Source organism: Malus domestica, chromosome 16 (assembly GCF_042453785.1).
Source record: "Malus domestica chromosome 16, GDT2T_hap1".
NCBI lineage: Eukaryota > Viridiplantae > Streptophyta > Magnoliopsida > Rosales > Rosaceae > Malus > Malus domestica.
In genome coordinates this window covers 26,893,329-26,965,417 of record NC_091676.1, presented here as the reverse complement: position 1 = coordinate 26,965,417, position 72,089 = coordinate 26,893,329, and the positions used below count along the sequence as shown (strand labels likewise).

The window sequence follows — 72,089 nt, the reverse complement described above, 5'->3', positions numbered from 1 at the left end:
TGTAAAACTTGTCATTACGAGCAATTGTATATATCTTTTTACTTTTTTACATTTTTCAGCTTGTACATTAGTTATTATTAATTTTGCACTCAAACAAAAAAAATGAGTGGTTGCATATTTTTTAACATTTGTGGTCATGAGCATTTGCATATTTTTTATGAATTTTTATTAATTTTGCAATCACGAGCATTTGAATATTTTTAACATTTTTCACACTTGTAAATGATTTATTTAATGTGTTTTGGTATTTTTCAATTGCTTTGTATTTTTAATATGCTTTGGGAATTTTAGGACTAGATTTGTTAGTGGAGTACACTACGAGGGTTTAGATCCTAATATTTTTACCACAGGAGTTATCTTCCGATTACCTTACTACCACGTACTATGGTTATTTTTTTGTTAAATATAAGGATAAAAACTAATTTTTTTCTTAACGGGTTGAAACGAGCTACTCGCGTATAAACTAGTGATTTGATAAGGACTTGATTAGTTATCATATTGATTCGAAATCTTTTATTTTCGTATTGTATTAATAGTCATGTAAGAAATTATCAAATCTACCTCCAACATGTTGTAGAAATGGATGTCCACTCAAATAATGGGCAAGTTGCCCTTCCACTATTTAGCATGTGATTTACTTGTATAAAAACAAGCCTTATGAAACACAACAAAGGGATAGATAGATGTGAAGGGTTCACGGGAAAGAAAGAGAGGAAGGAAGGAAGAGGAAGAGAGAGAAGGAAGAGGAAGAGAGAGAATAGAGGAAGATGAGAGGAGATAATAGAGAGAGTTATCTTTGTACTCCTATTATTCTAAATTATAATGAAAGCACCACTGCTGCCCCGAGGACGTACTCCAGTCACACTGACTGTAGAGGAACCTCGTAAATTTTGTGTCTTGTTTCATTTATTCCACTGCACCCACCGTCGATTTTACAACACGTTATCAGCACGAGAAGCTCTCATGTCAGTGGAAAGCACAACGCCACAAATCCTGTTCACCTCCTCCAGCTGGAATCTCATAGATAAGAAAAAAATTTCATTTCATCTTCAAATCTCAGTACAATTGATTTTCTTGAAGCAACTATATATATTGTTATATGACTGTATATCATCCTTTGCAGAAGCAAAAGAGTAAAAGACTCAAAATTTGTAAGAGAATTTGACAGCCATGTAAATAGCCTCGGAACTCCAACTTGCGGACCTCGGATTGAAATACTTTCTTCTTGAAAGTTGTTCGTCTGCTCAGTATCTACAACATATCAAAATTTCAGAAAATGTTAACGGTGCGATCGTCGCAGATGTCTGAAATACCAAACCCGTTTCCAATTTCCGCAGAAAACTGGGCAGCCACCTTATGAGTACCAAAACTCCATTTCGGTAGTTCAAATCGAAATTGTTTCTTCACGAAAGTTGTTTGGTATCCTCTTATCCATATCATACTAAATTTTGAACTAAATCTAACGGTTTGATCTTCTCATAAGTTGCAGACACTCTTGACTCCAAAACTTATGGGAATCGTTTCGACTTTTTCGAAACTCACCGGAAGAGGAACACCAATTGGAACTTATTGTTACTATTATTTACTGAGTAACCAAAATGACTTCGAACTGTGAAATAATAATAAAAATAAAAGGGATGAAACAAAAGAAGTGGCAGACCAAGAAAATGAAAAAGCAAAACATGAGGACTTAATCATTGCATTTTCTGTTTTGGCATATTTATGTGCATGGTGTTGGTTTAAAGCCCATGTCACAAGTTCTATTTATTTAAAGCAATTTATTTATAGTGGGTAGAATTATTACCCTTTGCTTTAAAGCTTTGATATTTATGTGAATGGTGCTGAATCAAAGCCCTTGTCACATGCTTTATTTACTTTAAAGCAATTTATTTACCATGGACGGTTTTACCGCCTATTGCTTTAAGTTTTGATGGTGCTGAATTAAAGCCCTTGTCACAAGCTTTATTTACTTAAATGCAATTTATTCATTATGGCTGGAATTACCGTCTATTGCTTTAATTTATTTATTGTACTTATCTTTTGTTACTATGAGTATATACAGGACCTGAAGTTCCTTGATCAGATCAGAACCTGCAGTTTCTTGATCCTCATCATATAAAATGATTGGACCCGAAGTTCCATCATACAAAAGGATCTGGCATGAAGTCCCTTGATCCTGAAGATCAGGACATGAAGTTCCTAGATGAGTACCGTAAGTTTGAAGTGCCGCAGTGCCTTAACTTAATTGTAATAAAAGCCATAAGAGTCTCAGTTTACAGACTATTAAATAAGGACCAGAAGTTCCTTATGTCCATACTCAAAATGGTTTAGCAGAAGCCTTTATTAATCGAATGAAATTGATTTCCCACGCTCTGCTCATGAAAACGAAATTGCCAATTTTCTACATGGGGACATGTAAACTTTACATGATGCATTATTAATTCGGTTGAGACATGTTACCGACCATCAATACTTCTCAGTACAACTCGGGTTTGGAACCAACCAAACATTATACATTTACAAGTTTTTGGTTGTGTTGTCTATGTGCCTGTAAGACTGCCACAACGTACTGAAATGAGGCATCATTGCAGATTAGGCATTGAAGTTGAACACCATCTATCATTCAATATTTGGAATTCTTGATTGGGGATATGTTTACCTCATGGTTTGCGGACTGTCATTTTGATAAGACAATTTTCCTGCCATTAGGGGGAGAAAATAATATCGTTCCAGAAGAACGATGAGAAAATATCATTCCAAAAGAATGATGAGAAAAGACCGTTCCAGAAGAACGAAGAGAATTTGTCTTATTTTGATTCACGAAGCAATCAATGAGAAAATGAAATATGGAAAATTGAATGATACAACGAAAGTGATGAAATCATATATACTTACTGCAAATGTGCCTACAAGAATTGATGTCTCTGTTGGATAAAATAATGAGACAGTAAATGATTTATCTGTTGCACGCCTGAAGCGTGGCAGATTTTTAGACTCAAAAGGTTCAGTTATTCGAAAGAAGAATAATATGGCACTACTGAACTATTGCATTCCCGAAGCATAACTGTTGCATGCCAGAAGCATGACAGTCGCCGCATGGATACACATCCCAGATAGGACAATCCACAGACATGGGAATATTGATGTCTCATGCATGTAGCATGATAGATGTATAGGTTCCAAAGACTCAACTCCCGGAAGTGGAGAAAATCCAAGCTCTATAACGCTCAAGAGGAGGTTATGATCCACATTCTCTCAATTATGACTATCCTGGAAGAGATAGCGTCATGCCCTTGAAAAGGCAATGGATATCCAAAGAAATGAAAAGCTTTTATGCATGCGCATGCACATGAGAATATGGGATCACGGATTGATGATAACCAATGGTAATTTTGGTTTTTACAAGTAGCTACTAAATTCATCAATGAACTGTGTTAATATTGAGTCACGTTCTTTTGTTCGTCGACAAAAGAAAAATTATTGGCCAAAATGGAGAAAGGCAATTCCATTACAATTTTGTAAGAACGTGGGCAAATGAACCTATATATATTTGAATACAATACAAATAGCCAAAAGATGTTGAACCAAGGAGGTTATATATGGGCATTTGTAATACAGTGTAATACACTTACATGATATGACACAAGGTTGTAAACGAGTTCATATAAATGGAGAATTATATACGAAGGGTTGTGAGTCGCCCACATCATATCTCCATAAGTAAATCCCTCAAGTATACATGGGAGCGAATTGCTCTGTATAAATTCCAAAGGAAAATGTATCATGAAGTGTAGAAAACCCTTGAAGGATTCAAATTGCTTGAAGTAAGCCTCTGAAGGGTAAAACATAAAATATGTACTCAATACCAATAGATTATATAAATTGCCTTAGTGAGTACTATCATTATGATATTGTTGCAACATACTAAAATCTCTTGCAAGAGTCAATGACATTAAATTATAACTCTTGAAGAGTTGATGATATTAAATTGGGACTCCTGAAGAGTCTAGAAAAATTATAAAGTGTTGAAGGAATTATTGTCTCGAGCTGCAGATCGAACAATCTACCAACACGAATCTTATCCATGATATTTATGATATTAAAAGAACCATATGGATTGAAGATTATGAGTTGAATACTCATATGATGAAGACACTAAGAATAATCATTTATCTTCGTGAGGGTAAAGATAAATTAATATTTGGTCCAGAAGTACCACATCTTAGTGAAGTATATGCTTTATTGTATTTGGCACAATACATTGAATGAAATAAAGCTTATTTATTAATATCTCCAAGAAATTACAGATATATACATACACATGAGTTAAAACAAACAAACAGGATGGAGCCTTCACAAAGGTTGCTCATGTGAAGCCTCAGTACTCGGAAGTACCCCAGAAGGGGGAGGCACTGGAGATTGATCATGTGGCACCCCAGTACTTAGCAAAACACCAGAAGGGGAAGGCATCAGTTGCTTTCGGAATCTAGCAACGAACCTCTGGTGATCACTTTGAATCCGACTTTCGGATTCCTGCAGTTGGACGAGCTTTCTTTTCATGCTCGTAGAGTAACTATTTGCAAGCACGTGTAACATCCTATTCTCGTGCTTGAGCCCTCTGATCTCTTGTTTAAGACTTGCCACCTCCGCCATCAATGATTCAACTTGGCGAGTTTGAGCAAGTAGGCGTTGGCCCATATTGGACACAGAGCCAGCACACTGAACACTGAGAGCCAAGGAGTCTTGAATGGCCGACTCTTCAGACCGTTCTGAAAGGATCTTGTTATCCCTTGGAGTGAGAAGATTCCTAGCTACCACAGTAGCGGTTATGTTATTCTTCATCATAGAGTCCCCAACCGTAAGAGGACCATTAGAAGATAAGAAGGACGGGCGCCATATATTATCCTGACGCTGCTCGTCTGTATCACTCCTAAGACTCAAATCTAAACAAATGTTAGATGGGCAAGTCATTTTTCAGAAATGATGAAGGAAAAACAGAGGTCAAATAAAATTTCAGAAGTGCAAGAAGGTGGAAATTTCTCAGGCAGCAATTTTCTGAGCATACCCTTGAACACAATTGATGTCTCTATAAAAGAAGAGGCAGCAGAGCCACTTGTTCAAAGATCGAAGAGGCACCGCTCTCCGAATTTCAAAAGCCAGATTTTCCTGAATAAAGTTCGTTGGCATTTTTCAGACGTAATCCCAACTTTTTCAGATGTCGCGTGCAATTTTGTCAAAGATCTCTGACAAAGTTGAAAACGCGTAAATCTTACTGTTCTATTTACACCACAGTTGCTGACAAGAGTAAAAGCACAGCACCACCACTTGCTATTGAGAAATCTCTATATATGTCGACCTCTGTTCTCCATAACAAGGCAGACCCGCAACACTGCAAGAATACCTAACTCTTCCTCATCTCCGAGAATGCATCTTCAACATAGCATCTCGAAATACTCAGTTTTCTTCCTCTCCGAGAATACCTCTTCAAACATGTCACACCAGAGCAAGATTATCACATATCTTCAGGGACCAGAGCAAGATTATCTCATATCATGCAATCTCCCTGTCATTTCCTTTGTCCTTGTTCTTGCCTACGAAGACAAGGATAAAGAAAGCAATATGTCGGAACTTCCACTCAAACTCCCGGTAAGGAACCGACTGCCTGGAACCTTTCCTGATTGCTTACCTAGTGTTGCTCTCGAGTAGTCATCTTTAACGGTTGGAGCTGGGTCTCCAGTCACCAAGAAGTGATGAACCATTCAAATGCAAGGGTTTGCATTCCTCTCCTGCATCAGGGGACAAATCCTACAAGAGAAGATGCCACACATGCATGGGGGAAAAGCAAGGAAAATACTACTTAAGCAAGGGGAGCAGGTAAGGAAAGTGAAAATGATACATTGAAGCATGTGGAGACAAGCGCAACAAACGCGTGCTGATTCATCCCTAACAAAACTGAAGATCACTTGCCACATGAAGCTCCTCATGGTCCAATTTCATTCAAGATCAATCCTCGAAGGTCCTTGAAGAAATCACAAGTCCGATTCAAGATCAAGTGTCCACCACTTTTGAATCAAATTCCGCTCCAGATAAAAGGAGTAAATTCAGATCTTCGATACTAGTCTAGCAGAAAGTCCTACAACTCAGTTCAAGAAAAAGCCTGTGGAAAGTTAACAAGTAAAGCACCTCTTTCAGCAACTCTTCTTACTAAGAGACTAAAGCAGAACAATCAACGATCAACCTAAATGATTTGAAATCAGGGGGAGATACTCATCAGGGGGAGCATCTAAAACAGATCAAGATTTTAACGAGTCAATCGAAGACTTGTGGCCATCCAAGGGGGAGTGTTGTAGAAATGGATGTCCACTCAAATAATGGGCAAGTTGCCCTTCCACTATTTAGCATGTGATTTACTTGTATAAAAACAAGCCTTATGAAACACAACAAAGGGATAGATAGATGTGAAGGGTTCACGGGAAAGAAAGAGAGGAAGGAAGGAAGAGGAAGAGAGAGAATAGAGGAAGATGAGAGGAGATAATAGAGAGAGTTATCTTTGTACTCCTATTATTCTAAATTATAATGAAAGCACCACTGCTGCCCCGAGGACGTACTCCAGTCACACTGACTGTAGAGGAACCTCGTAAATTTTGTGTCTTGTTTCATTTATTCCACTGCACCCACCGTCGATTTTACAACACAACATTAATTCTTGCATGCTCAACATGTGCATGTTAGCACTTAGTCCCATACCTCCCATACCTTTGCTTTTCTAACATCACGTTGTGGTGCCGACTTCTATGCAACTTTTTACTTCTTGAGAACAAATTCACTTGCATCGGTAACTATCAGCCGTTAATAAAAATGGATCTCATATTTGAAGTGGAAGAGTCAAAGAGTTGTTTTGGAGTCATGAGTTAGCCTCACCACATGATGCCCCGCGCATAAAACGTCGAGAAAATTTCTTGTTTACTTAACCACTAAAGCAGTAAAGCTAGAATTAATAATGCTCCAAATCATACGACATTGAAATCATTATCAATCACAACCTTCACACAATTAATTATGTTTACTTTAACTGAAACCCAAACTCAAGAACAAGAACAAAAATATTGAATTCAATTTTGAGTCATAGCAAGGTTTTAAAACAAGTTAGGCGCTAGTTGGACAACATGTTAGGATCTAGCGGTTAGGGGGTTTAAGCGAATTTAAGTAAATTTATTATATAAATTATATAGTATTAGAACATATTAAAAACATGGGGGATAAGCATATAATGAGTGTCCATTTATGTATTCAACAAGTCTCTACATTTTATTGACAAAATAAAATGTAAAACGAAAATTATTGTTTTCTATCCAAGTGAAAGTTGCGACTTAGGCGGGTTTAGGTGGGCTAGGTGAACACCTAAGCATACTAGGTAGGCGTCCAAGTGGGTATAGTTGCACTTTTTTAATTTTCAAACGTCTATGGACTAGGCAAAAATTTTTAGAACAGTGAGTTATAGTCATTATCCATTGTTTTATTATCGTCTTACGAATATTCATAATTCTATTACGCTCTTGTGTAAAGCATGTACCGAGATAATTGATGATTAAATATACAATCAAGGGTTCCATGAATCCGAGGTTTCATTTGATGTTTGAATCTTATCTTGGTTACTGATGCAAGTCAACAACACGTGGCCTCTTTTCATAGCAAAATCAAGGACAATGTAAATTTCAACTTAGAATTCGTAATTAATCTACATCTTGATAAAGACTTGTTTATTTTTTAATTGAGTAAAATGTAGATTTTTTTTTCTATTAAACACCACCACTCATTTAAGTTCACACCATTATTAAGTTTAATTTTTTTTAGTTTTTAATTATGTAAAAAAACAAAAAGAACATATTACTTAAAACTTAACAATATTTCTATCTACACCCCACAAACCCTAATCTTTTCTTCTTCTTCCTCAAACAAAGAACAAGATCATAGTTCATATATTACGTAAACCAATTGTCAGTCCAAGCTATATTTAAACAGTAGAATATAAATCTGGATATTCTATCTATGATTAGGGTCCAATTCCAATATCATTGTTTCATTCATCCATCAAGCTCTTACAGATTGTTGTTATTTTGGTATTTTTGATAGTCTTATCAAGTTGTAATCAATTGTATGACCTTACCTTTGATTATGCATAGCACAATACATACTTTTGTGATCTACTGTTGTATGCATATTGTTATGCTCCGAATGATGTGATAACAAAGGATTTAATTCTAGAACTTGTAGGATAAATTTTAAATAATTAATAAAAGAGACTTTCCATTCATATTTATTCACATCATCATTTCCTTGATTACAACTTCATCATTAGGTTGATGGTGGTTCGTCACCTTTACAGTGAGGTTATATTGTCAATTTAGTGTTGACTAGAACATTTTCACCCTTAGCTAGACGGTTAATCGGGTCAGAGCGTGTTAGAAAGTAGCTATAAAACAAGTTTTTAGTAAAACAACTTTCCGACATTTCTACCTAATCACGTGTTTAATTGAATCGGTCACATGTATTAAGAAACATGATTCAATTAACTCATATTCGAGGACAATATCAATAAGATTATCCATAAGTAAAACATACACCAAACTTGAATCTACGAACATGGAAAAATGTTCACAAAGTAAATGGTTTACTAAGGGAATTTGGCCAACATGGCCATCCATGTCAAAATTCTGCTCTTCCAACGGTGTTTGATGGAGCAAAATTAGTCTCACGTATAGACTACTAGAATGGTACTTCCTTAACAACATTGGTAGGGACACGAACAAGTGCATAACCAATGGTCTATTCCATCGAGACGGAAATAGATTTGTAGGGTTAAGGTTCGGGAATATTTTCCCTTATTCTTGAAGTTTTAGGTCTTAGGTACCAAAGATCATGCTTCGAGCATGATGCCACACCTTGGCATGCCCTGATTCAACCTTATGTTGTAGAAACAAACTCGAAATTGGATTGTGAGAGAGTATGCCATTCGGTGTATCCTTGCCAAAGTAGTGCATCACATTTGGTAGGCTTTGACCGAAATGGGTCGAGCCATTCGGTAGACTCCAGCCGAACTGAGTCTATACCGTTCAGTAGACTCCAGCCAAACTAGGTCTATACCTTTCTCTCACATTTGTGGTAGTAATCAGATCCGAGAATTTAGTAAACTTTCGTTATCTACACTGCTACTTCAGGGGCGAGTTAGCAACAAGGAAGGATGAGAAAAGTATTCTCCAATCAAAATTCGATTAGATTTATGAACTTTAGAATTGTACTCATTCATGGACGTAATCATGGTGTGCTTTAGGCAATGTCTTTCATGATTAGACAATCCGTAAGAGCGAGCCAAAGAGCCATGGAATCCCGGGAGGTATTTCCATATGTAATTCTTTGAGCATAAGTCTTTAATGAAAATCATGGCAGAGGCTTATTCAGCTCTTCCATGCCATTGTTGGCGTTAATGGTTTCTCAGCTTCTTGATAGCCAAGTGGAGATTCACGTCTTGTACCCCACATAAAGTGGTTTCTATTAGAAACGTCCAAATCAGGAAAATCGAACTTGTGACGGTTCGACAATCCATTGAATTGGAAGGAACAATATTGTGATTGGTGCTATGGGAATGAATCATCCATAAGCATCAAAGTGAGAACATTCGTGTTCTAAAACATGGTTTTCATGAAAAACGTCGGGTTTTCATGGGTGTATTGTTTTATGAAAACTTCGGGTTTCAAAGGCACCAAATTTGAAACTACAGGTTCAATTTAGTTTATGAACGTTTAGTTCATAAAATAGAGGTTCCTGCAAGAACACATAATGCAATATACAACTAAGTGTAGTGGATTTGGGTTGCTTCAAGAACTCAAGTGTGAGTGCTTCGGGACTACGAAAGTATGTCAACGGTTCAAAGTATAAAAATAAATTATTGAATTGTTAATGTTCAAAAGTGATCTTCAGGTCAATAATTTTGGATTCATTATTAGATTAATGGATTGCAGGTCACTTTTAATTAATTCAATAAATCGGGCCATACATGGTCAATTGTAGAAGCAAAATAATATTAAAATAATATTATTGGATCAAAAGTATAGCCCCAAAATAATTTGGGCTAGATGCCATGGGTAAGGGGCACATGTTGGGTGCCTTAAGTAAAAAAGGCAGGGCCTAAAAAGGGCCTCGGGTGTAAACTTCCGGTCATGGGGGTGAGGTGAAATCCCAGCCGTAGTTGGGTTTCAAATCTGGGCCGAAGGGGGGGGCATAGGTGAGGTCCAGCGTAAGCTGGCCGTGGGTTCTGGGTGCGCATGAGCTAATCCCAGCCGCATGGGCTGCTGCAGGGACCAAGCCTAACCATGTGGGCTACGTGAAGTACACGGGCCATGGCAGAAAACTCAGCCAACTGGGCTGAATTGGATGAAGGTTGCAGGCCTGGGCTGCATGGAACCCAAGCCGAGGCTTGGTTCAGTTCGAGAAAAACCAGCAGGCCATGAGTCAAGGTACAAACAGGTAAAGGGCTTCAGGCCCATCAAATTGACCCCAGGTCGAAGCCTGGTTTCTGTTTGCACAGTGATGGTGCGGTGGGTGTGCCGCACCATGCCCAATTCCTTTTTTTTTTCTCGAAAATCCCTTAGGGTTTAGGAAACCCATATTTGCTTCTAATTTAATTTGATATTTTGACTCACATATTCCACATAACAATTTAATTGTGCGATGCATGAAACAAATATATATATATATATATATTAACAAATATATGAACATATACAATATATATATCGGAAGAAAAATATAAACATAGGGGGGTTCATGCATCATGGGGAATGTTTTCATGTTTCAAGGTCATTTCAAATATCTTACTTTATTTTAAGCGTACCTGATTGGCAAAAAACAACAAAAGCCTTTGAACTTGTAGAAGATCCTTCTCATAAAGCCGGAATTGCATCTCCAATGCATTGTATCACGTTCAACACAGAAAAAAAATTAAATTGAATCAATAACATGTAGATCAATTCAATAAAATAAGAATTAATCATAAAAAGAATGATTAAAACGTAATACTCTCCTGATTGAAAATCAAAGTCTCTTTTGCACAGCGTCAAGAGCGTGCTGATAACGTGTTATAGGCATAATTTACTAAATAATTATGAAGGCCTTAGAGAGAGAGAAAGGTGCGGCAATGGAGAAGAAGAAGAGATAGATGTGTAATTGTGAGTGTGTTCTATTCCACCCCATTGTACCTTTATTTATAGTAGTAGGATAGGTAAAAACTTTTCCCTTTAGGATTACAACATTTAATAGGTAATCTACTCATAATAGGAATATAAGATACATTCTTATATCTACTAGGATTTACACAATCACATTTCTAATCTAATAGGACTGCAACAGTTTTTACTATTTGGTTTTAAACGTTCAGTTTTTGTTTTTCATTTTTTTAAATGAAAACTGAAAATAGTTACCAAACGGGTTTTTAGATTTCAAAAAGTAAAAACGAAACAGCCGTTTGATAACCATTGTCACACCTCGACCCCAAGATACGCCCAGAATCAACAAGTGAAAAATAAGATACTAGCGGTACAATATAGAATCACTGAGACTCATTCATATAATATACATCAGAGCTTTAACAAAAATAATTTACAACAAAAGGTGACAATACCTACTCTCGAGTACGCTGCCCACATCAGCTACATCAATTGGAATCTTTTCCTCTAACCGCTACCCATTACTCTGCAAAACAATGCTATGATGTGGGAATGGTGCATCGAGCAAAACAAAACCCGGATAAATTGCAAAACTCGTGCGAGTGACAATAATACAACATAAGTGAAAACTAGTCAGATTAATGATTAAATGAAAAAGTAATGCTAGTTCACATAGGACTTTTCTCTGAATAATGGATCAATCCCTCACTGTGAGCACTGTTAATATCATTCCATCATTCTCTTCGGATTGTGACTCACCACTCGCTTTTCGTCAATTTAGAATAATCACAAGGCTCCAATTGCGACATATTTCATAATTTAACCACCATACGCCACATTAATACATATAGGAATGGTTCTTAACTTTGAATCTCACCACACGTCTTTCGAAATAACAATCAGTCATCACATAGCCCGAAGTTGTGTAGGAATAACGCACCATCAATAATACAACCACGTGTAGGAATGAGATCGGCATCTCTTTCATCACAGCATCTCTTTTTATTTTGAGTAGGAATGAGTCACATTTGAATTCATTCTCTTTTAGGCAAAACTATCATGTAAACCATTTGATTTAATTGTTACTTTCCATATTAAGCCACATAGGTCTTCAATCTCATCTTTCATATATGTAACAAACACGAGCTCTAGAGCTATAAAGAAACATAGTTTGGCCGAAGCCTATAATAGGTAACCAAATAGGATATGGTCCCCCATTGTGGATTAACATGTGTTTGGCCAAAGCCTACAATAGGTAATCACATATGATGTGGTCCTCATTGCAAATTAACTAAGCAGAACCACTTATTAGAACACTGATCGACAATGATCACCCAATGCGAATTAATTAGGCGTGATCACCCCTAAACTACTTATGGTCATACCTAGGTAACGAGGATCGCCCAATGCGGATTAACTAGGCACAACCTATAAATAGTATAGTCCACCAGGCAAGACCATCCATGTACCATTGCTACATGGTGCAGATTCTGATTTAATGGCATATCACCCCATGTAATGGGTTAGCGATCCTCTACTAGCTTTTACATTTCACATTTGAAGCATGGCATATATATAATATATATTTTCGATACCACTATCAAGTTAACATAGCATAGTAGCACATATTTTCATAAAATCATTTGTAATTCAATGTTATATCCACATAGTATATAACAAGGAAGCTTCATGGGTAATAACCATATCACATAATATTAAAGTCACTCACCTGGGTCATTCACACATCCATATTCACCGACATTGCTCCAAGAAACCTAATACAATGCATGAAACCCCACTTAGGAAACTTAGTAATGCTGACACACAAAACGAGACCAATACCACTTGCACGTGAATCGAGACGTCCGTCAACCAGGAACGACACATCATCGTGATAAGCCAACTAAGCTCCATCAAGTCTCAAAAACATTCTATAAAATAAAAGACACATTAGGATAATTCGACGCACGTTGACTAAAAATCAACCATCGATCAAAGGTTAATGATAAGGTCCATAACCCTAGTAATTCAATCCGGAAGATTCGCACATCGGATTTCTGATCCGTAACATTTTAAAGGTATCATTATGCTTATACAACAAAATACTAAAAATTCACGACGATCCAACGATCAAATCTTTATCAATCATACAAACGAGTGGTGGTCCAATTTGATCACTACACCAAACAATTGAATCTCTGGAAACTGAGCTAGACACAAGATCACTAAAAGGTCTTTGATACTTGGACAATACATGTGGATGGGTCCCACGCTACGCACCGCCACGTGTGGTGGTAGCCATTGGTGGAGGGTTTGAGAAACTCAAAATTTCAACCTTAACCAAATGGGCTCAAACTTACGGGGTAGCTAGAGCTCAACAAGGGAAACACTTTAACAACAACGCCGACGACAAATTCTAGCTGGAAACTGTCCAAAAGCACTGGAGAAAACCATATTTCTAGGGTTATGAAGATCCAACTCTAAAACAACTACCAATACACGAACCAAACACATTACCTTGAAGATCATGAAGAGTAGATGAAGTTTCATACCTCACTCTAAGAAAATTGGAAATCAAACACAATGATAACTCATATATTTCATACATTTATATCATCCATTCCTAGTCTCTTTGTGATATTTTTGAGTTAAACTGGTTGCGTTTTACTGTCTTTTGTGTTAATGTGTAGTTAATTGTATTTTAGAGTCATTTGAGGGTAAATAAGGCAAAATGGTGCTGAAAGTGGAGAATTGAATAAGAATTCCGATGTAGAGAGAGATTCAAAGTGTACAATTGAATATGGAGATGAATATGGCCCTTTAAGAGACCAATAACATCAAAAAAATGTCTGAAATAAATGCTCCATTACTAGGATGTCTTGGCATTCTATAATAGCTTCTTTAACCTTATAAAACTAGAAGTTTCAGCCACTTTTACACAAGCTCCCTTGGGGGTCGCCCAGAGCTCTCTCTTTTCTCTTTCTTTAGCCTTGCTTCCAAAAACAAAACTCTATTTCCCTTCACCATCCACTGCCACTGAAGAAACCACGCAACCACGCAATTCTTGGAGAAGTTCAACATTAGAATTGCTTTAAGGGGGTTTCTTCTATGAACTTTAATTTCACTCATGTTGTTCTTGATATTTATATATTCTATAATCATGTTGTGTAATTAAGTTCATAGCTGGGGATTTCGATGTAGCCTTGCAAAACTACTCTATGTTATTAAGTTAAAGTATTCAAACTATCAATCTGTGTTCTTGTTTCATTCAGTGATTTTATAGTATAATTTGTTTTTTAATCTTAATGTTTGATCACCATTAGGGCTGCATATAAATTATTTGATCAAGGTTATAGTACACATCATGCTTAATCTTGGTGGACATGTGAATGAATGAAGAAACTACTATGCATACATCTTGTCGTGTGATTTCTTTGGTTCTTTGAAGTTTTCTTGTTCTTAATGTATTCTTACTTGCTATTCTAAGTTGAACATCACAAATAGGTTACAAATTAGGAGTACTTGATCACAACCACACATCAAATGGATGATCATAAATAAGTAAAACGAACCCTAGTTGCAGATTGGAGAGTTGAATGCGTTTTGACTTAATTTTCATGAAATTGACTTGTAATGGTGAAATCGGTATCCCTAGTTCCATTCCCATCGTTTCTTAATCAACTTATCATTTATCTTTATCTTTCTTGCATTTTTAAGTTATTTTAGTTTTTTATTGAAAAATCTAAATTCAGTTTTCATTTTCATTGTGTAGTTAGAGTTCTCATAAAGCTAGTAATTTGTAGAGTTCTAATCAATCCTTGTGGTTCGACAACCTTACTTGTGCCATTATACTATCCTTATATTTGCACTTGAAAAGAGCACAACACACAACATTGACGTTGGGCTCGTCGAGAGCTTTCCATGGATACCAAGATCACCCAAAAAGGAGGTTGGATGGACGAGAAATGACCGAGTCAACCAACTAGGTCGCGGACCCGATTACCCCCAAAATGGGTTTGATGTCAAGCTTCTATTTTTGAAAGCTTCTGGAAGTTTCCGGAAGTTCTTATATATTTAAAGCACTTTGGCCAAATTACCAAAATATCCTCCAACTTCAGACGTCTCTAACTCGGAATTGTGATCCATTTGTGCCTATGCACTTGTGGGATCGAGCTCTACCTAACCAACTCAAGAATTGACCGAAAAGGTTGAGAAAAATTCAAAATGACCAAAATACCATAAATACACTTTTTCTCAAACTAGAGAATTTAACAAACTAATTTCAATTGAATCTCCGAAACACTTCTAAAATGAAATAAAATACTAAAATTTGGGACAGGATATCAAAATCATTTTGTTTTCAGTTTTCACATTTTTGGATATTGAAAACTGAAATCTTATTTGGTAGTTTTAAGTTTTTAAAAAAAATGAAAATTGCAAACCAAAAACTAAAATTTATTTCCTTGAGTTTTCACTTTTTGATTTTTTAGTTTTTGGAAAACTTAAAACTGAAAGTAGTTACCAAACAAGATTTTAGTTTCAAAAAAGTAAAAACTAATAACAAAATGGTTTAGTGTGCTTGATACACGAGATGTTACACTACGTGTTACTATTCAACTGGTGAGGTACTTGTGTTGAAAAATTAAGAACCTAAAAAATAAAATTTCTTTTCACTTATATAATAACACTTGGTGAGTACCCGTGTTCCAGGCATAATGAAATATTTCTGGTGTGCAAGTGCATCACACTACGTGATGCAAATAAAATATAGAAGAAAAAGGGGTCCTCATAATTTTCTTCTGTTCAATTTTTTTGAATTCTGAATTTGTAATCACGGAAGAAGAGCTAGCAGAAACAAGACGTGGTCATCATCTCCATAACATGTTCTATTTTCTAGAAGTCATTAGGCTGCCAATGCCCGACGGCCCACGCCCACGAAATACATGCCAACAAGAAGTCAAGTGAGTCATCGGATGAAAATAATCTAATCTATCGTTTCAACCTTTTCTTTCCAAAGACCAGACCAAAAGTTTATGGATCCTTCTATTCTATGTAGATGAGGATCCTTTTCGGCTTCTCTTTGTGAGGATCTTAGAGATCCTCTTTGTGAGTATCGTAGAAACCCTTACATTCTATCAATTCATCGTGCATCATGCGATCATCTCTCGTTAGGTACTATTGTGTTTAATTTTAAAGAAAAAATTCAAAATAATTTCTACCGTATGATGTACGATGAACAGATAAAATGTGAGAAATCATAGAATTCTCACAAAAAAAATCCTGATGAAATGCAAATTATTTCTATGTCACATGCTTTCAATTTGGTCGACTGCTTCAACGGCTAGTCATTGACTCTTGCCCAAATTTAAATTAATATGTAATCCTGACTTACAACCGTTAAAATTATTGCAAAATTTAATTCAAAATAAATTTCATGTTAATGTATATTATATTTGATAAGTTATGACTATTTATGAATACGGTTGTGATTGTTCAACTAAAGGGATAATGTGCAATTTTTGCCTTTTAATTCAAGAGACACAACTATTGTCTCTTCAAGAAAAGACACAACTATTTTAAAAAGTTACTTATATATCTATATAAATGCCTCATCATACGAGTCATATTATATTTACAAATTTAGTGAGTTTCTAAGAAAGTTTAGCAGAATCGTGATTTGTTGAAGCCTTACACTGAACTTCAATTTAACCCCGTTAAGTTTTGGTAAATTACAAAAAATTAAATTTTATAGAAAAATGTTAATTCAAAATAATCAAACAGGGGAATAAAAAAGATGAAAGATAACATCAAGACGATTGATGAGGAATGAGATTTTCTCAATGCCTCTGGTCTTTGTCATGTCCATATACTAAATGAATCAAAAGTATTACATAAATGTATAACTCTCTCGAAACCCTTTCAATCTCATTCGGATGCATGCATTCCCCCTAAATGGTAGGGCTGGTTAACCCCGTTTTGAAGGTGATTGACTAGAATGATTTGGATGACTTAAAATATTAGCTTCAACATCCAATTGATATATAATATAACTTCTACAAGCCCCACTAGAATTTTTTTATAATATTCCACATGTATGGTTGGGAAGCCAGCCAAATGCTGCATTTAAGTCAAGAGAAATGCAAAAGGGAACTTTCTAAAATTGAGTCTCTCGATCAATCAGCTTATAATTTAACGTTAGTTTATATACCATTATTATAAAATATTGTATAAAAAATATGAAATTTAAGAGGATTTATGACAAGTCTCCTTTTTAACTTTAAAAAAAGTCTCTTTCACATTTCTTGCAAGCCAAAAACAGCACAAAGTTTTCCCGTTCTTTAAATTCTCATTAGTCGTATCTACATATATATACAAACACACACACACACACATATATAGATATCCCTTAAGGTAATAAGGTGTGCCTCTCCATTCTTCTTTTGTATCTAGAACACACTGAAAAAAAACAAAGATGGGTGGTTGCTTTTCCTGCAGACAAAAAGTTGAACTCCAGAATGTGAGGGTGGTGCATCTGAATGGGTATGTGGAGGATTTTGAGCACCCAATCTCGGTAGGGCAAGTGACAGGGAAGCCCACAAAGCACTTTGTGTGCACTCCAGTTCAGCTCCTCTCAAGTGGGTCGAAGCCATTAAAGCATGACACCGTCCTCCAACCAGGGCAGGTCTACTTCCTCCTCCCCTACTCTGCATTGCAGAGTGATGTTTCTCCTCTGGACTTGGCCTCCATTGCCAGAAAGCTCACATCTGCAGCAGCAAAGAGCAGCAGGAAGCAGTCTACGTCTGCCCCTCAGTCTCCTGTGGCTTATTCTTCAAGCATGAGCGGCCAGTTTTGCCCAAGCCCTGTGTGGAGCTCTACGTCGTCGCCGGGGAGGAGTCCGGGGAGGAGTCCAGGGAGGAGTCCAGGGAGGAGTCCGCTAAGGTTTGTGGAGCAGGAGAATTTGAGTATGATGATGGATTATGGCTCTCAGAGATCGTCGCGGGGCCGGTCATGGAAACCGCTGTTGGATACGATAACGGAGAGATCGTTGAACAAAAGGAGCGAGTCTGACTTGCAGGAGATGCATGTGGAGGTTGTTGTCAAGTAGTTTATGGTTTTGCAATTTTATCAGGTACAGTAAAATGAATATAAAAAAAATGGTGATTGATGTAATCGGAACTTTCTTGTGGGACGATGAAATAGAAAAACTCGCTTGATAATTATTACGTTTGTAATTTTTCAGTTTTTTTTTCTTTCCTAAATCAGAAACCGAAATGCCAGTTCATCATAGCAATTGAAAGTAGGAAGTTCTGGTCGTGGTTCTTTCTCGTTTTGGTCTTCTTGTTCAAGAGTCAAAAATGATATGTTGAAAACACGATCTCAAATATTCATAATTCTTCAGATGCAAATATCGCATCTGAACCTTATCGCCCCTTGAATTTGCAACTAGAGTAGAAGAAAATTTGCAAGTTCTTCTAATTCACGGTAAAACTTTCACATGGTGACTAGGATTGAACTCGATTAGATTACTCATTTTTTGAGGTATACTGAGGAAAGAAGTGAAAATTTTGTCCAACTTAAAAGTAGAAGATGAATTACTCATTACCAAAGCCTATTCATTTCAATCCCTCTAAAATAGTATGATTAAAAGGAAAAATGTTTTCTTCGCGTTATTTGTTATAATCTCCTTAAAATAAAAATAATCCACTTTTGCTTTCAACGGTACCTTAAATTTTACGAGTTATTGGCCGTCCAATTCTAAGCAATAATTTCAAGATTAAATATTATTTGTGGTTGTGGGTACGCTTTTGATATGTCAAGAGACCAAGAGCTGATTTGAGATTGTAATGCTTTAAAAAAAAAAAAGCTTATTAAAAAACAATCCGGAACATCAAATATGTTTGGTAAAACAAAAAAATAAATGTTTTTTTTATCAACTGATGTCAATAACAACAAAAAAGCATAAAAAATAGAAGCAGAGTTTACCATACTTCCAAAAAAATGTTTTTTTTTTTTTCAAAACATAGCAATCAATGCTCATTTAATGAAATTTTTAAATGGCAAGTATACCTCCCCATATTTTACAAAATTACAATAATTGTCCCTACATTATTTTTTTTGACAATTATTGTATCACATTAAATATGTTTTTTAATCATTTAACATATTCACAATAATTTATATAAAAGGTTACCAAACACTTAGACACTATTTTTTTTTATTAAAAATACTTTTACAAAAAAATATTTTATCCAATATTCAACAACTTTATTTTACATATATTTATTTTCACGGCACAACAGGAAGCCTGTAATCTTTGCAATTATAGATGTGTCCTTTAAAAGGTAGCTTTTTCAGGCCCTTGTCCTTGACATCCATAAATGAGTGGAAGTATTCTAATGCCATCAAGCATGAGTGTGACATCTATGCAAAAAATGACAACATTTTCCTTCAAATGCCACTAAAATTTGAAAATTCATTTAATTTTTTGCTATCCTTTTACAATCATTTAATTCTTTGCTAGAGAAGAAGGAAACAGAAGAAGATGATGCTTAATTCCACAATTTCAACTAACACCATGAATGTGAGAATTTTTTCTAGAATGTCAGTAATATCATCTCGAATTTCTTCTGGAATGCCAGTTATCAATTTACACAAATAATAACACTTACACAAATGTGATGGAAAGTGTTTTTGAAATAAATAAAGCATTTTTAGAACCGATTTGTAATAAAAATGCAAGTGAATTCTGACAAAAAAAAAAAAAAAAACCACTTGAAGTGGTGATTCTTCAAGTGTTTTATTTGGAACCCAAAAACATTTCCCCAAAAACATTTCACCAAAAACGCTTTCGATCACTTGAAAAGCACTTCAAAACGAAAAAACCTAGATTGTACATATGTATTATAATTTGTTTGGAATTCCACAACTACGTCATTTGTTTGAAGAAAACCAGGTTTGGTAGATCTTTTCATCTGTATGTAGTTGGAAACTCTAAAATTCTAACCAAGAAACTTAAAATTTGTAACCATTACAGGTAAGCTAGGCAAGCTACTAACAGTTACAACAACAACATCATCATCATCATAATCTACCAATTCACATAGGTTGATCAGAAGTTGCCAAGTTTCAAGTTTTATGATGATGCCAAATAGTTACAAGGGTACAGAAATAGGAGCCAGCGGGACCAGCTGCTGGATGGGTGAGCAGTCCCACCCACAACCTTCTTTGCTATGAGTGACTGTAAAATGTTTGGGAATCCAAGTTTCACCTCTCGATTCTCTCTCTCGCAGGAGCTCCCTGTGTTTTTCTTCCACTGCTTTCTTCGCTTCTCTTGCTTTGCCCCAGTCCTTCCCAATAATTGCTTGGCTCAGCAGTCCCCAGACCGCAGCTGATTCACTTGGCCACACCCCCTGATTATTCAAAAATTTGATAAAATAATCCAATATTTTAATAAATCATTATTGATAAGTCCACGTGAAATGTACAAATGGCTACATCATCCATGCATATTTTTCTTTTCTTTATACAAGAAAAACATACCAACCCAAAGAAATTAAAAAATACATATATATTGGAAGTGTACCGATATGACCGGCGGCTCATCGCCGACTAATGGATAACTTATTATACAAGGTTACTCAATTTTCTAATGCGTGAGATTTCTCAATATTTTCATGCGTCTCCTCACATATAGGTATAACTACAGTAAAGTCAAACACATAACGAAGAATGAAAAGCATGTGGGGCCATTGGGACTTTAACATGGATTGAAAAACCTGCTTGGATACAATTCAATTAGTTGAGGCAAACCCAATTGGGAATATGATTGTAGCACAATTCCTTATAAGTCTATGTAAGTTTCCGTAACCTTCGGATGTTGACAATTCTCTACAATCTCATATATGCTAACATGTGGGCAGAGAGACTACTGGATTTAGGAAAGGGATAATTAACTACACTAATTTTTGTATCTTATTCTTATTGAGCATGAAGGGGAACAAAAACAGAAACAAAAGAAATCTCTCTACTTAAAATGGCAAAGACTTTACATGGATGAAGAGAAATCATTCTGCAGGTTTTGTAGGGCACATTGATTGAATGCAAGGAAAGTTAACGGAAACGAAGATAGAGAGGCAGAAACTAGTTACCTTCAAATCCGTAACAATCGGAGTTTTCAGTTCTGAAATGACTTCATTTGCATTGTATATAACGGTTTCTTTCCCGCTACTAACGTCCTTCATTTTGACAGTTCTGCATTGAAATCAAAGATCCAGAGTTACAGCTAGATAGAAATAGATGTCTTAACAAATGTCAGTACAATTTTTCAAGGCTAATCATAAGTATAGTTAGTAGACAAGCTGATAGAGACAGTATGAGAGAACACTTGTTACGGTTAAAGATTGTTGCGTAAAATGTATCTGTAGCATCAAGGTGTAACTTCAAAGTAATCAGTGTTGGGTTATTTTTTTAATTTCTTTAAATGCATGCAATAAAACCACTGTTTTCGATCTGTATTCAAATTACATAGCAGCACTTTGAAAGAAGAATGAAGCCTTAAATTACCTATCCCACCGACCATGTATCTCATAAAGAAGTTCATATGTTGTTGAGTCAAAGATCTTTCCCTTAATTGTTCTAGGATTTCCCCTAATCCATGAATTACTTCCATAATATAACTCAGCTTCAAGGCCCGTCTCATGACACCGGATTCTATTTTCACCAACCCAATCAACCCAAGGCAATGGGAGGAACTTGATTAAGAGTTTCGGCGAGTTCATTTCATAAGTTTCTCCGTGATTCAGGAGCTTCAACTGCCGTTTTCCACGCACCTCAGTTTCCACTGAAGTACCTGCAACATGGTTCTTGAGAAAAATTAATATGACATTTAAGCACAACAGAATATTTAAAGAAAATACTTAAAAAGTCAATTAGCATAAACACCGGTAAAGTTAAGACGAGACTGAAGTCTTTGTTATTATTGGTGAGTTCAAAGTTCTTGACAAGACGAATATTATTACATGGTTTTTGAGCTCCCGACAAGTATAAAGTAAACTATTAGAGTGAACTGAAAACATATGCAAATCCTTGTATCGTATGAGTAACATCTAAAGAGTTAACTAGATCACAAATGAAAAACAGCTTGTCAAGGACAAGATAAAAGAACCCTTTCGGACTGATATTTGGTATAATCTTACAGTTAGAGACTGAAACTAAAATGTACTAAAGAATGATTCGCAAAGGAGCTTGAATAGCACTTTCAGGGAAAAGGAAGATATGTCCTAAGCAGTCTGTAACAAGTATATTTTCTTTTCCATTTTTCTAAGAACTTGACATTTAGTTTATTAAACATGCGAGGTCTATAATAACCGGAAAACCTAGGATTAGGATTGCTTCTCTTATATTGATCTTTGTTATGATCTTACGAAGAAGAGCATACCATAGAATTTGGGAGTAGGATGTTGACACCATATCATTTCAAGGTTTTCTTTTTCATCAGTTGCATGAAGAGCGGTAACTGGTGGATGATGTGAAACCTGCAAGAATGCAACCAAGAAAGAAATCATCTTAGTCCATCTATACAAAAAGATACACAAACTCGCCACTCGCCAGGTAGTTAGTGACATCAAGTTCAAGCTTGGCCATCATGGCAGCATCAATTTGAGCAAGGTGTAGCAGAAATAACAAATAGAGTTACCTGCTCAAGTAGAACATTGAGATTCCCTCTTGTAACATGATGGGTTTCTCCAAGAATGGGGTTGTACGGAGCAATTCCGAAGATCACTGGACGCAAAGTAGAAATGCTCCACGATACAACAGCTGTGAACCTGTCATGAGGGGTTTCTGCTTTGTTGCACCTTCCTAACAAATCATTACCTACGCAGTACACTGATTCACCGAAACATTGGAGGTGTGACTTTGGTATGTTAAACAGCGGTGACAGCTGAAATTGCAGGAGAAGTAAAAAATATCAGTTACATTGACCATACAATCAAGAAGACACTGGTGTGTGATATTTAGTTTTTCAACAGAAGTGCATGAAGTAAAAAAAATATCAGTTACAGATGTAATATATATGTTAATTTTCGTATGCAAGCACAGTAGATGCACAAAGGTCTGCTAAATATTTACAAACATATCACTGAAATTATATATAGTCAACAACACGACGGATCATCGATGGAGCAATAGTGGCGCTAGTAGAAAATAGACTCGAGAGTCAAGAATCTCAATCTGCAGATACAACTCCCGAGGCGGTAGAGACAACACCGTGGAGAGTCAACAATCAAGACTCGAGAGAGTTGCAGACATATGTAAAGACTCGTACGTATTATTGATCCATACAACATGTGAAAGGAGAGTAATAAAATTGCCATAGAATTATTCAGAGTTGTGTTTCTTTTAGGTTTAATTACTCAGATCTCATTCTACTGCTATTTCCCTTGGATCTTGGCAAATTTACTTGTTGGATGAAACTATGCTGCTACTGGGAATTTAGGATGAAACACCAGTTTTGGAAGTGCAAGCAGTTAAGGACCTAAACATTTCTCAACCTTTCATCCAGTTAGCCGTGAACTTTAGGGGAAAAGTAGTAGTATATATAGAAAGGGTAATGCTGGGGTAAGGAAGCCAACTTTGTAGACAGTTCGGAGAGTCCTCCATCCACCCTCATCCCTCCACTCCACCCTCCACCTCAATTCGTCAGCGTCCCCAGACCACCAACCCCCTGTCCGTGCCCGCTCCGGCAGGCCTAGGGCAGCCTGGATGCGCACATCAACTGCCTTGGAGCGGCTCATGAAAAGCACGAAGCGTGAGGTTCGTGATTTCCATGACAAGGCAAGAGGCATAGTTACGAGAAGTGGAGGAAGAAGGCCAGCGATAATAAGCCGAACCAAAAGATGAATACGGTCATGATCGTTCTGATGTATTAACAACAAGAAGTTAGCGCGGTAAGAAATTAAATTAAAAATCAAACGGAATGTAAGAACAAAAAGGTGGACATAATGTTAATGGCGTCGAGAACTTGTCTCCGGGGAATTTTGGGAGAGGGAGGGGCATAAGCAACCAGCGGAAGAGACATAGGAACTAACCAAGAGTATCTTCAAAGCGAATATTTTTTAGGGGTGGTTTGGAAGTGAGGTGCTTAAAAAAAAAGCACCCATGAAAAAAAGTTGTAAGGGTTTTAGGTGTTTGGTAAACTGAAAAAAAAGAGCTTATTTTGGAAGCTGTTGTGAGAATAAGCTGAAATCAAAGGAAAAAGCTGAAGCTGCTATTTGTAGCTTTGGAAAACTAGCTTTTTTTCAAAGCACACGGAGCTACAGTGCTCCTTTAATGAAAAGACCTACTATCAGACTGTTTTTGTTTTCAAAAGCACTTTTACAAAAAAGTTTACCAAACACTCTGCTGATTTTTTTCAAAGCCGCTTATTCTCACAGCACAGCCGCTTATTCTCACAGTAGTTTTTTTTCAAAGTACAACAATACCAAACCAGCCCTTAGTGTACCAGAAACACGGTTAGGTATGACACAAGTGGTTGAATACTCAATTATATTTTACCTCTTATATTTGGAGTCACTTGCAACCTTATACAATATCTTTTAAAACATTTCAGTCTTATACATTTTTTATTTATTATTTTATAAATTCATTCGATTTACATTCAAAGTCATATAACATCTTTTCAAATATCCTAAACTGCTCCATCAATTACATCCTAAGCTGCAACATTCGAGTCAAAGTCACCGCACATGCTCGCTTTGCAAACAAAGGCAGGTGGCATTGATGGTATTTCCTGAAAACTCCTTACCGAATGGATATGGAAATGGGCTCGGTCCGGTAAGCCAGAAATGAAAAGCTATATACTCTGGAGAGAAGGTGGGTAGGGCTCACTTTGTTTTAATTTAGTTTAGTTTTTAAATTGACTTTTTAATGTTTAATTTTTTTTTCTGTCACGTAATCACTTAATTTAACGGATTAATTAATAGTTGTACGAAAGTGAAGTGAAATATTATTAATTTTAGAATATTAAAATGTTTTAATAATATTGTATGAGGTTGTAATTGTATCCAAACTTGAGGGTGTAAATTATAATTTACCTAAAGAAAATGTCAAATTTTAAACAAAAAATTTAAATTTGATAGCTTATGTGACACTTTGACATCTTTTAAAGTTTTGATCTTCACTCGATATGTCAAATTAAATTAATATTTTATTGTATTAAACTATTATAATAAATGTTTTAAAAGAAAAAAAAAACAACAATAAATTACATTTAATAATTAATTAAAAAAGATTTGAAGTTGTTGTCAATTTTGGCAACAAGGGTGGGGTTGTCAACCTTTGTCATGCCACATCAAATTTGGCTTTTTAGTTAGAAATATTGTTGTTCCCTTTTTTTTTTTTTTTTTTTACTGTTAATGTTGATTTGCACATTTTGACATTTCTTTTAGAGATTTTCCAAATGTTTTTGGATTTCACATAATCAATTATGCATTCAAAATAATAATTTATTCCTAAAAAATGATTAATAATAAATAAGACTTTTTCAAACTTCAATTTAATTAAGGTTTTTTAGCCAAAATAGTTCCTGAGATTTGCCTAACTCCGCACTTTGGTCCCTGAGATTTGAAATCAATAGTAGTGGTCTCTGAGAGTGTCCATCATCAATCATTTTCATCATTCGGTGAAAAATTATGTTAAATAAGGATCAAAGTGATAAAATTACCCTCAATATAATAAAGAATAAGCCAACATGATTTGACAAATTTTGAGGGTATTTTTGTCATTTTATCCTTATTTTATGGAAATTTTTCATGGAATAGCCAAAACGATTAATTGTGGACAAATTCAAGGACCAATTCTATTGATTTCAAATCTCAGGGACCAAAGTGATGAATTATGCAAATATCAGGGAGTGTTTTGGCTAAAAAGCCTTTAATTAAGGATGTGGCATAGCTGCATCAACAACCACCATATATGGTCTACAAAGTTGATCTCCCTAACATTAGTGGAAAAGAGTTGAGTCATTGCATGACGGCGTGGGTTCAAACCTCGTCAGTGGCTAATTTAACACCTAAATCTTTTCAACCTATCGTTTTACCAAACTGTCCCTGTGGAGCAAAAAATAATCTTAAAATCTTGAAAATGACACATAGACTTTTTTTCCGAAGAAGATGAGATTGCCTCATTAAGTGGGCAAGGCACACAAAATTTTTTACAGGCAACTCAGCATTCCTAGAGGTCCAAGCAGCTAACTACGATTTCTCAAAGCTCTTCTTCTCGTGCCATGAAAAAGTAACTGGCATTAAATATAGAATTAATCACCAAATCATACCTTTAATGCATTCCCAATTGAAGATCAACTCAATCAAGTAAGGAATCCCTATCACAATCAATCAATGATGCTTCTCTCATCATTTCAAGATATTATCTCCTAATTAATATCGTGGTAATATTATTTCCGCATTCATCCTACATATGATATAACCTTGGCCAATGGGAAGTCGCCACGTGTAGGACGAAACTCTACACCTAGGTCGGCCACTTCCTTATAAATACTTCATCTCCACCAAACTTTGGTATGTTTTTGCTACGCATACAAGCCCTAAACACTCACTCTTTTCAGAGAAGCTGACTTAGGCATCAGAGATTCATTGGCCAAACCACCTCCCACCTCGGGAGCAAGTGAGGTTTTGGTCCTTGATCAAAGGTGTAATTTGTTTTGAAGATACAATTTTGTAGACTGAAGACGGCGGAATTTTGCTACCATAGCCACTACCTCTCTTTTTCGTGATCCCTAACTAGGGCTGGAAACAACCGATCCAAACCTAGCATCGCTATACTCAAGCTTGGGTTGTTAGTTTTTTTCGAGCTTGAGGCTTGCTTCTTAATTATACAAGCAGCTCGACTGAGCTTCCAAAATTCAGGGTCTTTCTTTTGTCCAAGTTTATTAAAATAAGTTGAAATTTCAAGTTTATTTCCCACGTTGAAGTGAAAAGTTAAGGGGCGTTTGAAAATCATTTTGTTTTTATTTTTAGGTTTTTTTTTCATTTATTTTGGAACTATTTCTAATTCTCAGTTTTAAAAAATAATGAAAACTAAAACTACTTTCTTAAGTGCCATTTGATAGTTATTTTGTTTTTCAGTTTTTATTTTTTTTTTCACTTTTTTTAAAAATTGAAACCTTGCTTAGTAATTACTTTCGATCAAAACCAAATATTGAAAATTACTTTCTTGAGTTTTCAAACTTTACCCTTCAGTTTTTATTTTTTATTTTTCAAAGTAGTTCCTAAACATGATTTCAATTTAAAAGAAAAATGAAAACTAAAAAGGAAAGTAGTTATTAAACGACCCTGGAGTTTTCAAAATTTGGTGTTTAGATTTTGCGTTCTGGTTTTTTTTTTTTTTTTTTTTTTGTGCTTTTAGTTTCATTTAAAAAAACAAAATTAAAAACCAAAAAACGAAATAGTTATCAAATGACCTCTAAATTATTTCTTTCAAGTGTAAAACTATTGAGTAAATGCTACATTTTCCCATTACTAAAATTGAAAAAAGTGGTCGTTGAGATTGTCCACTGTCAATCATTTTGGTCATTGTGTTAAAAATCTCCATTAAATTGAAGAAAACACCAGTTCAAGGGGAGGGGTAGAAGAAACTACCCATGGTGGACAATCTTAATTTAACGGAGATTTTTCACAAAATGACCAAAATTGTTAACGGTGGACAACCTTAGGACCACTTCTTTAAATTGAAGAAAACACCAATTCAAGGGGAGGGGTTGAAGAAACTACCCATGTTGGACAATCTCAATTTAACGGAGATTTTTCACAGAATGACTAAAATTGTTGACAGTGGACAACTTCAGGACCACATCTTTAAATTGAAGAAAACATCAATTCAAGGGGAGGGGTTGAAGAAACTACCCATGGTGGACAATCTCAATTTAACGGAGAATTTTCACAGAAGGACCAAAATTGTTGACGTTGGACAACCTCATGACCATTTCTTTAAATTGAAGAAAAGACCAGTTCAAGGGGAGGGGTTGAAGAAACTACCCATGGTGGACAATCTCAATTTAATGGAGATTTTTCGCAGAATGACCAAAATTGTTGACGGTGGACAACCTTAGGACCACTTCTTTAAATTGAAGAAAACACCAATTCAAAAGGAGGGGTTGAAGAAACTATCCATGGTGGTCAATCTCAATTTAACGGACATTTTTCACAGAATGACTAAAATTGTTGATGGTGAACAAACTCAGGACAAGTTCTATCGATTTTAAATATCAGAGACCAAAGTAAAGAGTTATACCAATTTAAAAAAACCATTTTAACTAAAACGCATACTAAATGAATAGAACAAAATACTTGCCTGGAAGCTTGTGAGATCAGATCCAGGCCGTACGTTTTTAAACAGGCTTCCGACGCGTTGAAGTAGATTAGGAGCTCTGTAATCAACATCGGAATCCCCTTCCAGTGACAACGGCTTTGTCAAAAGAATAACTCCGGTATTCTCTTCCTCCTTCACCTACACCACACCACATCATTCCCATTATTAATTAATTATTAGATTTCTCAATACCAACAGCTTAAGGAAAACATTATTTGGCTGCATAAGTTGCCATTTGAAAAACGACAGAGTATAGTGCTATATGTGGCCTATAAATTGACACAAACAATGGAGGACAATAATTCTTTCCCCTCCTCTTTCCATCTCCTTCCATCCTCTCTTTTTATATTTTCTATTTTGTTTTTCACCTTCTATAAAAAATTAATATAAGATGTTAACGTGACTTAACTGTGACCATTCAAATAGGAGGGGAGAGAAGGAGAGAGAAAAAAAGAGATGAGAGAATCCTACACATGGGACACAGAAAAGAAAGAAAATTTAGAATATTTTCAAATTTTTTAATGATAGAATGTTATTGAAACGAAGCAGTTACTAATACGTGTACATGTCTCTAATGACCAATTATTAATCCTCCGACGAATCACCTAAAAAATTCAGAAAGAATTGTCCACAAACATGAAGTTAAACTCACAATTCAATCACAAAAATGACGCATGCCACCAGTATAAATATGTTGTTCTGGTAGCTGAATCAGGGAATTAATGTCAAGTTAAATCCTAAAAGAGGACGAAAATGAGTAATGTTTCGTGTGCGACCGTTGCAAAACAAAAATTGTGATAAAAGATAAAGTAACAACAAATATGTGAGGATTATTTGTTGCTTGCTCATGAAGGCAATTTAGATACTCAAAAAAGAGGGGGAAAATGGAGGAGGTTTCCCTACGCATACAACTACTGCCTTAAAGTTTCTGCATCGGCTTTTTTTAAGAAAAGAAAAAGAAAATTATTTTCTATCACAGATTTAACGGAACTTTTAGAGAAAGCTGGTTTTACTTAAAAAAGCAAATAAAACCGAAAGCAAAAAAACAAAGGACTCCAAATTGAAAACGAGAATTGAAATGAAACTTATTTCAAACGATAACAAAACAAATATGAAAAATAAGTTTATTATTTGAACAAACAATATTATCTATCCTAAGGAAGTGAGAGAGTGTGCTAAACCACACAATGAGTCAACTATAATAATGTGGTTCAAATTCGCTTTTTGCGAGAATCGAACTTAAGATCTCTTACTTACAAATACAGAGGAATATCACTAACGTAGTCTAAAGTAGCATAAAAGACAAGATTTCAATTCGGAAATTAAGGGATTAAACAAAAACGTAGGACAAGGTATACTAGAAACAGTGGGCATGTTACAAGATACAAAAGCTATCTTAACGTTAAACAAGTGGCATTATACAACATAAAAAAATAATAATAAGGAACGAAAAAGATGCCACCATCACAATTCACAAAGCTATTTTCATTTCCTTTGCACGAAAAACCAATATATATATATATATTTAATACATAAGAGGGTCCGAGTCCGAGTCCAATAAAAAAAACCCGACGGTAACATTCTGAAAACAGCCGTTTCAATGTCTCATGAGCCGGAAAACAGCTCATTTTTTGATAAAGTGTTTGCTGGGTTTGATTTGACCATCAATGCTCGAAACCAATACAAGCAAGTGATACAAAACCATTGCTGGGCTTGATTTCATCTCTGATTTTTCTGAGTTGTGTACACAGATATATGAAATTAATACTAAACCAATTAATTAAGCAATCAATCAAACACACAAAAACCGTTGTAAGAGAGAGAAGCACAGAGAGAGAAAGAGAGAGAGAGAGAGAGAGAGAGAGAGAGAGGTGTTCACAGACCATTTGAAGAGACGGAGAGCTGAGGCACAGACGGTGGAGAGAGAGAGAGAGAGAAGTGTGCTTTTATTTTTGTGAAATGTAATTGAAAGAGAGAAGTGGCGGAAACTAAGAATCGAAGAGGGGTTGTTTGGCTGGTTTTGTTTTTATCACGGGAAGAAGGCCTTTTTATTGGCCCCTTCCTTCGAACAACGCGATGGGGTTGGTGTTGGTGTTGGTGGTGGTACTAATGGGGTATAAATTTTAGGAAAGTAATTTTCACATGTATTTTTAGATTTTCATTCCAAATTTTTTTTTTGTTGAGAAAAATTAATTGATATGTTTGAGCGAATACGTATAAAATAGAGGATAGGTTGCAATAAAATGGGCATCGATAAAGATCTTGCCGAGGATTTCAATCTGATTGAAGGGATGAAAGAGCGTCCTGCACCAAAATTACATAAAAGTAGTATCCTCAAATAAATGGAGACTTTGGATGCAGTCTTTAACCACTAATACTCATTGATTAAAACCTTGGTAGTTTTCAATTTTTGACCAACAAAAAATATGGAAATCTTTTCAAAAATTTGATTGAATAAAAAATCAATATAACAATATAATTGCTTTTGAAAATGCATATTAATAGATGTCAAGTACATGTACGCATATATATATATATATATTGGATACATTCTTTTGGCACTTTTTTAACATTGTTTCCAATTGATTGATACATACATATATGGGTAAATTATATAGTAACCCCTCAGGTTTGAGGTCTATTTGCAATTTTATACAACATCTTTAAAACCTTTCACTTTCATACCTCAAGTACTATTTAATTTCAATTTCATATAACCGTTACATTTTCCATCCATGGATCTGTTAAATGCTGACGTGGCTGCCACATATATGCCATGTGGCTGCCAAATGTCTGCCACATGGCAAATAAAATAATTTTTTAATTTTTTTTTTAAAAACCTGAAATTGGAAGAAAAAAAAGGGACCGAACCCCTGCAACCCAGAAGAAGAAGAGAAGAAGAAAAAAAAAAATGATCGAACCCCTTGCAACCCAGAAGAAGAAGGAGGAAGAAGAAGAAGAGAAGGAGGAGGAGGAGGAGGAGGAGGAAGAAGAAGAAGAAGAAGAAGAAAAAAAAAAAAAGGGACCGAACCCAGAAGAAGAAGAAGAAGAAAGAGAAAAAAAAAAAAAGTGGCAGACATTTGGCAACCACGTGGCATATATGTGGCAGCCACGTCAGCATTTAACAGATCCATGGATGGAAAATGTAACGGTTGTATGAAATTAAAATAAAATAGTACTTGAGGTATGAAAGTGAAATGTTTTAAAGATGTTGTATAAGATTGCAATAGACCTCAAACCTGAGGGGCTACTATGTAATTTACCCTATATATATATATATATATATATATTGTTCCAAAAGTGAAATGTTTTAATATGTAACTCATAAAAATGTTTAAAAATAATGTACTCATATAATTATATGAATACAAGGGTGCACGTAATTACAAATTAAAAAAATGTGGGTACATTTTATACAAAAAATGGGTAAGTTTTATATAAAATAAAATAGGTACATTTTATATAGAAAACACTGAACATTTTATATAAACAACAATGGATACATTTTAGATAAAATAAATAAATAGATTTTAAATTAAAAAATGAGTACATTTTACATATAACAAGTGATACATTTTTAAAGAAACATGGGTACATTATAATAAATTATGGGTACAAATAAAAGGGGAAAAAATTATGAGTACAATAAAAATTTAAAAAACATTGCAGTCATATTGGATTAGGAATGTGATTGTGTAAATCTTAGTGTATCTAGGAGTATCTTGTATATTTCCTTTAGTAGTTTAATTCCTATTAGAGATGTAATCCTATTAGGGTAAGGATTCTACCTATCCTACTACTATAAATAAAGGCATAAGGGGGTGATACAACACATACCTTAGAATTACATATATCTATTCTCTCTTTGTTGCCGCTGGCCCTTCTCCCTTTCTGTCCTTTATACAGTTTAGTCAAATAGGCTTACAATACGTTATCAGCACACTCTTTCTAGAAGCTAAGGAACTGAAGGATCTTAGGAGGAAGCTCTCTTCTACAAAATCAAAGGTTTTCAATTGTTTTCTGCCAATCAGGTTTTTCTAAAATAAATTAAGATATTTGAAAAAACCCTGAAGTATGAAAACATTCCCTATTATACATGAACCCCTTATATTTATATTTTCCTTTCAACTATATATATATATATTGTATATATGTTCATATATTCTATCAATATATATACTTGTTCATGCATTACGCAATTATGCTATGTAGAATTGTGAGTCAAAGCATCAAAATTAATTTGGAAGCAATTAGGGTTTTTAACCTTAGAATTCGAAAAAGAAAAAAAAAAGGGAATTGTGGCACTACTGTGGCACCATCGCCGAACCACCACGCTAACCTGAAGACCAGCCACATAGGGAATGGTGTTGTTTGACACCCTAGACCATGCACGCGGCCCTTCTAGGCTTGCTGCCTCTCTTGAACCCAACCAGGCTTCGACCTGGGTTAATTACCACACTAGCCTACGGCCCCCAGTCCAACCCGAGCCCATACCCACATGCCTGAAGCCATGCTGGTCTTGTCTCTGACAGTGCTTGAAAACCCGGCCCACGCCAGCACGGCTTGTTGCCGTGTGCTGGGCTTTTGCCCTTTCCACAACCCTCGAATTTGAAGCCAGCCTTGCTGACTTCGGGCGCACCCACATCGCAGGCCAGCCCCATGCTGGGCTTAGCACCTGCGCTGTTTTGGCCCAAAATGCCAGAAGCCTTGCTGTTGGGCTTCCCACTTCTCGAGCCGTGGCCTGCAACCATGTTTTGGGTTGTTTTTGTAGCCACCCGAGCCCACTAAGCCCTTTAGGGCTTTGCCCTACTCACGGCACCCAAGCTCATTGTAATTGGGCTATGATTTTTCGAATCCAATGCTAATTTTTGACATTTTAAATAATTTTAAACCAAACGTTATTATCATTTTTTGCTTCTATGATCGACCCTATATGGTCCAATCTATTGAATTAATTAAAGTGACTAGCAGTCCATTAATATGACAATTAATCCAAAGTTATTGGCTTGAAGTCCACTTTTTGGCATTAACGATTCAATAAATTATTTCATTTCTTTGAACCGTTGACTATCTTTCGTAGTCCCGACACACTCACACTTTGGTTCTTGAAGCAATCCACAAAGCCACTACACTTTATTGTATATTGTATTTTGTGTTCTTGCAGGTACCCCTACATGAACTAAACGCTCATAACTAAATCGAACCTGTAGTTTTGAATTTAGTGCCTTTGAAACCCGAAGTTTTCATTCAAAACTTACCATATGAAACCCGTAGCTTTCATGCTTAAATTAAACCAATACATGTCTATAGAACCCAAATGTTCTACAATGTATGTCTATGGCTTCCCATACGACTAACTACGTTTTGTTGTACCCTCTGTTTAGGGACATGTCGAACTTGAACAACACTACAAGAAAACATGGATTAAGTGACCGAATTTTTTGTGGCGTGTGAAAATTCATCACATATAGGTAAAACAAGTGACGCTGTTTTAAAAATCGTCACTTTAAGATTTTTGCAGGACACCAAAATATTTTGCATCACTTATACTTTTGGATTCGCCATAAAAAAGTGGGTAGGAACGTTTTCTGCCAAACGAAACTTTAATAAGTGACGCAATGTTAAATTCATTACATAAGAAGAGGGAAGGCCACCTGGCCATTCCTCACATATAATATTGAATTAAAAATAAAAAATATAGATGAAATTATCAAAACCTCCAAATAACAAAATCTATCCATTTATTCTCATTTCTTCCCAGTCTTCAGCACCCTTTCGTCTACTCCTTCTGTTGGAAATATGCCCTGAAAGTCAATCTTTGGAAGAAACCTTTCAGGACAAATGAATGGATATATAGATGAATCTTATACATCAAAAGGCAAAGACACGAATTAGGACTATCTCAATAAACGATATATGTCCTAAATAGTGTATCCATGGACAATGGATCGATTGAAGAAGTAATCTAATGATGTTAGATTACAGAGACCTTCTTCACATAACCAAATGTCCAAAAAGGTTCCTGGTCATTGGATTGTCGGAGGGACACTGACAATGCGTAGACCGGTACATACTGTGTCCGCTTCAAATGGAAGGATGGAAAGTCTCATTCCATTCGTGTTGTGACACTAAGACAAGTATGTAGGTGCTCATTAAGGGAATGAGTTCACTGAACACAATCGAACGAGAGTACTTGCATGGAGGTCTACTCACATGTCAAGCAAGTAACTCTAATGGTTGGAATAATGTAAGTAGTCCTTTGACCTGAGGCATCGTCGTTGTCTTGTGGCTAAGTACTTAATCTTTGATTATGTCAAAGTCATCCCATCCGCGGGTGTCCACGGCATGATTGGGGTTAAGCCACTTAGTCATGAAGGCAAGTGTATGCGCAACAAGGAATCTCTAATCTTCGATAAGAGAGGAAGAATACTCTAAGATATGATTCGGGAATCTTCGGCCGAAGTATCGAGCGTAATAAAGGAAAGCGTTCCTATACGACTCAATTGAATCATATAAGAAGGAATAATCACATTAGGGGTTTGACATAATATATCCATACCCTAGTAATGTGATTGAGAGTATTGTTTTAGAGAATGATTGAATTACATTGTAATTCCAACTGAATAGGTTCTCCGAATAAACTTCTACATTAGCTTGGGTAGCTATGACATATGGTTAGATGTCACTCATAGCTTGTGAGTTCTTCTAGATGATTAAATGTAGTCATCAAAGAAGAAAGGTAAATTAAAAGGAAGTTTTAATTCACTAAGTGATTGGATTAAATATAATCAATTGGATTGGTGCCAATCACCTCACTGCCTTGCTAATTAGAACCTAAAAGATTGTTCACCAATACACTATTGTAGTGAGTAATTAATGGATGATGGAAACAATTAATTGGATTAATTAAGTGTTGTGATTAATTTAGAAAGTCTAAAGAAATCATAAAAGCGATAAAGATCGTTTTGGGCTTAAAGAAATGTTCGGGTTTAATTGGGCCCATTGGGCCTAAACCCATTGGGCTTTTATTCAAGCATTGGATGACTTGAAATAAATGAAAGCCCAAAGCCCAAACAACACAAAGAGGGCCGGCCACTTTAGGTGGAAAGGGTGAGATATTTAGTCAAGTTGTTGACTAGGTTTCTTTTGTCTATATAAGGAACTTTATAAGATATTGTTCATAAGGGTTTTTGTGTGGTTAAAAACAACAAAGAGGCAAAAGAATATCTCTCTAAGAACTACACAAAGGCCGGCCACCTTGGGGTGATTTTACTAACATATCTTTCACCCTTTGGTTATTCCTTCATCCTTCTCACTACACTAGTGGGTGAGGATCTTTAGAGGTTTCCTACTTTGGAAACTTGAAGAGAACCTAGGAGCACTCATTCTATCAAAGTGGAGGAGGCAAGGAGGGAAGCTAGGCTCAAAGAGTTCAAGGAACAAAGGGCTTGGAGGTGGTCCATCCTTGGTCTCAAGTCTAGATCAAGAGGTATAAGACTAAACCTTCACTTTTTTCTTTTCTCTAAATTTTATTTGATGCATTATATATAAACCTATGAACCTTGAAGGGGATTTGCATGACTATAGCTTTGATAATTTGTTATAAATGCTTCCGCTGCTTTCGTATATTAAATTTGATTTGTATATGCATGATAGTCATTTAGAAATCCCTTACATGAATCTCATAGATTTCCCTTCACCTTCACCCTAACTTCGACGACCGGCTACTTGGTGGTTGCCAGCGACGGTGACTACCACCTCTCCTTTGTCTCCCTCCCTCAGCCATTCTCCCTCCCTTTGATTCTCATTCACTAACTCTCTTATCTCTTTGACATAATAAGATCAAATTGGGGAAAGAGAAGTTCTATTTTTTCTCAAGTTCTTTCAGTTGACAACAAGGTACTTTGTTTCTCTATATTTCTTTAATTGTTTTTGGTTTTTTTTCTTTTAATTGTTCCCCAAATTCTGATTTTCTTTCGCTAAAGATCCTATTGTTGGTGAATTGTTCTCTGCTTCAGGGAGAGTTATACTAGCAGTGACTTTTCTGTTCCAGTCTTGATTCTTCTTTACTCTTTGGAGTCAAAATTTTGGTCTTGGTGGTTAATATATGTTTTTATATTTTTTCTTAGTCCCCTGACTAAGTGTTAACTTTTTGTTTTTTTTTTGTTCAAGTGTTGGAAGTCTGTAACCATTAAGTTGTGTGTTGTCTTTCTTGAGAGTGGTGTTGTCAAGAGTCAAGACTAGGTTCGCCTTGAAATTTTTTGGGTAGGGCCTACAAAGATCTTAGTGCCGTTTCTTACTAGCTACTTGTGATGGGAATTCTTTAGTTGTGAACTTTCTTGTGTTTTGGCTGGCTGAAAAGGGGTGATGGTAGGAGATTTGGTAGCACATAAATATAAGAAATGATTAAAACTACTTACATCCCTCCAATAGAGCTCCGCAAATCACTCGTAGAGTTCTCTAGAAATTTTAGGTTTGTTTGAATGTATTTTTCATAGATTGATTGAATGTACAAGAAGGGATATATAATGAGGTAGAAGGTTACAAGCAACCCTACCTTGGCAAATCCTACTAACTCGGTAAACCCTAAAGTTGTCACTCCTTAAATTAAGGGAGTGCAGCAAGTAGCTAGCATTCAACTCTCAACAAGTCATCTAGATGTCAATCTTCCTCAAATTAAGGGATTGGACTTAATGGAGAATCCCATGGAAATATGAAACATAAAATCTAGCAGCATCAGTCACCCTATATGTATGCAGCATCAGTCACCCCATATGTATGCAGCATCAGTCATATGCAACATCAGTTATGTAGTATCAGTCACCCCATATGTATGCATCATCAGTCATATGCAGCATCAGTCACCCCATATGTATGCAGCATCAATCATATGAAGCATTAGTCACCCCATATGTATGCAGCATCAATTTTTCATTGTAATTCGAGGAAAAAAGAGTGTTTATATGACATGGAGAGGAAAGGTGGGAAAAGGTGAATATGATAGTTTGAGATGATGGATTAAGAGCCGCAGAGTGGACTCCATCTAGCACTTTACGATTGCGCTCTCATTTAACTATACTGTAATGCACATTTATCTTTGTACATATATGAAATTTTTATACTTTCATGATTTTCAGGATTGAAGGTGCTCAAGGTCAAGATTACTTAATTACAAGACCAAAGCTCCAAGTTGGTATGTTGTCTTTAATGCTTTCAATTTACAATGACATATTATTAATGCTACCGCTAGCCAAATAATCATTGTATTTGAATAGTAATGATGAATACAAAGTATTGTGCATGTATATGCTAAAAGCATGGTGGTTTTTCTGTTAGATTATTGCAAATTTAGTATCTAGCATGGTGATTTTTGTATGATTTCTCTATTTTCTAGTACGTTTGTTTTAGCATCTAGTTGTTGTTAAGTTGGGACATGTGAATTTTTCAATTGGGCTTCTTGATGTTTTTTGTTGTTATATTATACGTCTATCTTAACAATTTTACATATATATTCATATATATATTTTTTATTATGGAAACCTATTGAAATATGTCAAAGTCTGTAGCTCAATACTAGGATTGAAGTGATCTGATTTCATGGATCGATAATGGATTCGTAGTCGGGATCGCCTTAGTTCCGAATATAGAAAAGGGATCAAGTCATTTATTGACATTGCTTGTCACCATGTGAATGAGAATAATCAAATACCATGTCCTTGTAGAGTTTGCCATAACACATTTTTTCACTTAGTTGAAGATGTTCATCTCCATTTATTGAATTCCGGTATGGATATGAATTATGATAGATGGATATATCATAGGGAGCATATCCAACAAGTGCAAGAAGAATCTTTGGTATCTACGAACAATGAGCCAACCAGTAACTCTAATGTCAACATGTTTAATATGATTGAGGATGTCTTTGAAGGAATAGATGATGATGATGATGATGATACAATGGGGAATCAAGATACCATGTGGGGTGGTGATATGACCAATGCGTGGACAGATGTTGATACTTATGAGATGTTGCTTGGTGAAGCTCAAAAGGAACTATACATTGGATGTAAGCAATATACAGTTTTGACATACGTCGTGGAGTTGATTCACACCAAAGTTGACAACCATATGACAAACAAGGCAATTGATAAGATGTTAGCAATGATGAAGAAGATGTGTCCCCAGCCTAACAATGTTCCTAACTCATTTCGTGAGTGCAAGAAGATATTGAAAAGTCTTGGATTAGGGTGTGAAAATATACATGCTTGCTACTATGATTGTGCATTATTTTATAAAGAACACGAAAAGAAAGATAGATGTCCAGTCTGTAATGAGCCAAGGTATAAGGATAGTCATTATGAACAGAGGAAGAAAGTTCCAAGAAAAGTGTTGCGATACTTTCCACTTAAGCCAAGGCTACAGAGGTTATTCATATTGAGACATACGAGTGAAGACATGAGGTGGCACAAGGAGAAAAGAATCAATGATGGGAACACAATAAGGCATCCAGCAGACTCGAGTGCTTGGAAAGAATTTGACCAAATGTACCCTAATTTTGCTCGAGACCCACGAAATGTCTGATTGGGCCTTACGAGTGATGGGTTTACTCCTTATTCAAATATAAGCAAGCCGTATAGTATGTGGCCAGTTGTTGTATTTCCATATAATTTGCCCCCACGGAAATGCATGAAAAAACCTTTTTCTTTTCTGACCTTATTAATTCCTGGACCAAAAGCACCTGGAAATGAGATTGATGTTTATTTGCGTCCATTGGTTGATGAGCTTAAGGAATTGTGGGAAAATGGTGTTCCAACCCATGATAAGATGATTGAGAGTACATTTAATTTGCGTGCAGCTGTTATGTGGACCATTAACGACTTCCTGACTTATGGAAATTTATCAGGTTGGAGCACTCATGGCAAGTTGGCATGTCCAGTGTGCAATGAGGATGGATCTTACACTAAGTTGAGAGACAAATATTGTCATATTGGGCACCATCGTTACTTACCTATGAATCACTCATGGCGCAAAAATTCTCAACTCTTTAATGGTTGCCAAGAGATGAGACATCATCCCAAAGAATTCTTAGGTGATGACATACTTGATCAACTTGATTCCCTTTTACCTCGTACACTTGGCAAGCATTGTACTAATAAAGATAAGAAGAGGAAGCGGAATGCCGAAGAATTAAATTGGACAAGGAAGAGTATTTTTTTTCGAGTTGGAATACTGGTCCAAATTGAAGATTCGACATAATCTTGATGTTATGCATATTGAGAAGAATATATTTGACTGTTTGATTGGGGCATTGCTGAATACGAGGAAGTCGAAGGATACCCTTAAGGCACGGATGAATTTACAAGACATGAATATTAGAGAGAGTTTGCATTTGAAACTAAATGCACGTAACACATTGGATAAGCCTTTGGCTCAGTATGTATTTAAGCCATATGAGCGTAAAGATTTCTTGTATTGGTTGAAATCAATTAAATTTCCAGATGGTTATGCAGCAAATATATCACATAAAGTGAATGTGGATGAAGGAAGTATATTTGGTTTGAAGAGCCATGATTGTCATGTGTTGATGCAACGTGTGCTTCCTGTGGGAATTCGAAAATATTTGAAAAAGCATATCTATGGTCCAATTGTTGAGTTTTCTAGTTTTTTTCAACAAATATGTGCAAAGACTTTGACTGTTACTGATCTTGACAAGTTGGAAGAAGATATTGTCCTCATATTGTGCAAACTAGAAAAAAATTTCCCGTCTGCATTCTTCGTTCCCATGGTTCACTTAGCAGTGCACTTACCATGCGAAGCAAAATTGGCAGGACTAGTTGGATATCGATGGATGTATCCTGTAGAAAGGTAAATGGCCATGATGTTTCTATTAGTTGCATAATTTTTTTATTTCTACGTACTAACAATTGTTCATTTATCTATTTTGTTGGGTTTGTACAAGAAATCTGTTCGTAACAAAGCTCGTCCTGAAGGCTCTATTGTAGAAGCACACTTGGCATACGAGTCTTCAACTTTTTGCTCAATGTATTTATGTGAAGTTGAGACTGAATTCTCTCGACCAGAAAGAAATGATGATGGTAGTAATCCCAATGCGCTCATTTCAGTGTTTGCTCAAAAAGCACGTCCATTTGGTGCTCATGTAATGGTTCAACTTTCAAGGGAAGATATAGAAGTGGCTTATTGGTATATCTTAGATAATTGCGATGAAATAGAAGACTTCAGAAAGTATGTGATAGTAATAGTTGAACATTTATTTAAATAATTATAATTCCACAACTTTCACTTACATTTTATTTATTTATGCAGCGAGCATATCGAGATTTTGGAAAGAGATAGTCATGCTAATGTACAACAAAGGCATAGGCAGTTGTTTCCAGAATGGTTTAGGCAGCAGGTCACATCATTGTATTATCAAGAGCCTAGATTGGTTAGTGAAGAGATTTTTTCATTAGCCCAAGGTCCAGATCAACGTATTGTCCAATACACAAGTTGTATTGTGAACGACATTCGATATTTGGTCAGACATGTTGATCAAAATCGTACAACACAGAATAGTGGGGTTATGACGCCGGGGTCGCATAATGGTGAAACATGTAACTTTTATGGCATCTTAGTTAATGTCATTAAAGTACAATTTACTAGAGGTTTTAAGGTGATTTTTTTCAAATGTCATTGGTACAATACATATACAAGAGGTAAAAAAGTTATATGGGATTATCATCTTACATCATTGAATGTAAATAATCGTTGGTACGATGGTGATCCGTATGTGTTAGCTAAACAAGCACATCAAGTATTTTATATTGATGACTTAAAATTGGGTCATCCATGGAAAGTTGTGCAAAAGATACAACATAGACACATTTGGGATGTTCCTGAGAAAGATGATGATAAGCAGGAGGAGGACAATGCCACTGACGAAGACGATGATGAGTATGTAGATGAAACTGAAAATTCTACAAGGCGGGTCCATAATGACGATGCAGTTGATATATCATTATGTAGAGATGATGTTGATCCTGAATCTTTTGATATTAACAACGAGGAGGTTCGAAGAATGCTAGGGCTACAGGGGGATGAGGAGGAGGAGGAAGAAAATGATGAGGAAGAGGAGGAGGAAGAGGATGATGAGGAGGAGAATGTTGGAACCAATGATACTAATGATGATTACAATTGATGACTATGGTGAGATCTATGCATTATAAATTAATGTTTATTATCCTATAATAGTAAATATATTTGCCTGTCATTTTACAAATAGTCACTATGCTTATAATGGTTTGTGTTTGTATATATTAATATTTTGGTTATGTTATTTACTTTTATGTTTCATATTTAGATGGCAACTTCTACACAACGAGGAAAGAGGGTGAAGCGGGTGAGGGATCCCTTACCTCCTCCTCCAAATGATGCACTTGCACCTCATCCACCACCTCCTCCCCCAACACCTCTTCCATCACCACCTGCACCTTCGCCAACAAACACAAACCCAGGTAAGAAAGGTAGTTACAATTATTTACTTTTTCCTTATTAACGTAGTTTTAAACAACACATTATATTGATTAAAGATACGTATATTTTTCTAGAGACAGATTTTGATTTTTTTGCAAAAAAGATGACTCGTGGAAAGTCATGTGGGAAAGGCGTCCATGATATTTCGGAGGCCAATAACGGGCTGAAGATGCCAATCATCTTTGATTTTAAACATCAAGTTCCAAGTGATCCAGTTGTGTCAGGTTTTTTCACGTCCGAGATAGGGAATATTGTTCGGACATATTCACCGGTTTGCTATGAGAGATGGTTTAAGGTCCCAGCTTTAGAAAAGAAGAAACTACAAGAGAAGTTGCTTGTGAGTTTTGAATTCAATTTATTCATTGTAATTTCAAGCACTCACTTGCATATATTTATGTTTAACAATAGGTATTATTTGTTGTGGACTTATCCCATCCGAAGATTATTGAATATGTTGACAAGAAGATGGCAAAGTTGTACTCTCAGTTTAGGCACCGGTTGCATCTACACTACTTGTCATGTGGAACACCTGCGAGAGGACAAGCTAAGCTTCCAAATGATATGATATGGAGTGGGAGACCAAAGAGTCATTGGGATTGGTTATGTGGTAATGTTTAGAATACTTCACTCTTTTTGGTATGTATTCTATACAATATTTTCTAGTATAAATCCAAGTTAGAAACCAATTCTTTCAACATGAAGACTTCTTGTCGTGTTCTACAAATTCAATTTTTATAGTCAGAACCTCTAACCTTTTATGCTTCATTTTCATTTTGGTTGTCATCTGCTTAATTTTCCAATGTGAAATTGTGACTTGTTGTGTTCTTCGAACGCAGTGTTTCTAGCTATAACTCTTGCATTCTAGCTCTTACCTTATATGCTTCTTCATTTTCATTTTAGTTGTAGGCTGGTTAATCCTTACAAAGTGAAATGCATAGAAAATTTTCGTGTTCGTTCTTTAAATTCAGTATTTATGGCTAAAATTTTTGCATCTTGGCTTTGTTACTTTTTGTTTTGTATTTTCCCTTTATTTATTGAGATTTTCCCTGTCTTGTAGTTGGTGGCTTTATTCATCTGATTTGTTCTTATGGAACTCTTTTACTTAGTGTCATTTTGCAAGCCACCGATTATTGTTTCAATTGTTTGTTTTAAATGAATTTTGTTTCTTTGAGTGTGATTACGATCTCATGTTGTTTGTCTATAACATTTATATTTTGTTAGGATAGGATTTATGTATCTTAGCTTACTTGGCTATACAGCCACATACTTTTTTACTTGTAATTTTCAAATCTGCTCAAACACCTATTTAATTAGGTTAGAATTAGGAATATGGCAAAGGTAATATAACCTCTGTTTCTGTGGAAATTTTAAGTTTGTCTGACTGTATTTTTCATAGATTGATTGAATGTACAAGGGGGGGGGGATATATAATGAGGTAGAAGGTTACAAGCAACCCTACCTTGGCAAATCCTACTAACCCGGTATACCCTAAAGCTGTCACTCCTTAAATTAAGGGAGTGCAGCAAGTAGCTAGCACACAACTATCAACAAGTCATCTAGATGTCAATCTTCCTCAAATTAGGGGATTAGATTTAATAGAGAGTCCCATGGAAAAAGGAAACATAAAATCTGGCAGCATCAGTCATCTCATATCGTCTAATAATCAATCAGTCTGTAACATTAGTCACCCCATATGTATGCAGCATTAATCATATGCAGCATCAGTTATGTAGCATCAGTCACCCCATATCGTCTAATAATCAGTCAGTATGCAGCATCAGTTATGCAACACAGTCATATGCAGCATCAGTCACCCTATATATATGCATCATCAGTCATCCCATATCGTCTAATAATCAGTCACCCTATATGTATGCAACATCAGTCATGCAACATCAGTTATATGCAGCATCAGTCATCCCATATCATCTAATAGTTTCGATAGCCATATTTGAAATAAAAATATCCTAACATGCATTAATGAATTTCACCACAAAGGAGGGGCAAGGCCATTTATCCAACATGCTAGGAAGGCCCAGATGGTAATGAAATTAAATTACTTATTATACTCATTATGGAATTTACATATTCTAATGTATGTTTATGCGTTATTGAGCAGAAAGGAAATCCATTATCTGTGATTGATAATTGGGGGGCTATCCATAAAGACAAGAATGATCAGTGGATAAATGATGTTGGCCGGGAAAAATATGTAAGTCATTCACGGACTTATCATTTGTGTCATTTTAAGGGAGATAGAGATTAAAAAAAAATCAAATTTGACATGATACAACATAGGAAACACAAATAAAGTGAACATGCAAGATTGAATTGAAAAAAAAACTTAATATAACTAGCTAGAAGATGAAAGGTTATACCTAACATACATTCAAACAAAAACTACTTTAAAGGTTATACGTTGTATGTTGCCTAATCCTATGTAAAACACATTGAAGCATAAACTACAAAATCATATGTAAGGACAGTTTATACCCAATGGTTTGCTTCTGCATCAATTTAGGATCACATCCAAGTATTTAAGTGGTGTTTTCTTAAGCATATTGTGGCTGATTTGTTTGAAACAAAAGAAACTTATTTGTTTGTATTTTAATATGAAAGGATAGCATGAAGAAAAAGAAGGATGAAGTTAGGGAGAAACTAATCCAAGGAGCACCTGAGGGTACTATATTCGATTCCATACAAGTACCATTGGAAGATGAATTTGGAATCATGGCTGAGAACCTTGGAAGGAAGGGAAAATATGTTAACGGTGTAGGTCTTCTCCCTCGTACGAATACCTTTAGTTGTGTTTCTTTTATGGCTTCAAGTTCTGAGTTAACTGATATAAGAGATCAGATCAAGATTCTATCAAATGGTTTCCTCAAATTGCAACAGGAAAATGAACAATTGAGAGCTTAGTTGGATTTACAAAATGATGATGAAACCTTGGCATAAAAAATTATGGCTTTTTCCACTGCAAGTCAAGGGCAGACCAGCAACAACTTGAAGGAATCTGGTGGTAATAACTCATCTAGTGAAAATGTTTATCCTGAACTGGAAAAACATGACTCGGAAGAAGAATGATTTCGATAGTTATGTCTTTTGTATTAGTTAAGTATGCACATGGTAGACCTTTTTGTTAGCACCTCAATGTGTCTTAGACTTTTCTTTTGTCAGTTAGTACCTTAAACGGTCCATGTATAGGCCTTGGTACCCTTCTTCACAAATTGCTATTATTAAGATAGGTCACCATGGGTTAGATTGATTTTGGGATGTTTATGTTATTTTGTTGGATGTATAGTTGTTGAACATATTCAAACTTATGTGGTTTAATTGTTGATTAATGAAAATGGGAGGTATTACCTTATAATTGTTATGAGTTGCTATTCTAGATTACAAAACACGAATAAGTAATGGATTCCTCAAATATTATTCCTAAATAGTTATTTGATTATAACATATGTGACATAAGCCGTTTCACCCATCAAAAGAATATGTGACGATTTCAGCGTCACTTAGTGTAATTATATAATTATGGGATCATATTGAGTGACCCAAAAAGCATCACTTATAAGTCTGATATGAGACAAAAAACATAGGTCACTGAATTTTATATTTTTTGACGCTAATTTCGTCACATGTTAGAATGATAAGTAATGGAAGAAGCGTCACGTAAAAGGAAAATATGTGGCGACTCCAATATTCGTCACTTAAACTATCGGTGACGCTGTATAGGTGACGCTAATTGTGATGCTGAAATTTCGTCACATATAGTCAAATGTGACGATTTTTCATATTTATGTGACGAATGTTGGTCGTCACAAAAGCCATGTTTTCTTGTAGTGCAAGCTCGATTTCACTGCTTTGGAAGTCTCTGGAAGAAACTACCTGAAGTGGGTTCAAGATGTGAAACTTTATCTTACTACAAAGAGTCTTAGAGCTACTATCGAGGAACCAATCGACGATGAACCCGTCGATGAAGCTCAGAAAGCTACTGCAATGATCTTCATCTGAAGACACATCCATGATGCATTGCAGACTGAGTACCTCGCAAAGGAGGATCCACGTACCCTCTAGAAGATCGCTTTGATCACTAGAAAGACATTTACTTGCTTGAAGCAAGACACGACTGGCAGCATTTACGCTTCCAAGACTTTAAGTCTGTGAATGAGTACAACTCTGAAGTTTGTAGAATCCGATCACTGCTTAAGTTCTGGAAAAAAGACTTAATCGAACAGGATCTCCCAGAGAAGGCGTATTCGACCTTCAATGCCACCAATATTGTCCTGCAGCAACAATATAGGGCACAGAAGTTCACCAAATTTTTGGATTTTATTTTTCTAAGACATGTAAGGGTGTTTTTATACCCTTAGTGGCCGAACCTACTATGAGTGGCCGAACCCCCCCTCCCTTTAAATTCTAGGTCTATGGTTTAATTTTTGGACAATTTTTCTAAGTCTTTGGAATTAATTGTTTGGTGGATGATTATTTTATTGATATTATTTCTCAAATTGATTAATTGAATGAATGAAATTATATTTATACATGTGACTGATTCAATTAATTTATTTCTAGGTATGACTAATAGGGAAGTTAATTGTCTGGTTGATAGCAACTACCCACACCATACTACGTGAGAAACACTATTTTACTAACTTCGTACCTAAGAATGCACCTCTGAGAACCCTCTCAGGCCCATCCAACCTAATAGAAGGATATGATAAGGCCCGTATAATGTTTTCCAATGGTACTGAATTAACCATTGAAAAGGCATTATATTCTCCACATTTCGGAAGAATGTTGCAACCATTGAAGAGAATGATTATGAATTTCTCTGTATCACTTCTTACGAATATGGCCGGAAGCGTATTCACGAGAAGTTGGAACGTCTCCCAAGTGGGTTGTACATAACAACCATTCGAGCCCTCGAGAAACACTACGTGGCCAGTCCTATGGCTGGGTTATAGGACACTATCCTGCTTTAGCATGATTAAATAAGACACCCCGGATGAGATATGATACGCTGTATCCTCAAAGTATCTTATGGGCATCACTTGAAATCTTATCATGGTCATTCGCTTTGCAAAGCATGCTCCCTGGGGAAGTTGAACATTCAACCCTCAATTACAAAGATTATTCACGACCCCCTAAGTTTCTTAAGAGGATTCAAGGGGATATTTGTGGACCTATCCAACCAATATACGGACCATTTAGATACTTCACGGTGTTCGTTAATGCATCGATAGAATGGTCACATGTCTGCTTATTGTCCAAACGCAATGCTGCATTTGTGAAAATCATAGCACAAATTATTAAGCTTATGGTTAACCACCCTGATTATCTGATCAAGTTGATTAAACTGGATAATGCTGAAGAGTTTACGTCACAGACTTTTAACGATTATTGCATGTCTGTTGGGATTGATGTTGAACATTTTGTACCCCATGTTCACATCCAAAACGGCCTGGCAGAAGCTTTCATAAAGCACCTTCAAACGATAGCTCGAACTTTGGTTATGAGAACCAATTTACTAGTATTTGCCTTGGGCCATTCAATATTGTACGTAGTTATGTTGGTCCACTTGAAACCCACCACTACCCAACCTCATTCACCATTATAGTTAGTTACTAGATATGAGCCTGACGTCTCGCATTTACGTGTGTTTGGGTGCGCAATTTATGTGCCAATAACGTCATCACTATGTACCAAAATGGGTCATCAGAGAAAAATGGGAATCTATGTCTGTTATGATTCGTCATCCATTATTCGTTAATCAGCACATTTTTACAGATTGTCACTTCGATAAGACAGTCTTCCCGTCGTTCGGGGGAGATAAGATCACTAACGTTCTTGTAGAACGCCGCGAATTGTCGTGAATTACTCCCACTATGTCTCATTTAGATCCTCGCACCCCTCAGTCTGAAACTGAAGTGCGACGTATTCTAGATCTTCAGAGCATCGCTCAAAGCATGCTGGATGCTTTTACTGATCTAGCAAATGTGACGAGATCACATATACCAGCTGCAAACGTACCTGTAAGGATGGACGTACTTAACGTACGTCGTAACATCACTATGGAAGGCCGAACCATCCCTGAGGGTGGGGCGGCCGCACTTCTCACACGGTATGATACAATGACGGCTAGCCAATCACCTACTCCTACCCTAAAGCGTGGTAGGCCCCCTGGTTCAAAGGATTCACAATCCCGAAAGAGGAAAACGGCACAAACTAATTACTCTAGTTTAAATTCAACCATTGCTTACTATCTGTTCCAACGCATGAGGTTATTCTAGATTACGATAATGTCTTAGATGAGACAACCCGGCCTTCTGAGAATCGTGAGATTTTGGTCCATTACGCAGTATTGGATGAGGTTTGGAATCAGAATTAGATGACTGTCGATGATGTATTATAAGGTTTGGAATCAGAATTAGATGACTGTCGATGATGTATTCACGTATATTGTTGCTTCTGACATCATGCTTAGTGATGACATTGAACCACGTTCCATTGATGAATGTCGACGTAGAACGGATTGGTCAAATTGGAAATAAACAATCAAGGTCGAACTCAATTCGCTTGCGAAACAAAATGTGTTTAGACCTGTAGCTCTTACTCCACCATATGTGAAGCTTGTTGGCTACAAGTGGGTTTTCGTGAGGAAACATAATAAGAAGAATGAAATAGTATGATACAAAGCACGCCTCGTACCGCAAGGCTTTTCTCAATGCCTTGGGATTGATTACGATGAGACATATTTTCTCGTAATGGACGTCATAACGTCCCGTTACCTTATTAGTTTGGTAGTTTCTGAAAAACTGAATATGCAGCTTATGGACGTGGTAATGGTAGTTTCTGAAAAATTGAATATGCAGCTTATGGACGTGGTAATCGCGTATCTCTATGAGGATCTAGATACAGAAATGTACATGAAAGTTCCAGAATGACTTCCATTGACTAGTTCAAATAGTTCTAGACCACAAAATACTCTCTCGATTAGATTGAGGAGGTTACTCTACAGATTGAAACAATCCGGGTGGATGTGGTATAACTGTTTGAGTGAATATTTGACAAGTCAGGGTTATATGAATAACAAATTATGCCCATGCATGTTCATAAAGAAGTTACATTCCGGATTTGTGATCGTTGCAGTTTATGTCAACTACATGAACCTCATTAGAACTCCCACAGAGCTAGAGGAAATTGTCATGCACTTGAAATAGGAATTTAACATGAAAGATCTTAGGAAAACTCGATATTGACTCGGCCTGGAGATCGAGCATTGTTCGGATGGAATCCTAGTACATCAATCGAACTACACCCAGAAGGTGTTGTGACGTTTTAATGAGGATAAAGCGAAGCCTTCGAGTACACCTATGGTCATACAGACTCTAGATGCTAGACAAGATCTCTTCCGTCCCAAGAAGGATGAGGAAGAGATTTTGGACTAGACCCAACATCTCATTTGCTGTTAATCTTTTAGCTAGATATAGCAACGCGCCTACACACAGACATTAGAATGGTGTTAAAGACATTGTCCGCTACCTCAAAGGTACGATGGATTTGGGCTTGTTCTACACCCATAAATCCTCGAAAGAAGCTGCCGCCCCCCTCAGTCCTTGGGTTGATTCACGCCTCGTTCATTACGCAGATGGTAGTTATCTATCAAACCCACAAAGGGCTGAAACGGGCTATGTTTTTACTATTGGAGACACCGCTATATCTTGGAGGCCTACCAAGCAAACGCTAGTTGCGACTTCTTCGAACAATGCTGAAATCCTCGCCTTGCATGAAGCCTTGCGAGAGTGCTTTTGGTTAAGAGCAGTTATGGAACATATTCGAAACACTAGTGGTCTTACTTCCATCATTGACCTTTCTATGACGATCTTTAAAGACAATGCAATATATATTGAGCAATTAAAGAAGGGATACATTAAGGGAGACGACACTAAGCACATAGTGCCGAAATTCTTTTTTCTCACCAGCAACAATAGCATTAGAACATTGAAGTTAAGCAGATCCGTCCCAAGACAACTTGGCCGATCTCTTCACCAAGTCATTGCCCAAGTCTACTTTTAAGAAGCTCATCCAAGGAATCAGTATGCACAAATTATCTGCATTGAATTGCTTATAGTTCTCTTATTTGGAAGTTATGTCTAACTCAGGAGGAGTATCCTAAAGCATACTCACTTCATCTTAATGTACTCTTTTTCTTATGATTATGAGCATTTTTTCCATTGGGTTTTTGCTACCTAATGAGGTTTTGATGAGGCACCCATCATGGGATGATCATACTCCGTTGAGTTCACTACCTTCGTCTTGTTTGACGTTTGTTTTAGACATTATGCATACTTCTCACTTTTCTCATTAGTCTATGGGTTTTCCCTATGCCTTGAGTTTTACCATAGCGAGGTTTTGTGAGTTTTACTACCTATGCATACTTACTTTCTTATATCTGAGACTCGTATTCATCCGTTGTACTGACGACTCCATCAACTGTTCTACCTCATCTGCTGAAGATCTGATGCGACGTTTGGTTTAAGTATTTACACACTCAAGGGGAAGTGTTGCAGTCCTATTGAATTAGGAATGTGATTGTGTAAATCCTAGTGTATCTAGGAGTATCTTGTATATTCCCTTTAGTAGTTTAATTCATATTAGAGATGTAATCCTATTAGGGGAAGGATTCTACCTATTCTACTACTATAAATAAAGGCACAAGGGGGCGATACAACATACACCTTAAAATTACATATGTCTCTTCTCTCTCTGTTGTTGCCGGCCTCTCTACCTCTCTGTCATTTATACAGTTCAGTCAAATAGGCCTACAACAAAAAATATGGGAACAAAAAAATTAATATAAGGGTACATATTAAAACTGTAAAGAAAATTGCAACAAATTAAAAAAACAAGGTTGTAAATTAAAAATGGCTACAAACTAAAAGTAGAAAATATGATACAAAGTTTAGTCATAAATATAAGGGTTTTTGTCACAAATGATCCCTAAAATTGACCCACCCCATCAAGGTGGTCCCTAAAATTGAAAATCAATCAATGTAGTCCCTGAAAATGAGTGTCGCAAATCAATGTCGTCATTCTGTCACAATTCTGTTAAAAATTATGTTAAGTACTGACGTGGCACTTAAATGGGTCCCACAAATTTAATAAAATATTATTTTGTGAATTAAACATATTTAAATATAAATAAAAAAATATTTAAATAAAAAAAAAAGATGATTGAACACTGTTCATCACCTTCTTCCCGTGAGAATAATTTTTTTGAAGTTTTTATGTTTTAAATTCTTGACATTTCTTGAAATTTCCTCGTTTTTAGCTTGATTTAGTGTTTTTTAATCTGGGTTCTTGAAATTTTCTGATTATTGGTTCTGGTAGATTTTTTAGTTAGATTTTTTGTGAAGAAAATGGAGTTTAGGTGAAGAAAATGGGTTAGATTTCTAGGTTCTTGAAAATTTCCTGAGATTCTTGAACTTTGTCCATGGGATTGTTCCGGTACCCGTTTCTGTGACGGCGAAATCGGCTAGGAGGCCGTCGAAGGTTTGCCACACAAAGGTGGAGGAATAGGGTGGGAAAATCCAATGGCCACCATGTGTGAGGCCAAGATCTTTCAACTGACCCGGGAACCCAGCCACAATTCCAACGGCAGCGCTCTACCCAGAGAGTGGGAGAGAGGGTGTGGGGTGGGTTGTAGTGGGAGGTTGGGATGGGAAGAAGATGATGAACAGTGTTCAATCATCTCCTTTTTCTTATTTTTTATGTTTCAAGTTTTTAATTATAAAAACTAAAAATTGTTTTTTAATATTTAAATCTTTTTAATTCACAAAATAATACTTTAATAAATTTGTGGGGCCCATTTAAGTGTCATGTTAGCACTTAACAAAATTTTTAACGGAATTGTGACGGAAGGACCACATTGATTTGCAACACTCATTTTCAGGGACTACATTGATTGATTTTCAATTTCAGGGATCACCTTGATGGAGTGAGTCAATTTTAGGGACCATTTGTGACAAAAACCTTAAATATAAATATAACTATTTGTACCATACTTAGGGCCTCTGTATTTAGATCTCGTATAAATACTCGGGGGACTTAAATGTAATTATGTAATAAAGGAAGGGGCAAATATGTAATAAGTGAGGATCCCTTATTCTATAAAAGGACTTATCACCCTCACAATTAAGGGAGGCCAATTCCTAAAGCTCCTCACCCTCTCAAGCTCTCACTCTCAGAGCCTCTCAGATTCATTACAGAGGCTCTCTCTCTCCCCCTCAGAAATACAATACCAGTGTGGACGTAGCCCAAATCTTGGGGTGAACCACGATACATCTTATGTTATTTACATTACTTGCAGATTCACGGTCGGATTTACGTTGTTCCAAGACCTCTCTGGTTTTGTGCATCAACATTTGGCGCCGTCTGTAGGAATCAACACGAAAAATTATGTCGGTTCTCTTTCATTTTTTTTCACCTCCGCCGTGAATTTTCAAAAACCCAAGAACCCAAAGCTTTCATAAGAAACCCAGAAACAGAAAAAGATCCAAATCTCAAACACTCCTCAGATCTCTCTCATGTTCTTGGGCGTCCACACCGACAGAGACCTCTCTCTCTCGGTCTCTGCTCATAAAAAAAAAATTCCCAAAGATTTCTTTCTTTCTTACAGCAAGTTCACAGTGCTCCAGCCGGCGACGATCAGCAATGATACGCTCCCAGATCACACCGGACTCCGCCGGAAACATCACCGCCCCCACCTGGAGCTACCTCATCGAGTGTCGGACCACCTGGAACCTTGAAGCCACCTCCACGGCAAAGTCGTCATGGTCACCGGTGCTTCCTCGGGCCGCGAGTCATGCTTAGACTTGGCTAATTAATCCTCATAGAGTAGTCTTAAGCTTTCTGAGACCCATCATTCTCCTTAAGCTTTCCTCCCTTGATCTCCGTCGTCCACTTGTACTTCTGCTCAAGCACGTACTTCTCCATGAGGCAATTTTTTTGCAGGACCGAACCCATCCTTCTCCTTAAGGTTTCTTTCTTTCTTCTGCGGGACCGAACTGAAAACCCGATTCTGGGTCTCATCGCCGTCTTTTGTGTTTTTTCCCCACTCTTTCAGTATTGCCTCTGCCTCTGCAAAACCTGTACTGAAGCACTCATAGGTCTCTCTAAAGAACAACTGCTTGCCCGTTTAAAGGAGCTACAAGTCGATTTTCCCCAACATGAACATCCTGTTGTTCTGATAGTTAAAGCTCAGGGGAGGATTAGTGGCCTCTCTCCTGGCCTTCATGGTTTCCATATCCATGCTTTTGGTGATTCCTCCAATGGTTGCAATTCCACTGGACCTCATTTTAATCCATTGAAGTTCAGATAAGGAGCGTCACGCCTCGATTTAGGTAACCTTGTTGCAGGCCCAGATAGAGTTGTTGAGGTCTCTCTCCAGGACTGGCAGATTTCACTGAGCGGACCTGATTCCATTCTTGGGCGAGCAGTCGTAGTACATGTTGATCCTGATGATCTTGGTAAAGTTGTGAATCTGCGATGAATCTTCTCCTCACCCGTTGCCTCAATCGCGACCGAGCTCACCACTGGTCACCCCTACCTCGCTTTTTCCGGCGCTGAAGTCATCACCTTCACAAACCACTTCACAAACCAGGTCCCATCTCCTGCGAATACCACGAGCACTAGTGGAAAACAGGAAGAAGATAAGTTTTCTTACAATATTTCTATTATTATTCTCCTTTGTGTTGTCTGCCATATGCCAAAAGGAAGAAGATAAAAAGAAAGAAAAAACAAAGAAAAAGGAAAATGAGGTCTGTAGGTAGAAAAAAAGGAAAAATATGTCTAGTATTTCCTGCATAATAGTCGATGAGGCTCACGAAAGGAGCCTGAATACTGATCATAATGCCTGCAACAACTGATGCCAAAGGTCTTTCGAATATTTTTATCATTGTGGAATCTTTTATGTATTGGGGATGAGTAAAAAGGAAGTGAGTTCTATTGGAGCAGGAGATCAAGAAAAGCAGAAAGGAAAAGCAAAAAGTAAAAGCAGAAAGCAAAAGAAGATAAAAAGAAGTAGACATAATTGCGGTGGTGATGGCATGCATAAAAGGGAATTATGGGCGTGACCCATTGAGCAGAGGGTCGGATTTATTTCTGAATGATATAATTTATTTTTCTTATCTTTCGGAGATATCTGTACAAACCCCATCAGAGGGTAATAAAAAAAAACGGCAAAGCCCAAAATAAATGAGCTGGAATGTTATGTGGAAGGCGAAGGCCCATAAGCCCAAAATAGCACCAACCAGGTGATTAAAAGTACGCCCAGTACTCCAAAATTATTTGGCAACCTGCCGCTATTACCATCAACCAGGTGATCAAAAGTACGCCCAGTACTCCAAAATTATTCGGCAACCTGCCACTATCACCACCAACCAGGTGATCAAAAGTACGCCCAGTACTTCAAATCATGCATGAGCATTACTCATGTCAATCATACATAAACATTCATGAGCATCACTCATTCAATCATACATAAACATTCATGAGCATCACTGATAGGAGCATATTTATGTGACTTAATTAGCTTGTTTCCTTGCATTTACATTTCTAGTACTTAGTAATTTTAGTATTTTAAGCTATTTTCGTGCAATTTCAGGTTTTAAGGACAAAGTATGCAAACATGTGCATTTTGGAGCCTTTTGGAGCAGTTTTGGGCATGGAATGGATAGCTTATGCTTAGAGCAAGGTGGATGGACGAAATTGAAGATCAAAGAAGGCTAGGAATGAATAATGAGATGAAAGAAATGAAGAAATGAAAGTGAAAAACAAAGAATTCAGAATTGGAAGCCAAAATTTCTAAAGTTGGAAGTTTCTATTCTTGGAGGTTTCCATCTTTGCCTCTAAACTTTCCTAATCCTAATTCACCTATGTTCCAGCTGCAAGGAGGATTCCTAAATATGTTAGGTTGCCTAATTACATATTTCTAGAAGCCCTAAACCTTCCCTAAAGTCCATGCCACCCCAAATCTGCAAGGATCCTTCCTTGCCGCAATTCCCTTTCCCTTTCTCTTCCAAAATCTGCACATATCCCTCTTTCTTACCTATGTTCTGACCCAAAATTGCATTACCCTTTTGTCTCAATCATTGCCGCACAAGGGGAGAGGATTCTTACCTATTTTGTGACCCAAAACACATTCCTAAATCTGTCCTATAATTTCTGCCGAATTTCCCTTTCCTATTCTCTTTAATTCCTGCACCTTTCTTGCCTATTTTCCATTGATTTCTGATTCCAAATTTAATAAATTTGTAGCCCTTCCTTTCCCTATAAATAAGACCCCTTTCTGACCATTCTAAGCACTCCACCCTTCACCATAACCAACCTATATCCATCCACCACCACAAATCACCACAAAAACCTTCAACCATCCCTTGTGCCGCAGCAAAGAAGAAGGAAGGAAACCCTTGGACGTGCTTGCCATTCAAGACGTTGGATTGTTGGAGCGTTTCTAGGTGTTTTCATTCTTTGTTTTCAATGTCTAAATTTATGTATCTTTGTTTTGCGTTTATGAGGAACTAAGCCCTTCTTGGCTAGGGGCTATTCAATACCATGATTATACTTGCATTATGAATTGATTACCTTCAGTTGTTATTTCATAAGTTGTGAATTCAATTTGCTTAACCGTTTGATTGATAACTTATTCTTGTATGTTTATTAAGAGTGCACACTTAGTTTTCATGCAAGGATTTGAAGCTAAAATATAAGGAAGTTTCACCTAATAGTTACAAACTTATATTTGCAAGTAGTGGATGTCGCTTATAAACGATCATGTTAAGTGAATTCTTGGCAAAAGTTTCATGCTTTTCATAGTTACAATTGCCTTGTCAATGCTTATAGTTTTCATGAAACTTAATGATCTTTGATTGTACCTTTATTGTGCTTTTCACGTAGGGGACTTTTAGAGAATGCTTTGAATTGTTGTATGTGCTTTCCCATCCAATTCATTAACTTAAGGAGAACTTGAAGGTTAAAAAAGTGTTGTCACAGTTAACCTGGAGTATTGAGTTTCAAGACTTATTGAGAGAAGCAATTGGAAATCAATTTGAATGCAAGTGTGTCATGTGTGGAGAAGAACCCTCTAGTTACCCCATATCTCATCAATTCACCTAAATTTGCTTAAGAATTTGTTTAAATTGTTCTTGTTTTAATTTACTTATTTTCGTCCAAAGCCAAACCCCCTTTACTTTGTTAAGTCATATTAGTTAGAACTTGTCTTAGATTGTGTTTTTAAGTGTTTTGAGCCTTTAGAAACCCAAATTTCGTCCAAATTGTGTTTAGAGCTCAAAACTGCCCAGTTTGTGTTTTTAGGCAGTTTTGAGTGTTTTTAGCTTGTTTTGAGTCTTTTGAGTTTGTTTTGAGTCTTTTGAGTCTAGTTAAGTGTTTTAAAGCTTAGTTTTATCTATTTGAGTCAGTTTAGAGTGTTTAGCAATCCCTCCTAATCCCCGGTTTAAGAACGATCCCTACTTATACATATACTACAATTGTCAACAAGAGGGTTTAATTTGTGTGTTAAGTTAATTTACGCATCAATCACTTATGTCAACATTCATGAGCATCACTCATGTCAACATCCATGAGCATCACTCATGTCAATCAACATAAACATTCATGAGCATCACTTATGTCAATCAGCTTTAAAAGCTTCATTTACAAAAGCTCTAGCTTCAAAAACTTCATTTATAGAGTTCCAGCTTCAAAAACTTCATTTACAAAAGCTCTAGCTTCAAAGGCTTTATTTACAGAGCTCTAGCTTCAAAAGCTTTATTTACAGAGCTCTAGCTTCAAGAGCTTCATTTACAAAAGCTCTAGCTTCAAAAGTTTCATTTACAGAGCTCCAGCCTCAAGCTTCACTTCCAAAGCTTCACCTACAAAGCTTCAGTGCAGGGTATACAAATACCGTCTTCGAACAACCGCCACTTCGGCCCATACATGGATTCAATATGAAGTCTCCAGCCAACAGACTCTATTAACCGAAGACTTGGGGGACTACACTATGTACCATATATTGGGCCTCCTAAAAAATACTTGGGGGACTTAACCCATCACTTATGTATTGAGGAGCGAGCCCTTATTCTATAAAAGGGACTCCCTCACCATCATTAGAGAGCATCAACTCTAGCACATTATTTATGTATTGAGGAGCGAGCCCTTATTCTATAAAAGGAACTCCCTCACCATCATTAGAGAGCATCAACTTTAGCCCATCATTCATGTATTGAGGAGTGAGCCCTTATTCTATAAAAGGAACTCCCTCACCTTCAACCGCCACAAGCCGAGCCAACCAAGGCAACATAAGCCACAAGCCGAGCAGCCTTGCAACATGTGCTACATCTAGTTGAGCCTCATTTCACATTAAGCGCCGCCTCATATCGAGTATTCAGCTCTAGACGACATCTAGTTACTTCGGCCCACACATGGACTGAATTTCAAGTCTTCAGCCAAAAGACTCTCTTGACTGAAGACTTGGGGGACTACTGTTTGTACCATACTTAGGGCCTCCGTATTTAGATCTCGTATAAATACTCGGGAGACTTAAATGTAATTATGTAATAAAGGAAGGGGCAAATATGTAATAAGTGAGGAGCCCTTATTCTATAAAATGATTCATCACCCTCACAATTAGGGGAGGCCAATTCCTAAGGCTCCTCACCCCCTCAAGCTGTCACTCTCAGAGCCTCTCAGATTCATTATAGAGGCTCTCTCTCTCCCCCTCAAAAATACAATAACAATGTGGACGTAGCCCAAATCTTGGAATGAACAACGATACATCTTGTGTTATTTACATTACTTGCAGATTCACGGTCGGATTTACGTTGTTCCAAGACCCCTCCGATTTTGTGCATCAACAATACCAAATGTAACATTTCTAACACTAAACAAATATATTTAATAATACAATTTAATTATCTTGACACGTAAATATTTATTATTGAAATAATGACATTCATTAAAACCTAAGGACCTTGATTAAAAGTTGGAAAGGAATACGGTTTGAATCAATGGTATAGAAAAAAAAAATGGGAACCTAATTTCTCCTTAAATAAAAGATCAGTAATTACATCAGTGGTTCTTCAAATTAAACCACTTGTTGTTCCAGAGACAACCCCGATCTTGCTAATCTTTGAGCCACCGTATTGGCTTCTCGTCGAGTGTAGGTGAGTTTGATATGAGGGAATGAACCGAGAAGTGTCCGAGCATCATTCACGACGTGTCCAGTGCAGAGGTATCATTCGCTACCCCAGATTTAAAGCAGCTAAAACAAGCTGTGCATCTCCTTCAAATTCCACCAAGCCTGCAGAGGGCAAATATAACAGCTATCTTCGCCGCTTCCATCTCCGCATGCAAAGGTTCCCGTATCATCACGGATAACTACACCCACACCCCCTACACCTCCGTGCTCCTCCCAAGTCCAGTCAAAATTGCATTTGAGCCATCCACTCTCCGGCTTCTTCCATGTCGGCACAGTAGAGCGCTGTGTGAGTTTTGTCTTACCATGCCACTTTTTAAACTCCTGCAGCCATGCCATTCTTGCATTGAATTTCCAGAGGAGGCGTTGAAGTACCATATTCCAGTAGAAGGCATTCCTTTCTTTCCAAATGCTTCAAACAAGCACAAGTACAAGATCAAAACTTTCCCTAGACAAAGCCTTTGACAGACTCGCCATCAATTTAGTAGAGAATTAGAATGAGGATCCTCTCCGGATCCTCTTTGTGAGGATCCAGGCGATCCGTTCATCGTACATCGTGCGATCAGAAATCATTTTAAATTTTTTTATTTAAAAATATATACAAACAGTACCTGACGAAAACTGACCGCATGATATACGATAAACGGAGACGATGTGAGAATCCTCATTGCGAGAAGAATATTCAAAAAAAACAAAAGTGTATTTTGCCAAAGGTAAATTTGAACCACATTATTTTGGTAGACCGATTGTGAGACTTAGCTCACTCTCTTACCTCCTTAGTGTAGATACTATCATTTGTTTAAAAAAAAAAATGATACAATATCAAATTTCATTGTGCAATGTGCTTTTAGGTCATAGAAACGTTTCATGAAAGTATTTCTCGAAATATTTTCAACAAAAGTAATCTCAAACAGACCATTCGTGACACTTTGGTCCACCGGTACTTGGTCTATATGCTCTATTGAAAAAGATTATGAACACATTGTGGTCAAGGCAGTCACTAATATTATCCCAAAGGAGAACAATTGGTGATTAATAGGAAAATAATAATCTTTCAAATGAATTAGAAAAACAATTAGTATGCTTATCAAAATGGAAATAAGAATTAATATGAATCTATAATTATGGTTAACTGTTGTTGGCCATTGCGTGCCAAATGGAAGCTTAGCGTATTATGCGACCTAAAATAAGTGTTATATTATTGTAATTAACGTTCCAAATTAAGCCACATCCCTTCTTGTTTAGAAGAGATTTTTCAAAGTATGGAACATGAAGCAATACGTCTTATGTTATTATATAAATAGAGAATACTTCATTGTCCCAGTTGTCTAGTTGATAATCCTATAAACCAGTAACATTTACTATATGATCTTAAGGGTAAGGTCTCTTAGAATCAAACTCTCTATTACCATGATTCTTGAATTGCTCGTGATGTTGGGATAGGCAATGGTTATAACGGGTGGGTAACTACAATTATTTACCCATAACCGTTTAAACTTTTACTCACATAACTGTCTACCATTTGAGTAATTGCATAAACGATTATATTTATACTCATAACCGTTTAAAAACGGTTACACCCATACCCATAACCATTTATAAATGGTTAGCTATATACTCATAACCACGTACCCATTTAACTATAACCGCATCCCCATTTTTAACCCGTTTATCCATTTTTAACTCGTTCACCCCTTTTATACACATCTACATGTTTTTTAACAACTTGAAAATAAATAAATAAAAATTTGTCTTAATTTTCTTTTTCTGACAATTAAACACCGTCATATTTGACAATGAATCAATGAGATTTTTCTTACCCAACGTCCTAACATCAAACATTAATTTATAACCACAATAAGAATTTGGAAATGAATTAACAAGAACATCCATACACATGATCATGAAACATTGATTTATAACCAAAATAGCAAGACGAACGTAGTTATGTGACAGCCCGTCCCGAAATATAATTTTTCGAAGGTGTGAATTGCCTAAAATACCCTTAGACGGTTGTGGTGTTGTGTGGTTTAAGTTGTGTTGTGGACCAATCATTTTCTTCCTAACTCTTTGGACACAATTAGAACTAAAGGTTCTAATTGTTTTGGTTGGTTGTAAGAGAATCAGGACCACACACACACACACACACTCTCTCTCTCTCTCCCATTGACCCTATCTCTCTCCTCTCTCTCGGAATTCTTACCATTTCCGTACAACCTGTACGGACAAACCCCAAAACCCTTTCAAACTTCACAGATCAAGGTTGTAATTAGTGTTTTTGGACTCCTTGCAAGCTCAGGAGTCGAATGGTGGTGGTGGTTGGACATGAAAACCTCGAAAACCCAAGAAACCTTAATCTCCGATTTGAGCACTGTTCATGCAATCGTGAATGTGAGGTTTTTAGAAGATTTTAAGCTACTGGTGAGCTTTAAGACATCAAAACGAAGCAAATTAGACGTTGGGAAGCCGAGTTTGGCGAGTTTCAAGTTTGGCCGGATTATCGAGGTTCCTCCGGCGAAATCCCATGAATTTCAAGGCTCGAAAGTGGTAAGGTTTTGTTCCTCTCGTCCTAAGCTTCATTTTGGTACAAATTTCATGAAATTTGGTTGGGAAATGAACGGGGTGAAGATTTGAAGTTTTCCAATTTTCCAGCGACGACGTCGATCACCAGAGTTCAAAAGTTGAAGACGACGGAATATTCCGTCAAACTTGACGGAATATTCTAATGGCGTCAGGTTAGTTTTAACGGAATATGCTACTTTTGATGGAATATTCCCTAACGCCGTTAAAGATTCTGTTAGGCGTACCAGGCACGTGGCCGCGCGTGGGGGCGCGTCTGGCCGTGCCTTGGTCGGCACATGAGGGTGCGTGGGTGGTTGGAAAATTTTTCTAAAAATATGAGGATGTTCCTGAGGTTGAGTAGGTCATGGTGGTATATTCAAATACCCCATTTGAGCATTGTATGAGAAGTTATTTCCTAGTTTTGTGTATGTGCTTTAAATAACGTTTATTCAGTTATTTCGCATATAAGTGAGACCTATCTTGAGGACGAGCGCCATCAATCGAGGCTCGAGGGCTACGACCCTTCGACATACCAGTGAGTGGGCTTTTGGTTTTCCGTATATACCTATATAATTGAGACTTTTCCCAGAAAATGAATTTGAATTATTATACATTTTGAAATGCCATGCAAAGTATCTGCCTATTTTATTTATGCATTAGTAGTTGCATATATTTATGATTGGTGCTATGGACGCACATGTAAGTGCCAGGTAAGTGCATAAATTAAAGTTATGAGATTGCTTCGGTTATGCGAGATATGGTGTGATTATGATGTGATGTATTGAGAGCTCATAAACCTGCACCTCGGTGTTAGTGCTCCCACCCAGAGTTAGGGCACAGTCCTTCACGTGATGTTCACCTCCCGCACCATATGCTCACCTTGGATCCAAGTTAGGTGCACAGGCTTGCCGTAGAGACCACTTTAGGTGCTTCCGACTCGTAGGTGACCCGCGATCATTCGCACAACCTTCACATGATCGTAGCACTAGAGCTTATTTATTTTACACCTAGTCTTGTCGTACAGACCACTTTAAGTGGTTTCGACTTGTGTGCAGGATTTGATTTGATATGATTGAGATTGGTTATGAGCTATATACTCAGCCGTGCAGATTCAGTTAGAGGGATTTGGCTGACGCAATATTTGTCATTGATATATTTTGCCTGAATTACTTATAGCATTGCATTGAGATACTTTGGCATGGTATACTTCTATGGATTTTCATCTTGAGTATGATTTCCAATTCAGCTTATTATCATTATCATGATTTATGGGAAATTATACAGATTTTATGACGAGGGGTTAGAACTTTTGAGAAATGAAATGATTTTGAAAAGCTTTGTTTTTGCCCACTCACACTTTCTGTTTTGCACCCCTCCAGGTTTTAGATAGCAGTGCTTGGGTGGCTCACGAGGACTTCGACGGTGGTTCTAATAGAACATCATAAATGTAGGATCACCTTTGGGTGTTTTATAATTAGTACTTGTTCTGCTTGACTACATCTAGGATACTGATACTTTGGTTGTGTATTTCACGTTAAATCTCGCACTAGCACTCTATCTTAACTAGTTCTGCTAGTAATTTGTTTTTTTTTTCCTTCGTATTTCCTTTATATCTTTATTGCTTCCGCACTGTGCACATGATTACGTCACTCCCACGTGACGGCCAGCACGTCCTGACTAGGTCGGGGTGTGTCAAGTTATATATATATGAAAACACGTCAACAATTTAATTCCCTTCTAACCAACATATGTTTAACTTTAGAATGCAATGCATGATAAATAAACTCAAACTCATAATTAGTAAGATCTTTCTGACGTTAAAATTTATTAATTTAGGGTTCTAGTTATTTTTTAATTTTACATATATTAAAATAAACGGTTAAATGGATATTTGTTTATAACCGCGGGTAATACAATGAACCACTCATTTAAATTTCACAGGTAAATGGTTAAACTTATAACCGTTTATTTATCTCAACGATTACCCATAACCGTAGTTGTGAATTTTAAATGGGTAACTAACTGCGGTTACTCATACCCGTGAGTATTTGCCTATCCCTACTATGTGTATAAAGTTATATTTCTCCAGAAAAAAAAAAGAAAAAAAAAAAAAAAGTTGATAATCTTATAAGTTTGTAACTATCTGTTCTACATAAAAGTGTATTAGTAGGGCTATCTAATACTACCTTCATTCTTTAACCCTTTCCTCCCAACTATATGATGTATTGATGAAAGATTTAATTGCTCATCTGTCTCTCACCGGTACAACTGATAATTTGAATTTTAATGGAGGTTAGCAATATGTCATCATATAGGATGGCCCTCCCTACTGCTCCTGTCAATTAAGGGTCCTTTTGACAACTAAGTTTTCTTTAAAATTCAACATTTCACAAACCTTCATTTATGTCCATTAAAATACCGCAAAAAATTTGTGGATTGCTTGGCATATGAAACCGCAGCATGTTTGAATTTATCCTTGCTCATCACATATTTGACATTTTTGCCAATAACAAAAATCCCTGTATATAACTATATATCGCAATCACATCTTGATATAATTTCCCATAAATATCTTTTGTCTACTACTAACGTTCCAAATTGACACCTGTATCCATCTCTTCTTGTTTTCCATGAACATAAACATGTCCCCTTTGTCGACACTGCGAGGAAGAATGAACCGCAAACTCATTTGAGATTAAATTCCCAACTAATCTAGCAGCTTACACAATATAGATTCTATGAGCTCGTTTCATGTCTTGGCTTCGACAATCCACTAGATTCAATGAATGTTAAATAGAAATATATACATGGACGTCAACTAACATATTTTTTCGAATCCTACCATTTCCGATTTCTTTGTGATTTCTCTATCTTTTACTTTCACTTGGACAAAGTATGCAATTTGGCATCCATATTTGCATTCAACATTCATTGAATTTAATAAGTTGTTCAAGCCAAGCCAATCTTAAACATCCAATGAGGCCTATGTCCAATACTGGAGGAAAAAAAAATCAGATGTCAAAGGTAGCAGATTGTAGATTATGTTAGGAATTTTGTATCAAACGTTACTAGCTAAGTGTGAAACGTAGTAAGAAGATAGACAAATGATAAAATAAGAATGCTAAGTAAGGGTAGATAATATTATTTGTTAAAAAACAAACAAGTAGGGGTAGGCTTGGCTGCTTATAAAAAGTCAAATTTTCCTTCTAGCAGCGGCACTCTCAGAGCTTGAAAATGACTTGGGTAATATTTATTGAACTTGGAAATTAAAGTTTTAGAATTTCTCTCCATTATTAAGTGAGATGTTTGATGTTTGACTCCATGAATAGTAACTTAGTAATTTCGAAACTAAATTATGACTAGCTCATAGTAAAGCTCAATCATCACCCCACTTGTTATTGTTGTATATAAAAAGGAAGAAAAAAATCTGCACATCGAAAGCTTGATTATTAGTCAATATATGTGACAACATAAAACAAAGAAAAGATACATTTAGCATTCCTAAATTAACATTAATTTTGAAAAAGAAACATTTAAGTCTTATAGAATATGGAAAAAGATCATCGCCAGATTCTTTTTCTGGGGATTCTAGGGATCTCGTGATCGTGATCGTTCATTGTACGTCGTGCGGTCATTTTTCGTTAGGTATTATTTATATTTAATTTTAAATTTTAAATTTTGAAATGATTTTTAATCGCACGATGTATTATAAACGATCATGATCACGAAATCCTTATGATTCCCAAAAAAAGCGTCCGGCGAGGATCCCTTTTCATAGAATATGATGATAAAGTTGCAAATAATTGGTCAAATATAGAGGTCTTTAGCCTGTTAGTCTACTTAATTAATATTATAATCTGCAATTCTTTAGCTTTACCATCCGTTGTAGTTTAGAGCATCTCCAAGATATGTCAAAATTTTATTTCATGGCTGATGTGGCAAATTGAATACAAGTGCTAAATCTTCTTCTTTTCCAATAGATGTGTCAAATATTTATTTTATTATTTTATTGGGCCTAGAGTTACATTAACTATTAAAAAATAATCAAAATTAGTTTTAGTTTGTATTCTATTGGTTGTTAATGGGACCCATGCATTAAAAATTAAATTAAATGTATTTGACTTCTTCCTTGTTTGCTGTCAAAAAAGGCAGCTAGAAAGTAAGGAGTCAAATGACTCACATGGCACATCATATATGGCAAATCCATTGGAGAACACTTGAATGTCTTTTAATCTTATTTGGCATATTTGACATCTCCTAGATGATCTTATGCGTGCAAAACTACAATCTGAAATCGCTTTCGCATCCAAAAAGGAGTGGGGATCCTCGTCATATTCTCTTTGTGAGGATCCCGAGGTGTAAAGATCCTGAGAATCTTCAAATCACATCCGTTCATTATACATCGTGCAGTCAGAAATCATTGTAATTTTTTTTATTTAAAATTGAATATAAACAGTACCTGACGAAAACTGGCCGCACAATATACGATAAACGTATGTGATTGGAGAATCCCCGAGATCCTCACAAAGAGGATCTGGCGAGGATCATCTCTCACCAAAAGGCAGGGAATACTACAAAACAAGTCTTCATGTCGGATCCTCTCTCTCCAAAAAGGCAGGGAATACTACCAAACAGGTCTTCACATTGATGTGTAACTGACATAAAACAAAGTTTTTTTTTGTTGTCATACGATAGATTTTGTTAGATTAAATGTTAGATTAGCCCCGACGGGGTTCGAATCCACCCCGTCATGCAAGGACCAAACTCCTTTCCACCATTGTGGTAAAGGGTCAATTGCAAAAAAATAAAAATAAAAATAAAAATAAAAATAAAAACAAAGTTAATTTGAATGACTAGATTTTAGTAATTTCTTTTTCCTTCTTGTTTTTGCTAGATTTGTGCGAATAAAGTTTTATTTTCAATTTGAATCATTCATTTCTTGTATCATTCAATGCTAGGTAAGTATTAAAGAAAAATCCATTTTCGAGGTCTTATGAGATATAACCCCACACTTAGATGGACCATAATTGTTGGAACTCAATTTGTCCCACATCGGACAGAGGGAAGAAGAAAGAGCAATTTATATAGAATTATCCCACTCTAACTAACATCGATGCCTTTTGTGATAAAACTCCACACTTGAGGATTGTGCAGATGGTTAAGTGGGGACAAACAGTATCAGTGTTGTTGGAGTGAGCCCTCGGCCCGTCGACCTGAAAAATTCTACAATAATGCTTTACCAACCCAATGTTTGGCCACTCTTTGGGATCCCAATGGGATGCTCTTTAATAATCCAAATATATAAGTCTTCTCTCAAAGGTCTTTCTTGAATCCAATGCCATTGAAATCTGAATTCGTTTGACCACTCAATCAAATGGCTGTCATTTTTGCTTTTTTTTTTTTCCTTAAAGTATCATACTCGTCTATTTACTTGACTCCAATTAGACGCATTAACGGTTTCAGATTTTATCTTATTTTTTTGTTAGGATGATCTTGAATTGAGAATTACAGAAATAAATAATTCAGTTTTTGTTGGATAATCTTGAGTCGAGAATAAAAAAATAGATAGTTCGAATCATTAAAATAGATCCAGAGCAAATCCCACCAAGTGTTTTTCCATGGATAGAAGGGAACTCTCAGTTATACATATCCAAACCGTCCGGGTGGGTACCGCAGGATATGAGTTGGCCGTGATGATGACATGTCGACAAGGGGTGTATAGGCAAATTATCCAAAATTCTTTGACTTTTGGTCTTCTCAGCAAAGTTATTATGGAGTGATGGGCTTACTGGTAGAAGAACATGCAGAATTGAAGAACTTCAAGAGTTTGGCAACCGGCTGCTTTCAAGAAGTTATTTTTAAATGTCAGGCATGTTTAATGTAGTAGATTACTCTCACTATCACTTTTTCATCATATCATGCTGCATACATGAAGAAAAACTTGAGTGAAATAGATTCATGTAACTCCTTTATGTATCTCCCTCATCTCACGACTGGACCAACTAGCATTAGCTCAAAACAGCTCGAGCTTGCATTGGATTCAGCTCGACAAAGCTAGGCTAGTGCAAGAAACAAGCCGAGTTTATGTTTGGGTTGATAAGAAACAAGCCAAGCTTGAACATTGGTATGTTAGGCTCGTAAATATTAGGTTATAAAAAACTTTGGGAAGAGGAAAGGAGTCCAAACCCTTCTACTAACATGCATCTGTGGCTAGAAGCCAAAAATCACTTTAGGCACCTCGAAGATTTTAGGAAGTCAGGTTAAGGTAAGACAATCTACAAACTTTTTGGTAAAGCATTGACATGGTTTCCAGGTCCACAGTTGAAGGAAGTAGCAAGAAATCTAGAGGCACACCCATGGGATGCTTCAATCAAGCACCTTCAAGAACACACCCTTTTACTTTCCCGTCTGACAATTTCGAGTCGTTTATTGAAACGAAAATTTTGTGACGCGAGTTTTAATGGCAATGAGATGAGAATAAGTTTGTGTTTCACCTAAGTTGGAAGTGTAAGGTTTGAGTTTCATTGTAACATATTTGTTAAATAATATTATAAGGTTTAGGAAAAATAAGACAAATCAGTAAACTTCGGCTTTAGTTCAAAGATCTCAAATCATTACATATAGACCAAGGTCTGTCAGTATAATTTGATCAACGAATAAACAAAAACTAATTAACTCGCAAACTCGTACTCATTCGTCAGCAGATTTTCACTGTGGACTTGACTGTATCCCGTGACGCTTGAAAAACTCTCTAAATCCGTAGGCACTAGTGTCGTAATTGAACTGGAAATGTGCAGATATGACAAAACAGACAACGCGTGAGAATAAAAATGGAGGGGAAAAAAGATAACGAGTCTCTGCATGCATACATAAAAGTAAAAATGGTTTCCCTAGAATATGGAGCGATGTAATCAGGTTGGAATATGACACAGGAAAATTCACTTGAGAAAGAAACAACATAATCTGTAAGTAAGAGTGGAAACTTACGGGAACAACTTTCACAGAGTACTTTGTAATATTTGCATCAGCAACCCTTCCCTGGTTTTGTGCATGAATATGAAAAATTTTCAATAAGCGAAAGACGAGCAGTTGCATAGTGCCTAAGAGGTGTCTCAGTCAAAAATACAAAAGAAAACCTTCAGCATATCAACAAAGCATGTCATGGATGGACAATCACCACTTTCCCTTATTTTCCAGAAGAGTACAAATTCGGGCTAAAATGGAAACTTTATGATGTCGATACAGGATTTAGTTTCCATTTTTACCCCCGAATTTGTTTGATGGCCTTCAACACACTACAATGAAAAATTAAATGCATGATGGAATCCTGATCATACTGCATGCCACCAAGACTTTTTGAATGCTATAAAATATGAAACGGACTCGCTTCAAGTTCAAGGTTCAAAACAAGAAAATTGTAGAGAAAGATATGTTGTCTTACTTGTTGTGGACTATGAAATATTTCTATAAATGGATATTCCTTCCTCTGCCGTGTTATACAGAAACCAGGATATTTTGGGCATTCGACCTGAAAATGCCAATGCAAGAACAAAACATATAAGAGACTACTGTTTCCAAGGGAAGATTAACATAAAATTATGTGAAAATTGGCTCAAGAATCAGGGAATCAGGCTTTCATCAAAGACAGATCTTTTTTCTTCTTTCTGGTGTGAGCAGCCCTCTTCTTTAAACGTAAAACTTCCCTCTTCGAAACAATGCCAATAAAACCATTGGGCTATAAGGGCCAAAGGTAAAGGCATGGGCTTTAATTCACACATGCTGCTTATAAATATGTTTTCAAGGCTCATGCTAGCGCACAACATGTTTGAGCATTCATAATTGAAGGCAAACAATTGATATCATTAATAATTAATGGTAGTATTTAGTTACTTACGCGCATAAATTTTACATGGGGATAAAACTCAGCTGCAGCTTCCTCCAATACTCCATCAAGATGTTTTGTGAGATTACACCTGCAATATCCAAAGCAAGTATTTAAACCTTCAATTGAAGAGTATAGGTTTAACATCAAAAATATTAAAAAAAAATATTGATGGAGACCAGCTCTAGATGACCTGAGGGTGAATGCAACAACCACGGGATGGCCTTCATGAAGGAGCTGGACAAACTCGCGTTCTGATGTAAAATGGATGACCCTTGATGGCCCAAGATCCTTTGGATAGCCAGTATAATACCTTACATAACAGACCATAAACATAAGGAGACTGAAGTGAAACAAACATAATACAGTCAAATTGATTAGATAACATGACAAGAGGCGGTGTAGGCAAAGCCCAGAATTAAGAAGTGCCTACATCCTAAACTGAACTTTTAAATACTGCATCAAGATTCAAGACCAATGGAAGTAGTTCAAGATACGAAAAACAGTAGTTAAGGGCCTTAGAATAACAGAGACATATCATCTTAAGATCGAAAATGACAAGTTAAGTAAAAATATAATGTTCATACTTGGATGTTGCACGTAGATGGCTGATCATTTGATCAAAAAGTGATGGCTCCCCCATTTAATCCTGCACGTTAATTTGATAGTAGTTATGCCACTAATGGGCGCTATAATACGAGAGAAGGAAAAAACTCAAAAGATTCATGAATCATCAACTCTGTTTTTTCCCACATCAAATTGAAACCAGCTATTCCCACTGAGAACCAGCGCCAAAAAACCGAAAGGCAGCCAACTGCTCTCTCGGGCATTTCATCAAACACATCCAGTGCTCCAAAACAAGGAGGAAATTTTCAAGGTGCCCGATATTCAAGCAGGCACTCCACGTGTCACAATACAAGTAGAGAGACACGGAAAAATCTCTCGGAAGGAGAAAAACGCAGCTGCGTTCTGTTTCTTGACGAAATGATAAAAGCAACAAACTTGGAATCCATGAAAAACTAAACATATTTGGGGATTATAAACATAACAAAATATGTATAATTACGGTGCAGAAGAAGAAGAAGATGAGAGAAATCACAAAGTACCTGAGTGGGTCGTGCCCAATCGAGCTTTTGTATTAAGCGACTTGCCAAATCCCAAATCCCAAATCCCAAATCCCTGCTGCTCTCCATCAAAAGCCGCTGCTGTAACTACATTAAATTCAAATTTGCCCCCTTAATTTTTGTTTTGTCCTACTTTGGTCCCCCAACTTTTCTTAAACGTCCCAAATTGATCTGCAGTCAATTTTAGATATTTCAGAATCTCGTAAATTCATGCCAATTCGAATATTTTGGAAGGGGAGAGGATCCTCTTTGTGAGAATCCTGGAGATCCTCCAATCACATCCATTCATCGTATATCGTGTGATCAAAAATCATATTCCTCCAACGCATAAGGAATGACTCGCGAATTCCTAAGCCTCTTCTCTTCTCTCTAGCAAATCTCCATCTTTCTTCCTTCACTAAATTCATAATGTAACACGTTATCAACACGCTCATGTTGTTAGGCTGAGAAATCGAAGAATTTTGGAAAATGATCTTTTACAACCACCATTCATAGATTTTTATTGTTTCCATCCAATTCAAGTTATTCTAAAATACGAAATCAATATTTTATAAGCCTTGATAGCATCAAAAACATTCACACTGTTGTGACATATGTTCTTATCAATATGTGATTGTGTAAATCCTAAGTAGAGATAAAGTAGGAATCCTTTGGGATCTAGACGATCTTCCCTAGTATACTTTGTATTACTTGGAAAGCAAGTTTCTCTCCTCCTAATTACTATAAATAAAGGCACAAGGACTGGGGAATTAACACACAATTCCTCAAGTCTATTCTCCAATCTCTCTTCTTCTCTTTGCCGCACATCTCTGTAAAATATAGGCCACAACACGTTATCAGCACGCTCTTCACACTATGCTTAGAAGAATTTAAAGAGAATTTATTCGTCTAGAATCAGGGGAGTATTACGTTTCAATTATTTTTAATTGATTAAATCTTGATTTTATTGAATTCATATATTGTTATTGATTCAATTTATTTTTCTTCTTATGTTGAACGTGATACAAGCTTGAAGATGAAAGCAGAAATTGAAGAAATAATTTTTCTACATCAAACTAGTTCATTCATATAATCACGCAATCAGGTTCTTCCAAAACAACGGCTTTTAACTCGAAATTTTTGAAGCCCTGATAGCATGAACATTCACCATGATGCATGACCCAACTTTATGTTTAACGTATTTTAGATTCTACATAAATTGTGTATGCCTCATAACCAAAATTGTTGCAATTATGTGAATTTGATATTTACCATGAATTGAATCTTACATATGTACATGCATTGAAACTATTATTTGCATATGCATCAACGTAAATATGTGATTCATTGAAATATATATTGAATTTCATATGCATATAATTGAATTAAATTATAATAGAATTTTTCAAGAAACCTAGGGTTTCTTCCCCGTGACCCCAACATCACTGGGCTCACGCGAGCCCACAATAGAATGCGAAGCACCGGAGCAAAACCCTTGCTCCAATCTGAAATATGCCTTTGGCATCAAACCCTAACCCACGGTGCCACCCGAAGTCGGCCACGGCTTCACCACCGTTATTACTGGGTACTCACACCTGCAGTTGTGATTGGGACATAGCCATCGTCGAAGACGATGGGTTTTTTTTCAGAAAGCTCGATGAACACCGCCGGGTTCTTTGAACCCCGATGGTTCTCAGATCCCCCGACGTCGAAACCAAAGGTCGCCGTCTACAACTACGATTCCCAGTTGAACCCACATGCTTCGCCATGCCTTAAACCCCCGAGGACAGTCGCTCGAAGCGACGCCGGCATCCCCCCAGTTCGATTCCGACACCCAGCGCCGCTGGGGTGTCTTGGATCCCAAAACCCGAGCCCTAGTGGGCTCCTGTCCCTCGGCCTGCATCAGTGCCTTTGGGCCTGCTGCTGTTTTGAGATGTCACGGCCCAACCCGTGCGAAAAAAAAAAAATTTGTTTGTTTCTGGGCTCTCTTGCAGCGGCCCAGCCCGAAAAAAGGGATTTTTTTTTCTTTTGGGCGTGCTTGATGCAACCCTTTGTGTGAAAAAACAAAAAAAAAATATTGGGGGTCTGCCCGCAGCATCCCAACCCCATGCTGTCCCCGTGGGCCTGCAGTCCCACCCGAGACACCCTAG

At 36.6% G+C, this 72,089-nt stretch overlaps 4 protein-coding genes and 1 long non-coding RNA gene across 7 annotated transcripts in view; 3 read left to right on the top strand and 2 right to left on the bottom strand.

The window, feature by feature from the left end:
• LOC114822012 (homeobox-leucine zipper protein ATHB-15-like) overlaps nt 1-51 on the top strand; it is a 5,657-nt gene extending 5,606 nt beyond the window's left edge. The window contains exon 9 of the mRNA XM_070815460.1: nt 1-51. This exon is cut by the window's left edge and continues 359 nt beyond it. The gene's annotated coding sequence lies outside the window, so the exon portion shown is untranslated.
• A 17,643-nt stretch (nt 52-17,694) lies between these two features.
• On the top strand, nt 17,695-18,327 carry LOC103426743 (uncharacterized). The gene has a single exon (XM_008364824.1). It carries the CDS (start codon nt 17,695-17,697, stop codon nt 18,325-18,327), a length of 633 nt encoding a protein of 210 aa, XP_008363046.1.
• Nucleotides 18,328-20,201: 1,874 nt separating this feature from the next.
• On the bottom strand, nt 20,202-30,718 carry LOC103426675 (oxysterol-binding protein-related protein 4C-like). Of its 2 annotated transcripts, XM_029095839.2 has the most exons (7): nt 30,491-30,718; nt 28,590-28,745; nt 22,918-23,163; nt 22,660-22,756; nt 21,786-22,071; nt 21,371-21,473; nt 20,202-20,632 (listed from the first exon to the last, which is right to left on the bottom strand). In XM_029095839.2, the coding sequence occupies exons 1-7, from the start codon at nt 30,491-30,493 to the stop codon at nt 20,375-20,377; spliced, it is 1,149 nt and encodes a 382-aa protein (XP_028951672.1). In that variant the 5' UTR covers nt 30,494-30,718; the 3' UTR covers nt 20,202-20,374. The 2 variants fall into 2 exon arrangements, with proteins under 2 accessions (XP_028951672.1, XP_070671194.1); XM_070815093.1 differs by lacking the exons at nt 28,590-28,745; nt 30,491-30,718 and adding an exon at nt 23,855-24,310.
• Nucleotides 30,719-60,532: 29,814 nt separating this feature from the next.
• LOC114822080 (uncharacterized) lies at nt 60,533-62,543 on the top strand. The gene is made up of 3 exons (XR_011577344.1): nt 60,533-60,939; nt 61,045-61,489; nt 62,334-62,543. It is a non-coding gene; the product is annotated as an uncharacterized lncRNA (long non-coding RNA).
• A 4,985-nt stretch (nt 62,544-67,528) lies between these two features.
• On the bottom strand, nt 67,529-70,281 carry LOC103426676 (uncharacterized). Of its 2 annotated transcripts, none has more exons than XM_070815775.1 (7): nt 69,943-70,281; nt 69,424-69,485; nt 69,030-69,149; nt 68,849-68,927; nt 68,396-68,482; nt 67,942-67,992; nt 67,529-67,737 (listed from the first exon to the last, which is right to left on the bottom strand). In XM_070815775.1, the coding sequence occupies exons 2-7, from the start codon at nt 69,477-69,479 to the stop codon at nt 67,663-67,665; spliced, it is 468 nt and encodes a 155-aa protein (XP_070671876.1). In that variant the 5' UTR covers nt 69,480-69,485; nt 69,943-70,281; the 3' UTR covers nt 67,529-67,662. The 2 variants fall into 2 exon arrangements, 1 of the variants encoding a protein (XP_070671876.1); XR_011577431.1 differs by lacking the exon at nt 67,529-67,737 and adding an exon at nt 68,091-68,249 and having other exon boundaries at nt 67,964-67,992; nt 69,943-70,047.
• Nucleotides 70,282-72,089: the final 1,808 nt, after the last annotated feature.

What these genes read in the sequence shown, in the direction of transcription:
- LOC103426675 (XM_070815093.1), bottom strand. Translation starts at nt 24,067, where the DNA reads ATGCCTCTTGCCTTGTCATGGAAATCACGAACCTCACGCTTCGTGCTT. An exon ending in CTCTCCGAACTGTCTACAAA is followed by an intron (nt 23,164 to 23,854) that starts GTTGGCTTCCTT and finishes CTGCAATTTCAG; the next exon opens with CTGTCACCGCTGTTTAACAT. An exon ending in TCCTACTCCCAAATTCTATG is followed by an intron (nt 22,072 to 22,659) that starts GTATGCTCTTCT and finishes ACCATGTTGCAG; the next exon opens with GTACTTCAGTGGAAACTGAG.
- LOC103426743 (XM_008364824.1), top strand. Translation starts at nt 17,695, where the DNA reads ATGGGTGGTTGCTTTTCCTGCAGACAAAAAGTTGAACTCCAGAATGTG.
- LOC103426676 (XM_070815775.1), bottom strand. Translation starts at nt 69,479, where the DNA reads ATGGGGGAGCCATCACTTTTTGATCAAATGATCAGCCATCTACGTGCA. An exon ending in CCCATGTAAAATTTATGCGC is followed by an intron (nt 68,483 to 68,848) that starts GTAAGTAACTAA and finishes TGGCATTTTCAG; the next exon opens with GTCGAATGCCCAAAATATCC. An exon ending in ACTCTGTGAAAGTTGTTCCC is followed by an intron (nt 67,738 to 67,941) that starts GTAAGTTTCCAC and finishes GCACATTTCCAG; the next exon opens with TTCAATTACGACACTAGTGC.